The sequence below is a fragment of the Lygodium microphyllum genome, chromosome 11, assembly GCF_053477565.2.
Source record: "Lygodium microphyllum isolate KBCC chromosome 11, Lygodium_microphyllum_v1.1.10, whole genome shotgun sequence".
Lineage (NCBI taxonomy): Eukaryota > Viridiplantae > Streptophyta > Polypodiopsida > Schizaeales > Lygodiaceae > Lygodium > Lygodium microphyllum.
Genome location: NC_141145.1, coordinates 47563376 through 47635464, shown reverse-complemented (window position 1 = coordinate 47635464; position 72089 = coordinate 47563376).

Sequence of the window (72089 nt, the reverse complement as noted above, 5' to 3'; positions counted from 1 at the left end):
GCTTCTGGAAGACCCTACTATGTACAGACGCATAGTAGGAAGTTTGATTTATATGACTATTACCAGGCCAGATTTGAGCTATGCTGTTGGATTGGTAAGTCAGTTTATGTAGGCTCCAAGGAAACTGCATTTGGATGCGGCTAGACGCATACTCAGGTATGTGAAGTCCACATTGCAGTATGGACTATTTTATGAGACTGGGGTTCAGATACAGTTGCATGGGTACACTGATGCTGATTGGGCTGGTAGCATTTCTGATAGACGATCTACCAGTGGATATGTGTTCTATTTTGGGAGTGCTGCAGTCACTTGGAGCAGCAAGAAACAGCCTACAGTTGCCTTGTCGAGCACAGAGGCCGAGTACAGGGGTACAACAATGGCTGCATGTGAGGTAGCTTGGTTGCATAAGCTACTTTATGATATGCATCAGTCTACAGATGGACCAATTGTCATTTATTGTGACAACATGAGCACTATACACTTGGCAAATAACCCAGTCTATCATGCTAGAACAAAGCACATTGAGGTGCATTATCACTATGCGCGGGAGAGGGTTTTACTAGGTCTTATTGATCTAGTTTATGGTGCGCAGATCGGTCGCAGAATGCTCACGTAGTGAATCCCGGAAGGTCCCCAAGAACAATGAACTCTACCTTTTTACACAAAAAACAATGTAAAAGCATGCACGACAAGAAGCAAGAGACAAATTGGGTTCAATCTCCCCCATGCCTTGTGTGAGTGCTTCACAAAGCATGTATTTTATGTATATTTCAATCTTCATGCTCAATAATAGCCCAATTTACAAAAATATGACAAGCTTTTAGCTTTTGAGTTTGCTTTCTACAAAAATAGGAAATAAAGCTAATGGACGGCGCCCATAGAGTCTGGCACACCCAATCTCAATGTCCAAAATAGAAATAACATATCCGTGCGCATAGGCGCATACAAAATAATAATCAATAATCGATGTCTCAATAGACATAACAAAATATAGGCGTGGCGCCTATCAAAATATAATCCAAAGGTCGAATACTCGCTAGACTCCAATGCTTTCCTCCGCCACTGCTGCTATCTCTACACATCAACTGAAGCATTCACAATCGTTAGTAAAATAATACAATTAAACCGACAAAAGTGAATACCTAGCAGTCTTCAGCTACATAAATAAATCAACTGGTTAGAAATAAATCCTAACCTTAATTTATTACGAGTGCGCACTCTAAACTCATAAACGTTTATTAATTTAATATGCATTTTGCGGAATCACCCGCTATGGAATCACCCACGTACACACTAAATTAATGAAACGCCCGAAAAGGACAGGCGTCCCCATCAACTTCTCGCATAAATAATCCTCTTTGTGTATGAGCCCCGGTCATCTAAGTTTACGGAATCCACCGTAAAACCTTACGGAATCCACCGTGGCATGGAATCCACCGTGGAATATGCCTCCTGGCATCATACCCCCAGGGTGGGATAGCAATTGACCTCAATTGCTATTAGCTCAATGTGGAGCTAACAGAGTGGGGAAAGCATTTAAGTCTCTAGCGTGCATCCATTGTGCTTCCTCTACAGGATGGTTCTTAAATTTTACTAGATATCTAGAATACCTTCGGCCAGTTCTAGTGGTCATGTAGTCAGTGTCTATGATGGCTTCTGATTCAAGTATTTCAGTCTCTTCCTCTAATAAAGGTGGGTTTTCATAAACAGGGTGGACAGGTAATTGGCCTCTAAATGGTCTCAATAAACTAATGTGAAATGTATTGTGAATTTTCCAATGAGATGGCAATTCTAACTTGAATGCATTATCATTAATCTTATGAATAATTCTAAATGGTCCATAGAATCTAGGAGCTAATTTGACAACTGGATGTCTATCTACACTTTGCAGTCTACGCTTTTTTATTCTAAGCCAAACATAATCATCAACTTTGAAATTCATAGCTTGTCTTTTCTTGTTGGCTTGTTTGGTATATGATTGTTGGGCTTTAGCAATCATATCCTTAACCTCATCAAAAATACTGTTATGCATAGTAGCAATATCATCAACACTCTGAATTCTATTAGACAAAGATGCAACAGGTGTAGATAATCTATATCCATAAATGACTTCAAAATGTGCTTTCTTTGTAGATGTGTGCGATGTATTGTTGTATGCAAACTGTAATAAATGCAAATGAGTATCCCATGTCTGAGGTTTAGAGATAGTATATGCACGTAAAAGATCTAGAATGGTGCTGTTTGTGGCTTCTGTTTGTCCATTTGTTTCTGGATGAAATGCAGATGAGAAATCAATCTTTGTGCCTAGATTTGCAAACAGTGTAATCCAAAAATTGTTACAAAATCTAGAATCACGATCTGAAATAATCACTTTTGGCAATCCATGGTTAGTAAAAACAGTTTTCAAAAATAACTGTGCTGCTTGTGATGCTGTTAAAGTTTTCTTACATGGAATGAAATATGCTTGCTTACTAAATCTATCTACAATTGTCCAAATCATATCATGATTAGATTTAGTATTTGGTAAACCAGTAATGAAATCCATAGAAATATGTTCCCAAGGTTTAGATGGAATAGACAAAGGCATTAGTAATCCATACTGTTTACCATGATGTCTCTTTATTCTTTGACAAATCAAACATTCAGAAACGAAATTAGATACATCTGCATCCATATGCGGCCAATAAAAATCTTCAGTTAACATGCGTAATGTAGATATGATACCTCTATGACCTTGATATGGGGGACAATGAATTTCATTCAAAACAAAAGATCGGAATGGAATAGTAACACACAGTCTCTTTTCAAAAAACATAAATCCATCATTATATGACGATGAATCAACAGGAATGAAATTATTTTGAACTAATTTTTGCCAATCAGAATGAAAAGTAATATCCAGGTGATATGTATCTTTCATAGAAATCAAAGAATCAAAAGATATGATAGAAATATTATGAATTGCAGGTCTTCTACTCAATGCATCATCAACTACATTTTCTTTTCCAGGTTGGTATTGAATGATAGGATGAAAACTTTGAATGAAGGAAGCCCATTTGATATGATGGTCAGAAATTTGGGGTTGGCTAAGTAGATGTCTAATGCTTTGCTGGTCGGTCTTTATCATGAATTCTGAACCCATTAAATAATGCTTCCACTGTTTTAATGCTTGTACAACTGCTAATAGTTCTTTGTCATAAGTGGAATATTTGAGCTCAGAGGGTTTCAGCTTAGAACTAGAATATGCTATTGGATGATTGTCTTGCATTAGTACGGCTCCTATTCCTGATCCGCTAGCATCGGTCACAACTAGAAAGAATGGTCTATTAAAGTCAGGCAATTGTAGAACAGGGGCATTAGTTAATGCACGTTTCAGTAAGTCAAAGGATTTCTGCTGAGTTTCAGTCCATTGATAAACAATTCCTTTCTTAAGAAGTTTGGTTAATGGTAAAGCAAGTAATGAAAAATTACGTACAAACTTCCTATAGAAACTAGCAAGACCAAGGAATGAGCATAATTCATGCACATTTTTAGGAACAGGCCAATGCAATATTGCATCAATTTTCTTAGGATCAACTTTAATTCCTTCTTTTGATACAATATGACCTAAATATTCTATTTCTGTCTTAAAGAATTCACTCTTTTCAGGATTTGCAAACAATTGATTTTCTTTCAGTAATTGAAAAACTAATGATAAATGCTCATAATGCTATTTTTCACTTTGACTAAACACCAAAATATCATCAAAGAAAACAATCACACAATATTGATATTTCAGAAAGATACGGTTCATCATTCTACTGAAGGTAGCAGGTGCATTAATCAATCCGAATGGCATGACTAAGAATTCGTAATGGCCAAACTGTGTCCTGAATGCAGTCTTAAATATGTCAGTTCTATCTAGCCTCACCTGATGATATCTAGACTTAAGGTCAATTTTACTAAATATAGAAGATCCCTGCAGTTTGTCCATAAGGTCATCAACTCTAGGTATAGGATACCTATTCTTTATAGTGATCTTATTTAATGCTCGGTAGTCAATACACATACGATAAGTATTATTCTTTTTCTTGACTAAGAGTACAGGTGCACCGAATGGAGAACTGCTAGGTCGAATTAAGCCTCTATTTAATAATTCTTCAACTTGACTCTGGATTTCTTTTTGCTCTATTTGATTGTGCCTATATGGTGCTTTGCAAGGTGGTTGTGTGCCAGGGATTAAATCAATCTTATGGTCTTCTGGACGTGAAGGTGGTAAACCTGGTGGTAGGTCTTCTGCAAAATAGTCCTTAAAATATGCAAGAAATTCCTTATGCCTAGGGTGCATATGATTTTCCTTTGCGTGCAATTCATTCACCCAAATGAGATATGATTTAGTACTCTTTCGTAGTGCACGTTTTGCTTGAGTATGCGAAAGCAGTGGAAAAATACTAGATGCATGCATACCATATAATGTAATAGATTTTCCTTGAAAATTAATATTCATTGTGTGCATGGAATAATCTATATTTGGATTATGCTGGTGTCTCCAAGGCATTCCTAAAATAATGTCGCTTGACTGTAATGGGACAACTAAGAAATTTCTTCTTTCAATATATGAACCAATTTGAATCTCTAAATCTTGTACTTCTTGTGTGCCATTGTACCTAGTTCCTAAAAATGCAGCTTTTATGCGATAATGCGTAGGTACAGTCTGTAATTTCAATTCCTTTACCAATTTTGCTGAAATAAAGTCATGAGTACTACCGTCATCATGCAAGATAGTTCTTTCCTTTTCATGCACCAAACATTTCATAGTCAACAATGAATGTGGAGTAGGCATACCTGGTAAAGTGTCGGAAGTAGTAGTAAGATCATCCTCATCTTCAGTGAAATCAGGCATATCCTCATGCTCGTCTTCGTCCATGGCTCCAAGATAGTTGATATGTGCTGGTGGCTTCTTTGAATGACAATTTGCTGCGAGATGCCCTGGCTGGTGACACTTATAGCATACTATTGGCTTGGCTTTGGTTACATTATTTGCAATGGCTGAAAGTCTGGGTACATTTGGATTTGCTTGTGGAATAGGCTTAGGATTTGGATTGACATTGGATGGTAATGCAGGTGGTTTAGCCCAATTCTTGCGGAAAGATGGTGATGAGAAACGACCTGGATTAAACCTTCTAAAATTGGAATTGAATTGTTTAGATCCATAATTACCATTAGCTTGGAATTGCTATGGTCGTCTGTCTCTTCCGCGTAACTTATCTTTAGTGTCGTGAGCTAGTGAGATGGCGTCTTCAAGGGTAGCAGGCTTGAACATGTCACTTCAGCGTAGTAATGTCCAAGGAGTCCAGACATATACTTCCGCTTATGTGTCGTCTCTGGTACGTCTTCAAGCATGCGTAGCTGTAGGAGTGCATTCCAAAAACGCTCTATATACTGTGGAATAGGCTCATGATCCCGTTGTTGAAGTAAATCCCATTGCTTGATAGCCTTCTCATGAAATTGCGGTGGAAGGAAATTCTGCATGAACTTCTTCTTGAAATCTTCCCAAGTAGCAGGACATTCTATGCTCTTGCGGACTACAGTCCACCATAGTGATGCTCTGTCTATCAGATGATTAGTAACACACTTGATTTTATCTTTTTCTGGATAAGTTTCCTCATGGAAATAGTCATCAAACTGGCTAATGAATGATAAAACAGTCTTTCCTTCTCGTATGCCATTGAAAGTGAGAAATTTGAAACTTCGTTTACTTATCTTGGATTCCTTGCGAATGGTTTGTGCTTCAAGAGTGGCATCGATGGTACGTCGAATCAAATCTTCAGCTTGAGGTTCTTCTTTGTCGGTGGACGCTCTTTGTAATTTTGTCAATTGCGCTTGCAATGCTTGCCTAGCCCTTCTCTCTTCTTCCAATTGCAGCATGATTAGATCCAGCTTTTGTTCCATGGTAGGCTCAGGTAGGTCATCTTCAGTCATAGGATCATCCATATGTGGGGTCGTCATCCTGTAGATAGGTAAAACACCTTGCCACGAACAACTTTCCAGTTCAGAGTTTTTGCATAGGAACAAGCCTTCTAGGAGTTTTAAGCACTAGTCAGTTCTGACTCCAGTTGACTAGTCTGACTTGCAGAGTTGCAGACTTAGCCGACTTGCAGAGTTACAGACTTGCAGAACTTAGGCCGACTTGATGAACTTACAGGACTTGATTCCACTTGACTTGCAGAACTTGACTTCTGGTGCGCAGGACCCGGAGTTTGGTGACTTTGATTATCCTGTGTGACTTGCAGAGCTTAACTTGGACTTAGATGATTAAGCTTAATAAGCTTATGAATGAACAGGCGGCGTCTGATTTCGTGGGGGGGGCCATTTTTTTTCCACGTCGTGAAATTTTCGGCCTTCCTCAGAGACCACGTCAAAAATTCGTGAAGCTATTAAGCTTCTTTTTAAGCTTATAAGCTTAATAATTAAGCTTTGAAAAAGATAGATTATGGAGTTTGCTCACTGTTTCTTGACGACTTGATGAAAGAGAGGGATGCGTGGTCCTCCACCTACAGAGCCTGGTCCTTCGCGATCTGACAGTAGAAACAGGGGTTCTTGATCGCCAGAAGTCTGCCTGTATCGACGATTTGCGACGAGATTGATTGTAGAGCTCGATCGTTCCTGGAGCTCCGCCTTCGCCCGAGATTGGTAGCGATTGGAAGCTCTTGATCTCTGCTCCGCTTTGATACCACTGGTGCGCAGATCGGTCGCAGAACGCTCACGTAGTGAATCCCAGAAAGTCCCCAAGAACAATGAACTCTACCTTTTTGCACAAAAAACAATGTAAAAGCATGCACGACAAGAAGCAAGAGACAAATTGGGTTCAATCTCCCCCATGCCTTGTGTGAGCGCTTCACAAAGCATGTATTTTATGTATATTTCAATCTTGATGCTCAATAATAGCCCAATTTACAAAAATATGACAAGCTTTTAGCTTTTGAGTTTGCTTTCTACAAAAATAGGAAATAAAGCTAATGGACGGCGCCCATAGAGTCTGGCACGCCCAATCTCAATGTCCAAAATAGAAATAACATATCCGTGCGCATAGGCGCATACAAAATAATAATCAATAATCGATGTCTCAATACACATAACAAAATATAGGCGTGGCGCCTATCAAAATATAATCCAAAGGTTGAATACTCGCTAGACTCCAATGCTTTCCTCCGCCACTGCTGCTATCTCTACACATCAACTGAAGCATTCACAATCGTTAGTAAAATAATACAATTAAACTGACAAAAGTGAATACCTAGCAGTCTTCAGCTACATAAATAAATCAACTGGTTAGAAATAAATCCTAACCTTAATTTATTACGAGTGCGCACTCTAAACTCATAAACGTTTATTAATTTAATATGCATTTTGCGGAATCACCCGCTATGGAATCACCCACGTACACACTAAATTAATGAAATGCCCGAAAAGGACAGGCGTCCCCATCAACTTCTCGCACAAAGAATCCTCTTTGTGTATGAGCCCCGGTCATCTAAGTTTACGGAATCCACCGTAAAACCTCACGGAATCCACCGTGGCACGGAATCCACCGTGGAATATGCCTCCTGGCATCAGTTTATGTCAGCACAGAGGATCAGGTAGCTGACATATTCACGAAGGCATTGGGCGCAGAGAAGCTGTGCAAGTTCAGAGACCTGCTTGGTGTGCAGGAATTGGGATTGAGCTCGAGGGGGAGTGTTGAGATATCAAGCTCCACTCGTGATATGCCAGGGTGACCATTGTGCATTTATGTCACCGACTTGTCAGTTGTAGACGCGATTGGTACACCGCCCATGAATAATAGCTAGATGACAGCTATCCTTATCTACTCTAGTTCATGGCTTGGTTAGTATGCCACCTTAGTTAGTTGAGTTTGGTTTGAGACCCATATATAGGGTTCTTCTATTTCTTTGTAAGAGAGTTCTTTTGGCTTACACAACTAAGAAGAGGAAAACTGTTTTCAGCCTCCACCCTTGTGTGTATTCCCCCATTGTGCAAGCAAGAAAGCTACAAGTGAGACTCCTTCCTTCTCTCCCACAATCTTGACACATACATGTGGTTACTAAGTATGAATTTACTAAGAAAAGAAGAGGTAGCATAATGAATGTGCCATAAGGTGGGTGTAGTCCAATTGTAGAATCATTGGTATATCCTCATGTTGGTCACCTAACATGCTAGTAAATAATATCTTACCACATCAACAAGGTATGTAATGGATGCCATCTCATGTATAACTCCACATCTCAATAAAAAAGTGGGCATCAAGCCCCCCAAGGCATCTATGCGTGCCTAGATACCCAAGCATTGCAAAGGGTCCCCTTCCCAAATGGACCTAGTGCCTATTTTGGATGCCCATATCTAGAGGCACCCCCCTTCAAATGACATATTCCTAGAGGTGTAAGGGGGAGGCCAAGAGCTCTCCTCCTATCCCCCCCCCCCCCCCCCCCGCCCCCCCGCATCCCCAAAGGGTTTCTGGAAAGAAATTTTTTTTGGAGGGGATGCCCACTCCAAACCCTTTCCCAAATTTCTTTATAAAAAAGGGGGTGTCTGAAGGACCTTGGGCATGCATAGGGAGATCCCCAATAGGACATTTGGATGTCCTCTTTTTTCAAATTAAAAAATAAAAGGTTGGGAGTAAACCCCCCTTTAAGTTTTTTTTATAAATTTTTTTTTGGGGAGAGGGGGTACCCTTTGTTGGTGCCCCCCCAAAGGATTATTGCTTTGTTGTGGTAGTCACCCCCACCTATCTCGTTATGCATAGTTGGGGGTGCCCCAATGATCCTGGGAACTTCTTACCTACCTTATTGCTTAGGGCATAATGAGGGGCCAATGGGGGGCAATGGGCCCCTCTCCTCTAATGGTGCTTATGGGTCATTGGGAGCACCTATGTCCTTTCCTCAAACTTATTGCTCAAGACATAAGGAGAGAAGGGGAAGGAGAGAGCCAAGCCCCTCGAGTGTCTATGTATGCATAGATGCCTAGTGGGGACAAAGCACCCACCATCACCCCCTTCCCCCCCCCCCCCCATGGAAGAATTTTTGGAAGGGGGTTCTTGCTCCCAACTTTTCTCAAAATTCAAAAGAAAAAAAGGGTGTCCAAAGGTTCCCCAAGTGTTTATGCATGCATTGATGCTAAAGGAATCTTTGGGTAGCCCTTTTCTTTTAATTAAAAAATATTTAAAAGAAAGGATAGAGGTGCATTTGTTTAATTTTTTCTAAATAATTTTTTAAATTTAAAAAAAACAAAGACTTAAAGTGACAAATAACTTAATTGTTATAAAACTTGAGAAGAATATAACAAAAATTTGACTTACCACAAAAAATACAAATAAGAATAACATTAAGAATAAGAAATTTTTTAAAACAAATAGTTATTGAAAATTTTAAAAAATAAAAAATAAAAAAATTAGTAAACCTACCTTTTCCTTCCTTACTCTCTCTCTCTCTCTCTCTCTCTCTCTCTCTCTCTTGCTCTCTCTCTTTCTCTCTCCCCACCTCGCGCATTGCAACACCAATGGGTTGGGGGGGGGGGGTGGGTGCCACTCAAGCAACCCTAGGGAACAGTGGTGGGTAATGCCTCTACCACCTCCCATGGAGCACCAATGGTGGCAACCCATGGCTTAGGCAACCCTAGGCAACAACGTGTAATACCTTTGTTGTTGCCTATACCACATGCCTTGTTGTAGGGACCATGGGGGGGCTCCCTGGGTCATTGTTGCAGACTCGTGAGCCGCGCGGTCGGTGGGTCTTTGTTGCAACACATGCCCTACCCCCCTCTCCATGCCCCCTTAACCAAAAAAAAAAAAAAGAAACCCTCCCTTTCTTCCCCTCCCCCTTCCTCTTTCCCCCTTTCCCAAAAAACAAAAACCCTTTTCTTTATCCATTCTCTCATTTCTTGTACCTTTCCCCCTTCATTCACAACCCACAAACCCTCCTTTTTTCCTTTTTTTTTTGTTTCATTCATAACAAGTAAAAAAACCTTGATAATGAAAGATGAAGATGCTTAATTAAAAATGAGAGGTAGGGAAGGATTAAGACAAGAAGAGAGAGGATAATGAGGCAAGAAACATGCTTCATATTCATTTTCTTATTCTACTATTTACCTTCCTTGCAACTTCCATGAATAGAGGAAGTGCAAGAGTAGGTTTCATGGATTATTTGAAAAATATGAGAAGAATTCATGGAGGAGGCAATGTACATTCCTCTTAGACTATGTAGACAAGAAAAGAAGAGCTTGTGAGAGGGCTCACCTATTTTGCAAGGCAGGAAATGAGAAAAGAAGAGAATGGAGTAAACAAGAAAAGAAGAGCTTGACATAAGGCTCACCACCCTCTTATAATTTGCCCACAAAAAAGGGTGGGAATTCTTTTTCTCCATAATCAAAACCATAGCAATTCCTCCAAATATTGCATGAACCTCTATTACTAAGATTTTCTCATGATCTTTTAATTGAATATACAAGAATAATATTAATAGTTATTACAACATTCGAGAAATGATGTAGATTTGTGGATGTGGATAGTTAAAGCCCATTGGCAGTGGCTACCATGATATTCCATTAAGGAGAACATTCTCTAGGATTGTTGCCATCTTGTCATTGAATATTCTAGTTTTATATTTCTCAATATTTTTTAAAAAAATTATGTTATTTTTTCAATAATTTTTCTCATTTACAAATAGATGACCTCTTGTGTATGAGAACTTATCGCCTTTCTATTTTTATTAATTTCTATAATGGACTAGTTTATTGGGTCTCAATGCTAGCACAACGAGTTGTGTCTCAGGGATGACAAGATTCTACTCAGCTCTTTTTTCTTACAATATCATCTTCCTTCAAAACTTTAGCTATTGGGCTTGTATGGTATGTTATACTCCACTTATGAGAAAATCAAGATTAGTCTTGGATAGGGGTGAATAATTTCTTCTTTATACCTCCCTTGCTTCAAAATATCACATGCTCTCTTGACATATGACTTTTCATGTTGACATGATAAAAATTTTACGTAAGGAGAAGGTGCTAATATTAGCTAAAGAAAGTTTGGCTCCTTCAGTATTAGGAAATGTGAGGTCCATCTCCCTTTTAGATTCATCATTCGAGAAGCCTTTAAATAAAACTTCAACAATTGACTTGGAGATGGCAACTACAACAAGCAATGAAATAAAAATTGTTTTGCAATGGAAAGAAATACTTCCACGGGTTTCTCAAACACTTGGAGGTGGGAAGTTGAGCCCTTTATTAAGTAGAAGTCAATGCCCTTATCTAATCAATGGACTTCCATGTGACTATGATGGAGACCTAGTTTTTGTTTTGCTTTCAACATTTGGCAATAGGTCTAGAATGGATGGGATGCAATAGCATTACAATGGTCATCTTTGGTTCAAACCACATATGACTAGCATCTTTCCTAAATGCATATCTCGTATAAGTCATTGTTTAGGATTCCTTCAATGTCGCATAGTTAACTACTCATATTATGTTGCGAATAAGAAGTGCAATGACATGTATTTTCATGGCCATTTGAATAAGGCTATAGGCAAGGATTATCTAGCACAAGTGAGAAGACAACTAGCATTGCATGTAACTAGTATAAGAGCTTGGTGTATTGCATTGAAACTTGTGACTGCACAGCATACTACATACTTCCCAATAATCTTTGCATGGAGAGTTTGATGTTAACATGTGGTATTCATAATCATAATGTGCAACCTAGCACAATGGCTACCATAGAGAATGTTAGAAGTCTAGTCAACATGAATCGCCATAGTAAACCAAGGAAAATTCAAATGATTGTAGCTGGGCAATTGATAATGGATTCACTCACCAACAATGATGTGGGCATCATGGGAGATCAAGAGTTAAACAATTTTTTGGAGAAACTAATGCCATGGGTCCAAAATCAAAGGTATGCCTCATTACAAAAATTTACACTTTTGTTTCATTTGATATTATAAACCATGGTTTCTTGTATGTGATTGCAACGTAGGTTCAAAGGGAAAAAGGCTTTCATTTTGAGGTAGTCCTACCTCCTAAGACAAGCTTGTTTCTTAGAGAGGCTATAGTCAAGGCACATTCCACTACCCTAGCATTTTGAATGTGTCATTTGAGATCCACTTCTCCAAATGAAAGAAAACCAAATCATGTTGTCTTTCCACTTATTTCACCTTTGAATTTAACTAGTCACTTTCTCACTGCACTCAACCTTGTAGGTGTCCCACAAGTCATCTCCACTCCACCTACTTTTGGCATCCCAATGGCACACCATCCTAGCATTTTCCTCCCAAAGCTCTCAGGATCTTCCAAAGAAGATCAAATGCTTTTATCTAGTAGTTTGTTGTAGCATACACAATAAATTACCCTAGTAAGGTTAATGAGGCTCACAAGGTTTCCATTCTTGAATTCTCCATGTAGAAGAAGGTTGCAAACTGGTTAGTTGTAGAAAATGGCTAGCCATCATGAAACTAGAGCCTAATCCCATTTCGTATCCGATTCCAAACAGAATGAGCGGATGCATAAAAACTGGAACAACTATGCCACCCCAAGCAAGGTGACAAGTTAGTTCAGGTGTACATCGCTAAGTTTACAATATTGAATAGTTGCATTGATCAGAATGCATAGCCAAATGATGAAATGCTAAATGCCTTATATGTCCAAGGTTTCAATAAAACTATTTGGAATGCCTTTGCCTTTGATTATCTATGTAGTACCAGCATTGACCTATTCTATAAGAAAGCTCCAACCTTAGAGCAGTTCTTATCAAAAGAGAAGTCCAACAATTCAATTGGAAAACACCAACATGATGAAAGTAGTGAATCGACTTTTGATTTTGATTTGGATGTGGTGTCCAACAGTACAAAGTCTAATTCCGAGGAGGAAGAAAGGATGAAACAAAAAATCAAGAAGAAAGACAAAGAAAATAGAACAGTTGACAAAAAAAAAGAAGAGTTTAGCTACCTCTGATGCACACAATGCAATAATCTCAAACATGTTCAGGCTGAATGTGGCCTAAACCCAAGATGGTGCAACATTTGCAACTTGGATACACAGAACACTGAGTATGATCAGTGCAATGGTAGGTTCCAGATGGCTCGTCTAGGAGGTTGGCAAGGGACCAGATAGAGCAACCAATTCTAGCCCAGCCAATGTGGTTTCTATACTGATAGTGGCATGTACTAACCAAGATCACCAACAACCCAAAAATGGCCATGGTGGGCATGGTTGAGGTGAAAGAGGTCAGGGGAATTTGTGGCCCTTTACTAAACATTGTTTTTTTTAAATGCAAGAAGAACACTAGCAAGTTGAATGCCCAAATGCCCAATCATATGATGCTTGGAAGAGGGAAGGGCTTCAACACATATGCCAGGAGCCAATACAGAGGAGATCAAGGAATTGTCAGAACCAGAGGTGCATGTATTCAGTTGGTCCAAAAAATCATATAAGGAGGTTGTGCTTCCTTCCACAGGCACTTCATGGATTGAGCATGAGTGAGTTATCTACCAAGTGGTAGGCTAGATCACACGTGAGTTGACAACAACCACAACATCCACCCCACACCTTAATCTAGAGGTAACACATAGAAATTGGATGGGGAGCTTGAAAAGTAGCCCATCAATGTGCATACCCCATCCCTTTAGGGAAGGTAGTGAGCTAAGAGGACATAGCCCCACCTAGTAGGAAGCCAAGGTAATTTCAAGTTGTGTATTCATTTGGAGTCTACGAAGCTCAATTCATAGCTAGATTTTCCCCTTAAAACATCACATTCACTCTAAGAGAAAAACAAAAAAGTGGTAAAAGAAGACCCACAAACTAGTAAAGTAAAGAACCCAGACTATAGTCCTAGAGCAGACAAAGAGGGAAGCCACAAAAAATTCATCCTAGCAAGGCAAAAAGTTAAATTCTAGAAGTTAATCTCATAAAAGGTCAAAAGTAGAATTCAGAGGATTATCTCAGATAGAGATAAAGAATCACCTTGGATGTTAACCCCAGTGGTACTGGCAATCAAATGATCAAGGAGAATCTTGCCATGATGGAAGAGAACAGACCAAGCACTTCAACTTTTCCAGATTCATCTGAAGCCTTAGTTGGATGGGGTCTTGTTAACATTACTATCCCACTCTATGACTTACTCAGAATCTAGTCTTGACCTTCAAAGAACATCTCTTCAAGATGATTCAACTTGAACAATAGGTACTACCTGAATCAAAAGAAGTGGCCATGATGGCCGAAGCCTTGAAGGAGAGAATAATGAATATTCAGCACCGGCTTTGCTACTAGTGCGAATAGGTTGTTACTCTTAAAGGCACCCATTGTGATTTTGCTCACTTGGGCCAAGTCCTTTAATGTATTTGTGGATGCTTCTGACATAGAAATTGGAAGTTTTTGAGACAAAAAATGGGCTTAACACTGGCTCTAGGCTTTACCCGAGCCTTATTGCTCACCAAACCACCTTACGGCCTCACCGCCAGGAGCATTTAGAGGCTACACACTACTCTAAATAAATCACACATTTGTATGGATTTGTAGTCCAATGATCTTACCCATCCCAACTCCAACACAAGGAGTATAGCATACATATAGGTGACTAGCATCTCGTATCACATACGGAAAGAGATCCTCCCCAACAAATTGTTGTGGCTCCTACAACTCTCCTACACCCGGCCTAAGGATTGGCCCTAGGATGTGGCCTCAGGTTGTGCCATCTAAATATAAAACACAATCATGACATTGTCCACTCATTGATAAAGCTAAAGCGTTGTGTTAGATATTTTTGTTTCCTCACACAAGAGTCCCTAAAGAAAATTGAACTATCATATAGCACAGGGATCCTCACACTCTCATTGTTGGTCAATAGTTTTAGCAATCAAGTGCCATACATCCAGGAGATTTTCTCTTGAAGCCATCTATATGAATGCAAATGCAAGGTGTAATGCCATATAGTGCTTAAACAAACAAACTACAAATCAACCAATGTGTCACGTATGAAAAAACATACTTTCAATGATCTCTTCACATATTGGTGTGTTGCTTAGAAACAATACCGGACTAATTTGTGCTAGTATCTCTTTAAACTTAAATGAACGAGTCCTGTATGTCATGATATACATGAAAATTAGAATTTAATTGATACTTATCTTTTCACAATCCCTTTCTCCCTACCATTTAGATTTTGCAATCATGCACCGGTATAAGAGGATGTTTTATGTCTTTTTTCATGTAAAAAAGTGGTAAATACACACTTTTACATAAACATAGAGGTAGGATGAGGTAAATCCCCATGCCCTGTCTTCACTATACATCCACACACATGTATCTAATTTATTGTAAATTTTTATGTATAAAAATTAAAATTTTCATAAAAATAAATATTTTAATAAATTTTAATATTTATTATTTATTTCAATATTTGTTACTAATTTTTAGATGTATGAAGCTTATTTGAATTGTGATTTAGCATTATATTCAATAATACTCCATAGAAACACCATTTGACCCATAAAAACCCATGAAATGATCATTTTTCTATTAAATCCTACATTATGAGTCTTATGGTTTTGATTCTCATTATGTGAATTACTAAAAATGAATGATTATTTTGTAATTTTAGGTATATCCAATCATATTCAATCAGTTCCAATAATTTTCCATCACAAGAATGAAAGATTCATAATAAAAATTCACTAAAAGAGGCTTGTGCTATAATCCGTGTACGCACACATTATATTTCAAAAACAAGAAGCCATTGATACTCTTTTACAACTGCTAGTGTCTCCTTTGCGGTTTCATGATCCATTCCTTGAATCTCGTTATGAATCGGCATCCATTCCCCCTCATTCTCTTAGCCCATATGAACCATATTTATGGTGAGAGGGAGAGGAGAGAGAAATACTAAAATTTGAACTTTTCACTCCTTGTGTCAAATCTCATGCAATTTCTTGTTGTGATGCAGAGGGAAGAATTGTAGCATCTCATGGCCAGGAGGAGAATGCTTGATGCAGAGAGTTTCAAAACTCCATTTTCTCATTGGCCTCTTTTAATTATTATTATCGCTTAACCTTCAAAAAAACTAGTTTACACTATTGTGTAAGTGGTTTCGGGCTGGACAAAGAGACAAATGACCTTCGATTCATGATTTGACTGCACAAATGTCTTTCTAGCATTGAAATCCATTATGTTGGCCTTTGTAACTTGCTTTTCAGCTTCCAAATCAGGTAGCTACTTCATAATGCCAAACCTTGTGGTCATTAAATGGGGGGTCAAACGGACCTCAATTAACAAATAAACACATGTTGGATTCTTGCGTCTAAATGCATCTAGGAAAACTTCAGCTCCTTGATCAATGATTTTTCCATTTTTTGCTAAAAACACCTCTTTTATGGATATCGGGCCACTTTTGCTCTCTAAAAATTGACTCTAAAATTCAGCTCTCATTGGCGACCATGGGATAAGGCGATTTAGTCCCTCAAACCCATGAATTGATCTGCACAAACATAAACCATAAAGAGCATTAAGCTGCTTTAAAGAAAAATATACAATAGAGCACAAACACAGCCCTCACCCTACCCCTTGACAAAATCAAGGCATGAAGTCCACAAGGGATAGGCTAAGTATAATCTAACAAAGATCCGGAGCTAGTAAGTAAAACTGCTCTAATACAGACCGGCTAAAAGGAGTTATCAAAGGAGTCATCCCAAGTGGTGGTCTGACCCGCCTACCTGACCTAGAACAACTGGACCAGGGACTCCTATAGCTTGAGCTATTGAAAATCATATATTTTTCTATTTTAGCACATCTTCTTCTTGAGTACTTTATACTTGAGTGTGTAAAAAGGAGGGAGTTAAGAGTATTCTAACCCAAGGAAAATAGGGCATCAGCCTCAGATCTTGTCTCAATGCCCAAGAACCTACCAAGCTCTCACAAGGTGACACTAAATCCTTTTTTTCCTTCTACTCACTTTTATTTTCACTTCAACCATCTTTATTTATTTTTGGCTAAATATCACCACTAGGAAGACAAGGCATCGCGGCTCTAGGTCTGACTCTTCCATAGGAACTTACCAGGCCTTTGCAAGGCAACAAACATCTGCTCTTGGAATTTTTCTTTATTTACTGTCTTATTTCAAGGGTTAGAACCTCTTTTTACACACCTTTGTATCTTATAGATTTTAGATATATTCATTGTTTTCCCTGTTTTATTTGGCAGGCTTCCCTATCTGCCTCACAACTAACAAAGATTCCTAGAAATAGATGCCTAGTAGGCTAGCAGAACATGGTCAATAGAGCCACCCTTAAAAACAGTGAGAAAATAGCTCTTAGAGTGCCTGACAATGTCTTTACAAGAGGTGGACAACTACTCACACTTCCCTAGACACATCTAACCTAATCCTTGGACTTCATATCTTGAGTGTTGGTCCCTAACAAAAGAAAAATACCCCATATACACATAGAATATAAATGAAAAGAACTTGTAAAGGAAGGATATCACATAGACTTGGCTATTAGAAGCTTCTATGCAACAAGAGGCTTTCTCGAGGTGCTACATTGAGTCTATTTAGTGTAGCACAAAAAAAAACCCAAAAACTACACCCGCATCAAATAAACAAATAGCCCTCTTGGTCTAATGAAATAAAATGATTCTCTATAAGAATACAAGGCTCTCTTGGCCTAATGAAATGTAACCATAAAGCACACCATTCAGAAATCTATTGAAAGCAAATCTCTGGTCCCCACATAAACCCTATTGAAGCATAAGACTAGACCAAGGGGATGGCCATTTAGGCGCTACACTAAATGCATCAACATTAGCTAACCCCTTGTATAAATGGCAAGGGGTATCCAAAAAATATGTCATTAAATGATCTAATGTATCTTTGATTGAATAAGAAGATGGCTAATCACTACCTATTCATAACCCACACTAACCATCAGTGACCAAAATAGGTCATGTCAGCATAAGCAATCCCCATACTAGCCCTCGACCAACATCAAGAGGCAATTTTGAAAACCCCTCAGAACCAGAGCTAAGAAAGACATATTCTACAAATGCATAATTAGCCACGGAGTCAACAAAGAGATTCCACTATTAGGGAACCAATTAGCAAGTCACTGTTTCAAAGTTCTCAAGGATGTCCAAGGTTGCACGATGGTACATCCTTAAAATGGGATCTCTTACACTATAGGTCCCATTCAATTGGTTGATATTGTCAACAATAGCCAACAAATATCACTACGTCTAGTTAGATTGAATCCCTTGAGCAAAGCCTTGTATTTCTCCATGTTATTCGTAAAAGCAATGCCTAAATATACTCCCATCTTTAAAACCACTTGTTGACGAGGGTCTTTTATGATAACCCCAATACTCACATGCTTAGCACATCCTTGAGAAGCTCTATCAAAATATAATGTATAAACCAAGGCTTCATTGATGTAACTTGCTATAACCACCAACCTACTCGTACTTATGATAGTACAATCTCTTCTTCCTCATTGAACTCAATAGGGACGCTAGTAAGAACCCTATGACAATGATGACAATCGAATTGAATATCCCATGTGAAAGATGTCAAGAATCGCATGATGGGGGGATTTGCTTGAGAAATTGTGCCAAACACACAATGTATACACAAGAGGAAGCTCACTCAAGAACACAAGAAGAGAGATGGAGGCCAAAGCGTTTTCTTACTGATTTTTCTTCTTCTTCCTCACACTATACAATGTACACAAAGTACAGATAAGATACAACATAAAGGAAAGTGGCCTTTTAAGTCAAACAGTGCATAACCAACTACACTAATCAATTGGCGCTATATCTTTGCCAGCTGTAGGTAGGTGTAACAAACTAAATATAATAAGTGATAAGTTAGTTTCCATGTGAATGTCATAATGACCACCAATGTGCTAAGTGTAGATGTGCGGACCCATCTAGCCAGGCGGTCCTTTATCAATGTCTGCACATGTTGAGCTTGCCATCTCAACACTCCCCCTCAAGCTCAGTTCTATCTCTGCAACTCCAAGTAAGCTTCGGAACTTTCGAATCTTCTCTGTACCCAATGGCTTTGTGAAAATGTTAGCTATTTGATCCTGTGTGTTGACATATACCAAGTCAATCTCTCGTGAAAGTACCTTCTCTCTCACAAAGTGGTAGTGCACCTCAATGTGTTTTGTCCTAGCATGGAACACTGGATTCCTAGCTAGCTATATGCTGCTCATGTTGTCACAATGAATGAAAAATGAACCATCTCCCTGCATGTCCACATAACCTAATAACTTTTGCAGCCATACCACCTCACATGTTGCCATAGCAGCACCTCTATACTCAGCCTTTGTACTCGATAAAGCAACTGTAGGTTGCTTTTTGCTGCTCCGTGTAACTGTTGCACGACCAAGGGAAAATATGAATCCACTTGTAGATCTTCTATCTAGCATGCTACCAGCCCAATCTGCATCTGTGTATCCAAATATCTGTACGTCCTTACTTGCCTCATAAAAAAATCCATAATGTAAAGTGGACTTCACATACCTCAATATACATCTAATTGCATCCAAATGAGGCTTTCTAGGCATCTACATAAACTGATGACAAGGCCAACAACATAGCTCAAGTCTGGCCTTGTGATAGTCATGTCAATCAAACTCCCTACTCTCCTCCTGAACATACTAGGGTCTTCTATCTCATCCACAATGTTAGCACTCAACACTTCACATTTTTCTCCAATGGTATTGAAAGAGGCTTACATGCTGTCATACCATACTTGGATAACATATCCAAGCCATACTGCCTTTGGGATAGCCATATACCATCATCACATCTGATCACCTTAATACCAAGAAAGTATTTCAGCTCACCCAAATCTTTCATCTCAAACTTCAAGTCCTTAACTTCAGCAATCCCATTGTCACTGTCACTTGTAATAATCAAGTCATCCACATAGATGACTATGATGACCAAACCTGCATCTCCCTTTCTCACATAAAGTGAGTGATCAGCATCAGAAATACAAAATCCAATATTGAAAAGATACTCTCCAATCTTGTCAGACCATGCTCTAGGTGCTTGCTTCAACCCATAGAGTGTCTTCTTTAACCTGCACACATATGTGGGATGCTCTAAATCCTCATAACCTGCTAGTTGTTCCATATACACTTCTTCTTGTAATTCACCATGCAAGAAGGCATTCTTAACATCCATTTTCTACAAACTCCAACCTTTGGCTGCTGCCAAGGCAATCACACATCTAACAGTTGCCATCCTAGCAACTAGAATGAATGTCTCTTCATAATCTATGCCATATGTTTGAGCATAGCCTTTTGCAACCAGCCTAGCCTTATACCTACTAACTGAACCATCTGCATTATGCTTGACTTTGTAAACCCACTTATAGCCAATAGCTTTCTTACCCTTAGGTAAGGGTACCAAATCCCAAGTCTTATTGGTTTCTAATGCAACCATCTCCTCATCCATTGTTGCATCTCAATAAGCATGACCAGCAACATCCTCAAAACAAGTGGGCTCAACATCCTCAACTAGTTTCACCATATAAGCATAATGGTGAGCTATATAACCTTCAAAACCAAATCTTTTAACAGGGTATCTGACCCTGCTAGATTTGCGTACCACTGGATCACTCAATGGAGCCTTTACATTACTATGAGCTCTTTGTATACCTGGTGTCCTGACTGAAGGAATACCAAGCTCATAATTCAAACTCTCTGAACCACTGGAATCTCCGTCAAATCCCAAATGACTGGTAGATGCATCATTACCATCCAACACATTCTTCTTTCCTTTGTCCTTCCTTGCAACACTTATAGATCCACTCGAAGATGTGGGGCTACTCCTTAGTCTCCTAGACCAAGGACTCACTATAGGTATAGTACCAGATGATGATTCTGGTCCACTAAGACTTCCTGATTCTTGTTTTTCTTTCTGCATATAACTGTCCTGATCATTATCATCATCTAATATATCACCAGCAGGTGCATACCAGCTACCCATCTCATTGAAGATAACATCTGTGCTCACTCTGAACTCACCTATGATAGGGTTATAACAACGATACCCTTTTTGCTCTAAAGAGTACCCAATAAAAATACATTTTTCAGCCTTTGGATCAAGCTTCTTTCGTAGCTCATCTGGCACATGAACATATGCAACACATCCAAATACCTTTAAGTGCGATACATCAGGCTTCTTGCTAAGCACTCTTCAGGAGTCATTCCATAAACTGCAACTGTGGAAGTTCTGTTCATAATGTAGACAGCAGTATGGATAGCCTCAGACCAAAAATGTTTGGGGCATATTCTTTTTAGCCATTAATGTCTGTGCGACTTCTGCAATATGCCTATTTTTTCTATTTTCCATCTCATTTTGCTGTGGGGTATACCTGCAAGTAAATTGCCTCTTTATCCCATGAGTCCTCAAGAAGCCAGTAAACTCATTAGAGAGGTACTGTCCCCCTCCATCTGATCTCAAGCACTTCACTTTTAAGCATGTTTCTGTTTTAATAGCTGCCTTAAAATATTTGAAGTGCTCAAACACATCACTCTTTTCCTTCATGAAGTATACCCATAACTTCCTTGAACAGTCATCAATAAATGTGACCAAGTATTTGCTGTGACGAAGAGATACATTCTATGTAGGCCCCCAAACATCCGTATGCACTACATCAAGTATTTTTCTACTCACTTCTCTATCATGCGAGAAGGGTTGTCTTGCCTGCTTACCAAACTGGCATGCTTTATAGAATTTATGCAATTCTGCAACTCTAAAAGAAGGCAACTCTGTAACTAATCCTCTAGACTGCATTAATTTTACCCTTTGCACATTATGAGTTACCCTGCATATTGATCTCTTCCGTAATCATGAGAGAGATCAACTTATCAAAATCTGGAAATGGCTTCCGTACATATACTAAAGTAACAAATGATTTCCATGCCTTCTCATTGTTAAGGCCACTCAAAGTGGATGAAAGCAAATCATCATCATCAGGCATTGCATCAATCACTGCTAAAGCATCTGCAATGCTCCTCACCTTCAAAACATACTCAGACATTTTTCCTTTCTTCAAGGCATTCAACTCTTGCTTGAGTTGAATCTTTTGTGCCTTTGTATTTATTGAAAACATGTTCTCACAAATTGTCCAAGCTGTATGTGAAGTTTCTGCATTCTTGATATGTCCCAACATTGTATTATCAATGACTACAGATAACCAGTACATCACCTTTTTTTCTTTCGCATTCCATTCTTTCCATGCTTTTAATTCATTTGCAGTCGGAGGGATACCCAGCTCTGGCTCCTTTTCTTCACCTGAAACAAACTCATAAAGGCCCTTTTCAATGAGGAAGTTCGTCACATGGAACTTCTATGAAGGGTAGTTGTTCTTGTCGAGCTTCTCAATAATGGAATTTCCACTATTCTCTGCCATTATCACAAACAAGGATACAACATAGCAAGCTAGTCTTCTGCAATCTTTCACAACATGTGTACAACACTACACTAAGCAACCTTTTTCACTACTGCTCAATAATACATGTAATCTGCAACATGTTTGCAGATAAACCTTATGTTTTCTTCCTGCAAACACCTCAAAAATTACAGATTCACAATTTGTAACCTATGCACCCACTTTCAGTCAATATAACCAAAATCACAGTGTACCCTGAAACTGATGTCCGCAACCTTGTGGCTCTAAAACGGGGCCTGAAATGGCCTTAGACGCCCAAAATATAGTGCGCATAAGCCCTGAAGGGCTTTTTTGTAGAATATATAGTGCTCTACTCGCACACTAAATCTCACAGTAATTTGAGATTTTCACTCTACCCTACTTCCGGTGCCTCCATAGGCACTATCCAAGAGAGAGAGTGGAAGAATGGGAGAGCTTCTTACCTGTTGCTTGCTTGCTCAAACCTTGCTTCTTATCCTTTACTTCAGCCTTCATAAAATCAGCCTCTCTCAGTAACATGGCTCTGATACCATGTCAAGAATTGCGTGATGGGGGGATTTGCTTGAGTTGCTGTGCCAAACACACAATGTATACACAAGAGGAAGCTCACTCAAGAACACAAGAAGAGAGATGGAGGCAAAAACGTTTTCTTACTGATTTTTCTTCTTCTTCCACACACTATACAATGTACAAAAAGTATAGTTAAGATACAACATAAAGGAAAGTGGCCTTCTAAGTCAAACAGTGCATAACTGACTTGGTGATAACACTGCTCTAAATACGAATGATCAAGATAAGGAATGACTTTTTTCATCCAATAGTCTTGGTATCCTTTGCAAGTTTGAGCTGGATTTTGAAGGTCCTACAAAGGCACCAAGTCCAATGTCAGTCCTTACACATGATAGGGCTTCAGTTTACTAAATTTTACTTTAGTTTTGAACTCTACCCCTTGTAAATCCGCTAAGAGAGTGGTAGATCCATTCTTTCTTATCGGAATAATCTTATAAGGGCCATCCCATTTGGGTTTCAACTTGCCTGGGAATAGCTCATGATGATGGGCATCATAATATAGGACCAATTGATCCTTAGCAAATTTATATCACTTAGCATAAAGATCTTGAAGCATTTTCATTTTCTTCTCCCCTACTTCTTGATGTAGCAAGGCTTATAATCGAATCTTGTCAAGATGTGCAAGGGAAGTTAGTATTTCTTGCAATGCTTCCTATTCACCCAAATAATGGTTTAGAGCAAACCTTATTGTAGGCAACTCAATCTCCAAATGTAAAACACACTCTTTCCCACATACTAATTTAAAAGTTATGTGGCATGTAACTCTTTTGAATGTTGTATTATAAGCCCAAATTGCCACATCCAACTTCTTATCCCAATCACGCTTACCTTTGAATATAGTCAAGCTACTTATTAGTACTCTCTACTTACCCATTAGCTTGGGGGTTGTAAGGCATAATTTTATTATGTTTAATCTTCAAAGCTTCCATCAAAGCCTCAATCATTGTATTCAAAAAATGTGACCCACAATCAAACACAAGATCCTTAGGGGGACCAAAATTACAAACAATCTATTCGAAAATAAAACTAGCTGTTTCCTTGGTATTATCCTTCATCATAGCATGGGATTCATACCACTTCGTGAAATAGCCTATTGCCACAATGATGTAATGCTTTCGTATAGTTGATGAAGGATGTATGGATCCAACAAAATTAGTACCTCTCTTCTCAAATGGTAGTACTGTCAAGATTGTGGGAGAGAAGGAAGGAGTCTCACTTGTAGCTTTCTTGCTTGCACAATGGGGGAATACACACAAAGGTGGAGGCTGAAAACAGTTTTCCTCTTCTTAGTTGTGTAAGTCAAAAAGAAGTCAAGTACATAGAAATAGAAGAACCCTATATATGGGTCTCAAACCAAACTCAACTAACTAAGGTGGCATACTAACTGAACCATAGCTATTATTCATGGGCGGTGTACCAACCGCATCTGCAACAACTGACAAGTCGATGACATAAATGCACAATATCTCAACACTCCCCCTCGAGCTCAATCCCAATTCCTGCACACCAAGCAGGTCTCGGAACTTTCGCATCTTCTCTGTGCCCAATGCCTTCGTAAATATGTCAGCTACCTGATCCTCTGTGCTGACATAAACTAGAACAATAAGACCTAGTAAAACCCTCTCCTGCACATAGTGATAATGCACCTCAATGTGCTTTGTTTTAGCATGATAGACTGGGTTATTTTCCAAGTGTATACTACTCATATTGTCACAATAAATGACAGCTGTCCCATCTGTAGGCTGATGCATATCATAAAGTAGCTTATGCAACCAAGCTACCTCACATGCAACCATTGCTGCACCCCTGTACTCAGCCTTTGTGCTCGACAAGGCAACTGTAGGTTGTTTCTTGCTGCTCCAAGTGACTGCAGTACTCTCAAAAGAGAACACATATCCACTGGTAGATCGTCTATCAGAAATACTACCAGCCCAATCAGCATCAGTGTATCCATGCAACTGTATCTGAACCCCAGTCTCATAAAATAGTCCATACTGCAATGTGGACTTCACATATCTGAGTATGCGTCTAGCCGCATCCAAATGTGGTTTCCTTGGAGCCTGCATAAACTGACTTACCAATCCAATAGCATAGCTCAAATCTGGCCTGGTAATAGTCATATAAATCAAACTTCCTACTATGCGTCTGTACATAGTAGGGTCTTCGAGAAGCTCACCTGCATCTGTGCTCAGCTTCATATTCTGCTCCAAAGGAACTGAAATAGGCTTATAGCTTGTCATCCCATATTTGGACAGCATGTCCAATCCATACTGCCTCTGCAAGAGCTGTATTTCACTTGGTGATCTAATCACCTCAGTGTCCAAGAAATAACGCAGCTCTCCCAAATCCTTCATCTCAAAGTTCTGCTTCAATAGCATTTTCACATGAAGGATATCTTCATCACTGTCACCTGTCATAATCAAATCATCAACATAAATGACAAGTAGCATAATACCTTTCTTTGTTTTTCTCACATAAAGTGAGAAATCTGCCTTGGAAATCTGAAAACCAATAGTGACAAGATACTGTCCTATCTTGTCAGACCATGCTCTAGGTTCTTGCTTCAAGCCATACAAGGCTTTCTTTAACCTGCAAACAAACTCAGGATGAACATCATGCACATAACCTAGTGGCTGCTCCATATAGACCTCTTCTTTCAAATCACCATGCAAGAAGGCATTCTTTACATCCATCTGATGTAAAGACCATCCCTTTGATGCATCCATAGCAATGACTGCTCTTACGGTTGCCATCCTTGCAACCGGACTAAATGTTTCTTCATAGTCAATGCCATATGTTTGTGCATACCCCTTGACTACTAATCTTGCCTTGTATCTGTTCATAGAATCATCTGCATTGTGCTTCACCTTATAAACCCACTTACAGCCAATTGCATTCTTACCTTTAGGCAAAGCTACCAATTCCCATGTAGCATTTGCTTCCAAGGCATCCATTTCTTCATCCATGGCTTTCTCCCATTTTTCTTTTCCCATGGCTTGCTCAAAAGAAGTGGGTTCTGGTTCCTGTATCACTTTGACCATATAGGCATAGTGAATGGCTATAAATCCATCATATTTTAGCCTATCCACAGGATACCTAGCTCTGGTAGACCTGCGCAAAGTAGGTTCACTCCCAGGTGCTCTCAAAACATCCCTAGTCTTCCTTACTCCAGGTGTAACAATAGAAGGAATACCCAACTCATCATCAATGCTCTGTTTTGAGCCACTGGATTCACCATCCACATAAGAGTGACCTGCATTCACATCAAACATGGGCTGATCTACCTTCTCTTTTCCTTTTTGTGATACCTGCATACCACTATCTACATTGCTTTGAGAAGATTCTCATGATCTCAATCTGCATGTCCATGGCGAAGAATGTGAACCACTGCTAGAGGACGCTCCAAGTCCACTAATATTTTGTGACTGCTGCTGTGAATTCTGTGCAGCATTACCATTTTGTGCATCTACATCATCAATCACATTTACTGGTTTATACCAGCTACTCATCTCATAAAAAACAACATCTCTGCTCACTGTAAACTTACGAGTAGAAGGGTTATAGCATCTATACCCTTTCTGCTGCAAAGAATAACTAATAAAGATGCACTTTTCAGCTTTTGGATCCAACTTGGATCTCAACTCATTTGGCACATGAACATAGGCAATGCAACCAAAAATCTTCAAATGAGAAATATCTAGTTTCGTACTAGTATACCTCTCCTCTGGAGTCATCCCATGTATTGCTGCAGTGGGAGTCCTGTTCATTATGTAGACTGCTGTAGCAACTGCTTTAGCCCAGTAAAAATCTGCCAAGTCTTTTTCGTTGAGCATGTCACGAGATACCTCTCCAATATGCCTGTTTTTCCTTTCTGCAATTCCATTTTGCTGTGGGGTATGACTACATGAATATTGCTGCTTTATGCCATGCTCTTGCAGGAACCTTGCAAACTCATTTGAGAGGTACTCTCCCCCTCCATCTGACCTTAGGCATTTTATTTGCAGGCCTGTTTCTTTTTCAACCATAGCTTTAAGAGTTTTGAAATGGCCAAAAACTTCACTTTTCTTTTTCATAAAATACACCCAAAATTTTCTGCTATAGTCATCAATAAAAGTGACAAAATAATGACAGCCTCCAAGAGATGCAGCTTTAGTAGTCCACACATCAGAGTGGATTAATTCCAATGGCTTCTTACTCTCTTGAACATGTCTAGGAAATGGTTTCCTTGCCTATTTTCCAAATTGACAGGCTTCATATACCTTATGCATTTCTGCAACCTTGAATTTAGGCAATCCTGCAACAATATTTTGGGCCTGCATTGATTTAAGTCGCTGTACATTAACATGACCAATGCGTTTATGCCAGATATCAATATCTGCAACTACACCAGTCCCATGTGCAAACATTGCTACACTCAATTCAGGCATGTCTGCATCCAACGTAAAAATTCTTTCCTTCTTATTTCCTTTTGCTATCAAGCGACCTTTATTTTTCATATCCTCAACAAAGCATCCATGAGGATTAAATCTGACCTGCAAGCCCTGCTCAACCATTTGACCAACAGAAACCAGATTCTTGGTGATATTTGGGACATGAAATACATCGGACATGTATTTCTTTTTCCCATCCTACATAGACAAAGGAATTTTTCCAATCTGCACAATAGGATGTGCAGTATCATCACCAGTCTCCACAAATCCTGGTTTTTCCATTTTCCCTGCATCCTCCATCCATTCTACATGACCTGTCATGTGGTTTGATGCACCTGAGTCAACATACCATACTTCGTTGCTTTCTTCTGCACTTGTCACAGAATTGTTCATGTGTTGCACCATAAACAAATGCTCATTTTTGTCATCACCCTGTCTACTAGAAGATGCATAATTTCCTTGTTGCAATTTTCCATTCATGATGTCATTGTGCTTTTTATAGCAATCTTTAGCCATATGACCTATTTTACCACAGTAGTAGCATTCAACATTACTGTTTGCATTTTGGCCTCTTTGCCATCCACCACGACCTCTTTGGCTCCCCCTGCCTCTAGAGTTACCACGTCCTCCTCCATAGGACTGGTTTTCTTGAGTTTGCTGCATATTCTGATTTCTACCACGGCCTCCAAATCAGCCTCGTCTACCTCAACCTCTACCTCTTCCAGCATTTGAGTAGAAGACAGCTTCTTTTGAAGTTCCTCCTGAAGAAGATGCACCACCATTTCTCTGCTCCTCAAAAATTAGAAGAGCAATCAACTCCTCAAAATTAGGAAATCATTCACGGACGGAAATGGATGTTCGAAACTGTGCATAATCCTTTCCTAGACCATTTAAGGTCACTGAGACTAAATCATCATCTTCCACTGGTGACCCAATGGAAGCAAGTGCATCTACAATCTTCTTCACCTTCATGTGGTAGTCATTGATGCTCATACTTTCTCTTTGCATATTGTGCAACTCTTGCTTGAGCTGCATTTTCCTAGATTGCGTATTTGTGCTATACATTTTTGACAAAGTATCCCATGCCTCCTTTGGTGTACTTGCATCCTGAATATGCACAATCATAGAGTCTGAAATGCTGATAGACAGCCAATACATAACTTTCCTGGCTCTCTCATGCCATGCTTTAAATGTCTGCATTTTCTGTTGATTGGGAACATCAGGAAGAACTGGTTCTTCTTCATTCCTGTAACAAATTCCCAATATCCTTTTCCCATAAGGAAATTCACCATTCTAAACTTCCATGCTTGGAAGTTGTTCTTGTCAAGCTTTTCGGTGACAATCTGTGAAAGAGAATCAGACGCCATTACAGAACACTGTAAAAAATTCTGTCACTGCAAAAAACACAGCTTCACCCTCACAGGGGCAAATCTGCAAAACTGGCAAAAGTGGTATTTGACCACACAGTCACTTCCTAGTGACGATTTTGCATAAACAGGAACCAAGGATGATTTTGTAACTCCCAATGTCTCTGCACACAAGCATACGATGCAATTTCTGTGGTAACTTTTCACCAACCTGTAGAACAGTGGTCGCACAGCATAAAACTGAGCCTTTTCCTGAGTGCGTGTATAAAACTTTCGCCTCCAAAACAGGCCTCGAAATGGCCTCAAATAAAAAAAACAGAGCAACCAAGGGCTACAGTCCTTTCCCGTAGCATATACTGCGCTCTTGCTTCACCGTGAAGGGCGTCTCAACCTGAGACAATGCACTCTTGCAATTTCCGGCTGTGCTACCTGCAAAGATCTGCTCCCAAAACAGAAAATGAAAGCAACACTGCTCCTCTTACCAGAACACCGCGAGCTTGGCTTGCTTTCTTGAGCTCCTTACCACAAACAAGGCTCTGATACCATGTCAAGATTGTGGGAGAGAATGAAGGAGTCTCACTTGTAGCTTTCTTGCTTGCACAATGGGGGAATACACACAAAGGTGGAGGCTGAAAACAGTTTTCCTCTTCTTAGTTGTGTAAGCCAAAAAGAAGTCAAGTACATAGAAATAGAAGAACCCTATATATGGGTCTCAAACCAAACTCAACTAACTAAGGTGGCATACTAACTGAGCCACGAACTAGAGTAGATAAGGATAGCTATCATCTAGCTATTATTCATGGGTAGTGTACCAACCGCATCTGCAACTGACAAGTCAGTGACATAAATGCACAACAGTCACCCTGGCATATCACGAGTGGAGCTGGATATCTCAACAAGTACAGCCATGATAGGAGTTAGTGTGGGGGCGCTTCCTATTTTCTATATTGTTATGTCTCTGACAAGTATCACATCTCTTGACATATGCAAATGTATATTGAAAAATGGATGACCAAGAATATCCGACTCTCAAAGCTTTCTATGTAATCAACCATCCAACAAAGTGCTCTCCATAAGTGGAGTCATGACACTCTTCCAAGATAAATGGAACCTCATCATGCATGATATATCAGAGAAATATCATTGGTCACTTCTCGATAAAGTTTTCCTACAATCAAGGAAAATTTCAAGGCTTGCTACCTAATTTTTTTTCTTTTTAGCCTTCGACAAAGTGGCTTCAACCTCTCTTGTGGATAGATAGTGCATTATGGTAGCATATCAAGATGAAACGGAGGCGATATCAATTTTGAATAGACCCTCGAGGTTAGGCGGTTGCAACCTATTCAAAAATAGCCTTAGCCCCTCTGGCTTTGTATAAAATAATACATTTTTATACAGATGTAGTAACTAAATCTCTTTGTTGCAAAAAATATCCCAAGGCATAGTTTCTTTCATGTAGATATAATTAATCTCGAACACCCCCAATTTGTGACTAGCACAAACGCATCAGATGGTACCACTTTTCCTCCCAAATATGGACTAAAAAATAGATGATATTATATATCATAGCTGCTAAAAATATATAAAATATCTCAGTCCTTTTTGGTACTTTCAAGACTAGCACTTTTGCCAATTCCTACTTCACATCCTCGAATGATACTTGGCATGGATCACTCCAAACAAATAGACAATTAAAGGATAATAGATTTGTCAATGGCAATGTCCTCTTAGCTAGTGCATTAATAAATGGTTGATAATATCCAACTAACTACAAAAAACTATGCACTTTTTTTAAGATTACGTGGCATAATCATAGTAACGATAACCTTTATCTTTACGAGATTGGCCACAATATCAATCGAGCTAACTACATGGCCCAATAGCAATCGATAGGGCACTCTAAAGAGGCATCTACTTAGATTGAGAGCAATGTAGAATTGCCTACAATACTCAAAACATTTTCTCAAAATGATTAGGTGCCTCTCCCTAGTGGTGGTTGTCCCTAGATCATCAATAAATACTTTTAGCTCCATTGGAAAAGTGTCACCAAAAGTTTATCATCCATACATTACCAAGACCCTCGTGCATTGCATGATCCAAAATCCATAACGTGATACACAAAGGTCCCAAATATAGTGATAAATATCACTTTCAACTTATCTTTCTCTACAATATCCATTTGGTTAACCAATGAATAAGCCCATAAATGATTAGATATCCCTACCCGCTAAACTGATCTAGAATCCAATCAATAAATGGTGATGGATAGTAATCTTTGATCGTTTATTGAGCTCCCTAAAATCTATAGAAAGCTGAATTTGATTATTAGGGGGACCAAAATGACAAACAATCTATTTTAAAATAAAAATAGCTATTTCCTTGGCATTATTCTCTATCATAGAGTGGGATTCATACCACTTCTTAAAATAGTTAGTGTTGCCACAATGATATAATAATTTTATGTAGTTAACGAAGGATGTATGGATCCAACGAAATCAGTGTCCCACTTCTCAAATGGTAGTATAGCCATGATAGGAGTCAATGGGTGCTTCTTATTTTTCCTATTGGTATGTCTTTGACATGTATCACATCTGTTGACATACGCAAATGTATCCTGGAAAATGGAAGACCACCAATATTTGGCTCTCTCAGGTGAGTTACTCATGAATATATGTGTGCATCATGTGGGTTCAAAATAAGGTATTTTTAAAATACAAATTTTATAATTTTTTACATGCAGAAGGGTGTAATATAAAGGGGTTATTTACAGATTGAATAGAAAAGGGTTATGTTTTATTTAGGAAAAATTCACAGATAAGGATATTTATAAAAATGCCTTGAACACATGTGATGTAGAGGATATACATGTAGTAACTTCCCCAAGCTAGCTCTCAAAGCTTTATGTGCAATCAACTATCTAATAAAGTGCTCTTCATAAGCGGAGTCATAACACTCTTCCAAGATAAATGGAATCTCATCAAGCATGATACATTGGCGCAATGAGACTAGGAGGAATACCCTTCAGCTCGTCGATATTTTCGAGATGAGAAGCTCATATACACGTTCGATTCCTCTTATCTTCCGAATGGCGATGGTGCTTGGTTCCCATCTCCTCTTCTTCTGTGGTGGTCGTTGTGCTCTATGGGGAGCACTTGCTACTGCACTAGAGGAGGCTCCACCTTGTGCTCCAGGGTGGCGGGCCTTGGCGTGAGGTCTTCTCGGGGCCGAAACGGTGACATGCTTGCTTGGTGCATGCCATGCAAGCTCGAGGAGGACAAGATGGAGAAGAGACAGAGGTTGGGGGTGTGAGAAAGGAGGAAGCAAAGAAAGCAAGATGTGAAAATGAGAAGAAGAATGAACTTTGTCATTGCAAACTACTAGCTTTAGCCTTTTTTCCTCTTCAAAATCTTGATAGTCCTTCCAATCATGATATGGTATCACACCACATGCAATGGTGAACACGATCATTCTTTAGCCTTTTTGCCTCTTCAAAATCTTGACAGTCCTTCCAATCATGATATGGACTATGACACCACATGCAATGGTGAACACGATCATTCTTGGAAGAATTTTAGGATTAGAAGAAGTTGGGGCTGAACTTAGAGCTGGACTAAGTGGCTATAGGCTCCGTTGTGGTCATCTTAATTGAAGATCTTTTAAGTTCTTTGGAATTTCTTTCACCATATCTTCGACAATCAAAAAAGTGGCTCTAGACACCAGACTTTGGACCAGGGGTCTATAGACTTTTTTTGTCCATTTTTTTTGGGGCCAGAAAAGTGACTCCAGATGCCAAACTTCGGACCAAGGGTTTGTAGATTTTTTTTTTCCAAAAAAGAAAATTGGGCTCTTGGCCACCTAACGAGTGTGCCTGTGAAGTTTCGTTGCATTCCAATACAATTTAGTATTTTAAAAATTATAGCACACCAAAATTATGGATGGATTGATAATCGAGAAATCAACATTGCGACTACTAGCCCTTAGAAGCTTCGCATCACATAAACTATATAGAGGCATCAGGATTAAAGTTTGCAATAAGAAATGGAAAATTTTTGCATGGTTTTCCTATTGAAATTGACAGTGCTAGCAAAAACTATAAGTAAGAATTGAAAATACAGTGAAGATGCACAGTCAAAGTTGAGAGCGAAGGACAAGAGTAAAAATTTAATTCATATTTTAAGGGCATGTTCAATAGTTTTGCACTGGGACGACATAGTCATATATCTAATACACGAGGAGAACACTATGCCAAAAAAGATAACATTACAAACTGTGTTCATTCCATTGGAACAAATGCATCCTTCACTACTTGAAGATTTCTTACAAGTTGAAAGTCCTTGGGAGTTACAGTGATGCACTTTGCATAGATTACACAACGTTGAGCATCAGTCATCAAGTCAACTAAAAAGGCCTCTATAGCACACTATGGAGCATGGAGATATTCTTTTGTGAAGTGATCAGGTCTATCCTGACCTTGTGCCAAAAACCACCTCTTGCTTTCTTTGCGGTAGAGATCTTGCACAATCTCACGAACAAGTCTTGAGAAGCTCACTGTCAGAATGATGAGATCAAAAGAGCATTGATACCTCCTAATTTCTTTCAGGGCCACTGTACCTGGCTTCCACGTGCGTTTCTTGTGGGGATGATGAGGAGGACCCTTATGAGGGCGGCTCAAGAAAGCTGGGTTAGGTTGAGAAGGGGGTGCATCAGAGCTAGTAGATGCTCCAAGGGGCTGAACACGATATGGGGCTCTGAGCGGAAGCTTATTAACAACTACCTTAGACCTAGCCATCGTTCTTGCACAAGAGATGTGAGAACTCAATGAATAAGATAGAAAGTGAAACCCTCCTTTATATAACCCTTAACTGTAAGATTCATTCACATAGATGCACACTCTCTCTTTCTCTCTTAAACTATGAATTGCATTCACACTGAACACATTGTTCATCGCCTTTGAACTCATTTACTACCTTGTCAAAGCCTTGTTTCTAGCCACTTGGCATGGTTTTCTTTGGCACTTGAGGCTTCATAACACACTCTTTTAGTGAAATGATGTGATTCCATCATATTTGCAGCCGATTCATCAGCACTTTCATTTTCTCTCTTTTGCGAGAGTTTAGTTGCATCCACTACTATAATCCTATACCACCAAGATAGCAATTGGATCATTGGATTACTACCATTCACCCCTCCACTATGATCGGTTTTTCTTTGATATGCACCACGAGCTATCCAATGTGAATTTTTCATCCCTTGTGGTGTGGAGCAAATTTTGATGCTTCCCTTTTCTGCAAAGTATAGTCCATGTGCCTCAAGGATATGCTACAAAGACACATATCACACCTGAGTAAAACTATGCTCAATAGTTTATACAATTCATATAATTTTTAAATATTAACTTAGTACCGACCATGTTATGTGTGATAAAGCTTTTTTCCCACGCTTCCACCATGTTTTCATAGAAGCTATGCATAGCATCAATAAATTCTTGCTTATCTTTATTGTTAAACACCATCTTGTGAAGTAAGGGAGCCAATTTGTTAAGACTTATCCAAACCTTAGCTTTGGCCAACCTTGTTTTTCCTCCATTACTTCGATTAGGAATTGCAAAATGTAACTTTTTCCACCCATCCTAGTCATGCGGCCTACGAACCATGATATTCCCTTCCGCATTGATAGGTGTTGAGAGAAACTTCTTAGCCTTTGCTCCTCCAAAGCAAGGCTTTTTTGGCAAGTTAATAGATTTTCCTGATCTCTTCTCATCTTTTTCAATTGTCACTTGATGCTTGTGTAGCCCAATTTCTGATAGCACTCATTACACATTCCTACACGTTGCAATGACTTTCTTTTCTGGTTGCATCCTATAAGCAAAGCAAATGTATTCATATACAAGTTTCTCCATGATTTTGAAAAAAGCATGCAATGAACAAATGTGAATATAATCCAATGGAATGTTGAAGATGGGCTTCCAAGTGGAATCTTCTCTATTGCGGGTCAGTGCAGCACTTGTCATCCTTTGCCAGTTCTTTTCATCCTTTCCTTCCACCCTCTTTGTCAAGCAATATAGGCATGTATTCTTTGTATTTGCACCATTAGAGATTCCACACATGCATTTTAAAGTTTTCAAGTCTCCTGCAAGAGATGCCATTCTTTTTTACCATACCCTTCAATCGAGAGCATCTCACAATGTTCCTGACAATCGATGATGCTTGGAATGCTTGTGTGCATAAATAACAACTGTAGCACCTCAAATGTTTCCTTAGGAACTTCAAATTCAGCAAACCACCATACATGGCACTCGAATTGAACACTAAAGTTCCATGGGTTGTTCTTGTCGAATTGTAAAGCTCTATTCATAAGAGTTACACTAACTCTTTCAAGCTTTACTCATTTGACGACCTCACTTTCATCTAATTTTATAACAAATGCCATTAAATTCCTTAACATACATATTGTAGTACATTACCATTGTTGATTGCACCTTGTACAAATCTAAATAGTAATTGTTGAGTTCGGTGAACTTCACCTCATATGCATTTTTGGTCCCAACCTTTAGTGTTTCCACGCATTGAACATGCATGAGATCTCCTATCAGCTCCAAAACCTTTGTATTAAGTTGCCATCGGGCCTCTATTAACTTTGAAGGTTGAGGAAGATGCACGATTCTATTTCTCTTCAGCACATGACCAAACCCAGCCTTCACACCTTTGAATATCTTTGAGTAAGTCATTGTGCTAATACTAGCCCTGTCACAAATGGATTGTGCATCCAGAGCTGAGAACTCATTTGACACATCTTTTAATGTGCACTCAATCACCTTTTCCTTCATAACCTTAAACTTAGGATTTCTCAAAGCGTTTTCCAATGTACTTGCCTTCAGCAATCTACTAATACACAATCTGACCTCACCCTCACCTACGTTCTCATTCTGAGCTACCTTACATGCTTTGATATGTCACTTTCACTGGCCGTTGTTCACAATTAACTCATTGATTGGATTCTTCTTTCGTTTGCGCTCATGTGTTAGCTTGTTGTTGATCTTTCTTAGGTTGTCCAATTGTGCATTTGCCTCCTCATATATGAGATACCAATGTCATGGATAGTGTCTTGCATTGAAATAATTTGATTTTTTTGTTGAATTATAGTGTCATTCAGCTATACCACTTATCATATGAGCTGTTGTATATGAAGTTGATGTGCAACGATCACATCATGATAAATTTTTATGGTTACTTGGTAAGTTGCAAATACTTTGAATGCATGATCATTCAACCGCCTAGTGTAACTGAGCAACCCATTTTCACCCTCGCACACATACTTCAACAAATTTGTGCTTCTTGAGAAAGTTGGAGGTCTATTGTTTAAGGGGTCAATTGGGTAGATTCCCCCATCAACCCACAAGTCTACATGTTTCGATCCCATTTTCCTATAACTCTGCAAAACCTGAGGGTTGACAATAGTACGTTGGGTTCTTTTGAATAATGGGGCGTATTCAATCTCTACCTCAATATACAACTCCTTCTTTCCTATATTCATTTTACTTTTAATAAAAATGGGAAGCCTACTTGGTTGTCACAAAAGGTAGACTAGAGATGCACACAAAGAAAGGTGCCAAGGGAAAGGAGGGTGTAAGTAATTCACTCTGTTAATGAAGCTTGCATAAACACAGAGAATAGGTCACAATAGAGCCATGAGATAGTATAAATATGGGGGAAAATAGCTCAAAGGGTAGGGATGTTCAAGACTTTTTGTATTTTAGATATTTTTATTTTACCTCCAAAAACATTTCTAAAAAACACGAAATTTGACCAGTTGGTTTGTCTTTTGACCAAAACCTAGAATATAAAAAATCCCCAAAATATCTTAAAGGGAACTTTCAAAAATTCATTTTCCTTGTTCTTGATTAAAAAATAAATTATCTGGTATCTACTAATCCTTTTGCATTGAAAACAAAGCACCACACTCCCGTAACTAACTCCTTTTTTAATGTAAACTTTGGTTGAAAAAGACTTCTTGAATGAGGAGAGAGAATGAATCTAAGTATATCTTTGTAGATAATATAAAAAAGAAAACATGAGATTGCAAAAGTGGAGAGAGAAGAGGATTATTTTATTATTCTTCTCTCCTCTTTTCCTTGTTTTTTAAAGGAGGAAAGAGGGGGGCTAAAAGGCCCATTTGTGAGTTCATTTGTTTCCTAATGTGGCATGCTATTCTACTGGCTCATTTCATGATTCTATTTGGGGTTATGGGTGGTCGTTAATAAAGTTGGGTTTATTGCTTTATTAAGCCTGGACTGTTATCACGGAAGAATGATGCTCTTGGTGGTGGTGCCCTCACCCTACTCATACTCGGTAAGCTGGTGATATAGCATGTATGGCACCATGAATGCACCTTGTGCCCATTCAATATCAGCTTCGTCACAAGGCCCGTCGGCCCCTAGATATATATGCTTGTTGATCTTCAGGCTCAGCATAGCGATGTAGCTTTCGTTTCATAGTCTAGGCCATAGGCCTCTTCTCGCCACTTTCGCATCTCAGTTCAAGTCTTTCTACTTCATGACTATCGGCGTCATCAAGCCGGTCTAGCGTGTGTCATCATACTCTTATCTTTTATCCCCACGTCACAAGCTACTCCTCCAAAGAGTTTCCTCATCTAATTCCATGCTCTCTCCAATTGTCATGTTGGTCAACATCCTTGTAAGTTGTCACCAACCTCCGAGCCTTCAGATTCCTCATCTAGATCATCAACATGGTAGTAGGCATTACCCACCCCTTTGGCTCGGCTTTGGGTCTGGTTCAAACGCTTGCGGATTGTTCAAAAGCTTTACTTTTTGATTTGACATGCCCCCATTTTTCCCCACACACTCTTCTGTTCTTAATCTCCTTTCGACAAGTAACACATCATAGTTGGGGGCTAATTTCCATGTTCTTTTCACCAATCCTCTAATTTATCATTCAATGCATGGATTTTCTGCTTTAGATCTTGTTTACCCTTCACTTGGTTCAGTCATCTTCCAAATTCATATTTTGTCGTTTTGAAGGTTTATATCTAGTTTTTGTCCCCACCAATCCACTTTTTGAAGCTACCTTTTAGTTTTTAGTTTCATAAGAAGCATTTATTGACATGTAAAATGTTTTGCATATGATACCTTTATTTTATGTAAACTTTAAGCACGTACACAAAAACAAGTCAAATAGTATTTTTATTAACATAATCTTTATGTGATCCTTCCTTCCTTGGGGTTCTACTATATGCAAAATCTTACTACCATGTTTTTTGATGGCCTAATTTATAAATTTACTCCTATATATAAAGTATCGTAAAAAAAGCACACCCTTTTTCTATTCAACATGTGAACATCCCCACTAAATGAGATACTTTGTTAATGTTAAGAAGTTATATCAAAGGTGGTCTAAATAATTATTTCCATTGAACTCATGTGATAGACTTACATATTTATAAGTGATTCCATTCGAGCTTCCTTATAAGTAAGTATTCCTAAACTGGATACTTAGCTATACACCAAGATCATACATACTATTTAGAATTGGGGCCTTTGGTGCACACCATATTGCAACCATGGAGGCTTGCTCTCCATTTGAGGTGAATGATGGGAGATTATAACAAGTGCTCCATTGGTTTTCCTATATTATAGCTTGTTCCTTCTCTTTGCTTTCTCTAGACAAGGCATTTGTCAAGCCAAAGGCTTGTTTTTTTGTTAATTCATTCTTAGTCTCTTGCATCTTTTGTGCTTCTCCTTCCACACTTTTTGTTGCTCTTTACCAAGATAGTATCTATAATGTGCCCGCCTTTATTACATGACGAGTAACATTTTAGTAGTCGCCTAGAGTTTATTTTATTATTGTCGCCATCTATACTCTAACTAGAATGATCAGATTTTGTCTGGTTCTATAATGTGCCCGCCTTTATTACATGACGAGTAACATTTTAGTAGTCGCCTAGAGTTTATTTTATAGCCGTCGCCATCTATACTCTAACTAGAATGATCAAATTTTGTCTGGCTCTATAACCCTAGGTCTACCCCGCAGGGGAAGCATCCTACTGTTACCCACGGAGGATTGACGTGAAGGTTTCTAATTGACCTAACAGTCACCTATCAACAACTAGCTCACATCTAGAGGTGTTCTTTGAGAGGCTTCTTGTCCAGAAGGAGCGACTGCCATTACCCTTGGTTCATGGAGTACAACACTTTTTTTCAATGGTAGACTAGGGATTCATGAAATCCCTCGCAATACTTTGGCACAGTCGCTGTACCTTTTCCCTAAGATAATTTATAGTTTGGGTTTTGAGACCAAACCCTAGGTAAGCCAACAAATCGGCCCGTCCTAGAGTTTCTTCCTAGTGTTTATTTTTGGGAAAAGCTCTCAAGTAACCGAGACCATCCTGCCATAGGATTAGATTCATCGGGAATCCATCCACCTGCTTCCCTCTATGGAAGTTCTTAGTTATCTAATTACCTACCACATTACGTGAAACATATAAAAACATCTTTATTAATTGAAAAGAATCCTTTTATGCATAGTTGTTTGCTTGTGTAATTTACTCATTGACATACAATTAGAATAAAATAAATTCATTGATTATGTTCCATAATGTGTGTTCTCCTGCCCATACAAGAGAAAAATTACAATTTCACGTTCTACCTCATCCAGTACATCTGCACATCACCAAGATCAAATCCACCTATAGCTAGCATTTCTAGGTGTCCAAAGTAGAACTTGGGCCATAAGGGGACCAAGTAGTTCCTAGGTGTGTAAAGGATTTACTAGCCAGAGCCCCCTTGGCACCCTAACCACCTCCTACTTAATGCAATCCCTGTTGGGAGACCTTTCACCATCGAAGTCAGTCCATGATTCCGCGGTGGTAAAAACATCTCCTCTTGGTATGGGGATTCAACACCTATCCTTGGGGGAGGTATAGGGCTCCTTAATTTATATATGTTCCAATACTTAATTCAATCAAGATCTAATCTAGAAAATCACAAACAAGATTGATGTCTTCAAGCAATTATGACTTCAAACACTCATGAAACATTTAAGTGATGATTAATCTCATAGCAATCGACCTTTGAAATTCACACAGTGAGCTCTTCCTCTAGGGTATCTAGATTTTGGGGTCTCTAACCTCTCAATTTAAGGTTCATAATGATATTCTTGTAACCGATTTTCTTGGCCTTAAGTCTGTTTCTTCAACTTAGAGATACTTCTGGTCAAAATCTTCTATCAAAGCTTGTAGATTAAACTATATCCTTGACTACTTTCTTCGAGGTTCATTCTTTATAAATCCGTCTTGAAAAATTCCTCATGATTTCTCTTGAGTTCTAGAATTTCGTAGTTTCCCTAACAGTTTCTAGCCTATAAGATGTTCTAATAATTTACTAAGTGAATACTCTAAGATTGCAGTATTTCTTAAGAGGCTTATCTTATTTCTATTGAATTCGGATAGAAATTAAAAAAAAAAACTTTGTGGTATTGAAATTGGTAAAGGGTTGTTATTCGTATCCGTGACTCGGTTAGTGACTTCCATGCTCCCAACTCCAATTGTTGCTTCCACGTTAGCAAGGTCATTCACGATTTCTACTTTTGAATTCTTTTTCTTTGGGGCCATGATGGAAATATGATTCGTAAAAGAAGAAGAATACAGCAGTAATATCGATTGGCAAGGGTATAAGACTTTCGATGTGATGATGGTTATTGCGGGATTCAATGATATAGGCCTTGCGGATGGTTCTTCTTGCCTCGTGGAAAGCAATACTTCTCTCTCTCTAGTAGAGAGATTAGGGATGAGAGTAGAGGTATGACTTCTAATAGGATTGATAGAATAGGATAAAGTTCTTCAGTGTCTTCTCTTCTAGGATTAGAGTAGAAGAAGATGAGAGACCTTTAGCGTATCCCCTTCCTTGGGTTGAATGGAATGATGTGTCTTCATCTCGTGGAATAGGGCTCCTCCTTCTCGATCAGTGTCTCGTTCTCATCAAGATTTCTCTTGTTCCCCCTTCTTGGCCATCCCCAATCCCTCAATTTATAGTTTTGCAAGGGGGGGGGGGGGGGGGGGGGGAGGAAAAGAGAGGATGCTTGCTTTTTAGCCTTTTTCAATGACAAAGAGAGAACACTTTCTTTTAGCACTTCTGATGACATCATTGATGATGTCAGAGAGGGAGCTCCATTTTTATAGCGTGAAGATAAAAATTTATGAATCTATGGGCACGCATTACGTGGCGCATTGTCGGGCAGCTATCACTCCAAGGCTTACGACCAAGGTGGTGACCAAGGCATAGACCTTGGCATCTTGGCCTTGGCATACTTGACAACCGGCTACAATGCCTTTGTTGGTGCTGTTGGTTGCACGTGAGAAGCTCCTGCTAGCTTGTAAGAAAAACTTCCGGGAGGTCACCCATCCCGATAGTGTCATTACCCAAGTGTGCTTAACTGCCAAGTGACTATCCACTAGGCTAGTTCTTTTTTGTTGTACTATTCTATAAACATAGTTTTAATAAGCTAGACTTGGGATGGTCTCCCAAGTCTCTCTTCCATGAACTGGGAGAATAATAATTATTATTATCTTCATAATAAGAGTCATTTTCATAATTAGAGCTAGTACTTTTAAAAAAAATGTGCAACATAAATCAATTTTCTTTGGAATGTATACACACATTAAAATAAACTAAGTAATGGGGATATTACATTCTTCCCTCCTTAGAGAAATCGAGATATCCTCATCTTGAAAGAAAGTGGGGGTATTCTTTCATAAGGGTTACCTCATCGACCCAAGTGGCATCCTCTTCAGGATAATTCTTCCACTGGATGAGATATTCTCTAAGGATCCTATTCCTAAGGATTCTTTCTTTTACATCTAAGATTCTATTAGGTTGAAGTTCAAGTAAACCTTGGCTCAGCATTACAACTTGTTGATAATCAAGAATATAATTAGGATTAGGTACATAGGGCTTCAAGAGACTAACATGGAATACATCACAAACTTTTAGGGTTTTACGAAGTTGCAGTTTATAAGCATTAGGTCTAAGAGCCTTTATGACTTTGTAAGGTCCACAATATCTTGGGCTTAGCTTCTTGAATTTCCCCAAGGATAAAGAACTCCTCTTTGGGCGTACAACATGGATAAAAACCTTGTCCCCTTCTTGGAAGATTCACTCTTTTCTCCCTAGGTCAGTATTCTCTAGCTAGGCTAGGAGTTCAGCCACATAGGAGTCATAGCCCGCAACAACTAGGGGCATCGTTGGCGGTGCTGTGGTGGTGGATACTTCCAACCTTTGCCACTTTGGGTCTTGCCTAGACTCGGTGTTCACCATAGACAACCTTTTGGCTCTTGCCCCTGGCGCCATTTCTTGTACTTTCGTGACATGAACTCCATCATGGACATGAGCTGAGTGGTATCCATGGCAGACATTGGCTCCTATGTGGTGGAGGTGGTGGTGGCAGTCTGAGATGTGAGACTCAAAGGGAGGGAATGCAACGGTGCCCTTCCCTGTGACAATTGGGGCTACTTCAATGCTGTTGCTTGGTTCACCTTCATGCCATGGGCTCAAGGTGACCATTTCTCTGGAGCCGTGGGTCTCCTCTACAGACCTATGCATGGCCTCTGCCATGTCTTCATCTTCCTTTCTCCTTAGCTCTTCTGCCTCTTTCTTAGCTCTTCTCTTCCTCTCATATTTGGCCCTCTTGGACTCTTTTTGGGCCTTCCTCAACTTGGCCCATTCCTCCCTTGTCATTGTTTCTTTTATCTCCTTTTGTAGCTTTGATGGGGTTCCCTTTGCCTGCACCTTCAGCTCTCCTTGACCCACAGACTGTGTCTTCTGCTCTTCCTTATCACTTATAGTCCTTTCACTTGACTGCACCTATTTCTGGTGAGGCAATTGGTCAATGGTTTCCCCTACTCCCTCTCCACCTCCCTTTGTGTCCTTCAAGGCCTCCTAGATGATGGCCATTAGGATTTCACCCAACCTTATGGTAGATGCCTTGGAGGAGGACTTCTTTTGAGATGATCTTGTTGTGGAGGCCGGGGATTCCCCTCTTGCCACTGCTCTACCTGGCCAAATCTTTCATTGAGCTTTCAATAGTTTTTTGCATAAAGGCGTTCCAATCTATTTCATCTGGGGATCCTGCTGCTGCTCTCCAACAACGACACCCCGGTTCTATTCATTAGGGTATTGTAACTTTGACTGGAAAAGAGAGCATGGACCATCTTTTCCTGTAGCTTGATCTCAGCCTTGTTCATCCCTAGCATGCTATATACGTCTCTCTTTGGGCATGGCTCTATTCTACTAGTCAAACCTAGGGCCTTCTCCACCATCACAGGGCTCAATTCCACCTCCACTTGGTGGGCTTCTTCCCCTTTCCTGATTGTCACCATGCCACAGTTCCTTTCGGCATTGAAGCTCCTCAAAAATTCTATGCACTTTTCATAGTTGACCGACCTTCTCTACGTACTTTTGTAGGCTACACTGGTCCACGAGTTGTTTTATGGGTGGCTCTTCCATGATGGTGTCTTCTAGGTTTATGGCGTGCTTGAATGTGAACTAGTTGTAGCCCCTTGTTTCTACCATCAAGCCATACTTAGCTTGCTCTTCCTCCGTGAACGGAAGCTTTCTACCTTTATCTTTCCCTGCCATTTTAGGTTCCTATCATATGTCATGGTTCACCATTAGTATTCTTAAGACATTTTCTTGCTAGAAGATAAACATGGATTGATCATGCTTTTACGGAAATAAGAACATGCGTAAAGCATAAAAAGAGAACTTTCCTTTGAGTAGTTTTATTCATTTCTAAGATTTTATGAAACTTTTCCTTGATTTTACCTTGATTGCTTCACCTTAGCCCCTCCCCCCTTGGGAATGAAAAGAATTCTTCCTAGGATTAGACATTTGAGCACAATATGGTGCTATCTACTTTGGCAGAAGCCAATTGTAGAGATCACGGTTGTATTCTAAGTGGGCATGACGATTGAGATTACAAGGACTAATGCATACTTGGGCAATGTAAGTTAGAAAATCACCTAAGGTGATGCGGCTAGCCACATGTAGCTCCTCTTCCCTAAGGATGCGATCAATGTATGGATGGGCCAAGACTTGGTCGTCTATGTGTTTGTGTTGAGTGATGGCCAAGAGCTTGAAAGAGGTTGGTGCTACATAAGTGGGGTCATACTTGATTGTTTTGATGGCATGTTGCTGCTCAGAATTATTCATTATTTAGCAGCCTCGTTTCTCCCATTGGAGATGTAAGTTACACCATTTTTGTAGGAATGAGGAGTCATAGTCAGTGAGAGGAGTGAGTTTCTCAAGCTCAACGGTTGACGCAGGCCTTTGGGGCTTGCAATATGATGTTATTAGTCATTTGATGAACGCGTGCTCTTTGGAGATTTCACCATTATCGATCAACTCCCTTGAAATTTTGGGGGACATAATGGATTCTCCCCAAGTGTAGGACAAGGAATGAACCTTAGCGGAAAGGGGTTCGTCAAGCAAGCCGAGGTCAAGTCTTTCGTAGCTCCTAGAAAATGTGGTAAAGGTGTTATCCAAGAGCTTGATGCAAGTCACCAAGTCATCTCCCGTATTCTCAACAAAGTCCTTGGTGACCAATAGAAATGAACATCACTCGTAGTAGGAAGGCCTAAGACCTGCTGGTGCTTGTGGTGGAATTGAGCTAGACAGTAATGGTTCAAGGGGTGGCGGACTTGAAAGCGGTGTAGAAATTGTTATTAGGACCCTTAGAAACATTGCTTTTAAGTCTACCACCCCCCCCTTGAACCATTAGTCTGTCCATGATTGGTTCTTAAAAGTGTGTCCTAATAACGATTTTTGACCTACATCCTTTGTATTTGGCAATACATAGAAGATGAGTGATAGGCTCTTAGACTCGATAAATACTGTGATCTTGCACTTCCCTAGGAGTGCATACAACTTGCCCCTGAATGGGCTAAGTTTAGTGTTAGTGGGCTATAACTATGGCTAACCAATGAGGGTCCAATGAGTGTGAGTCAAGACATTGCAATCATCTCCTTTATCAATCAAGACATCAAAAGTGTGCATGCACCGAGCGGTGGCCATGATGCATAGGTATGCTGGTGCTACTACCTCTTTATCCCCATCCTCTAGTTTGATGATGGTGGCTATGCAGACATTGACAGGGGATTCCAACATAAGGAGCTTATGCAATGGGTGTGTGGGAGGGTAGTAGTTCTTTATGCGACTGCCATTAAATAAGCCTATGTCCTCACCTTCAAGGGTTTCAAGTTCTACGTTGCCCGTCCTACTAATGGTGTGCACTTAGAAGGTTGCAACCCTTAGAATTTCATTTTCTGATTGTGGCCCTTTACCAAGTAGAGAAAAAAAAGATATTCCTACTTATTAAAGTCACGTTGTTTGGCATGCTTGTTGAACCACATCTTCCATCATTCTTTCTCACAAATTAGGGCTTGGGTGGCTAGGAACCGAGTCTCAGTGAGTCATTCCAATTCCACAAGGTGGTTGGTCCAAGCTTCCACCTCTCCAGTATTGGTATCCTCAAGCTAGGGACAAAGAAGTCTTGTGGCAAGATTTCCTCAGTGAGTCGTTCCAATTCCACGAGGTGGTTGGTCCAAGCTTCCACCTCTCCAGTACTGCTATCCTCAGGCTAGGGACAAAGAGTTCTAGTGGCAAGATTGCCTCAGTCTTGTAGGTCATCCTAAAGGGCATTTGTCCCACAACCATTTTATAGGCCATATGATAAGCCCATAATGTTGCCATAAGTTTGTTATCCTTGTCACTTTGGGAGGTAGAAACTACCTTTGTAAGGACGTTAACTAAGATCTTGTTCATGGATCTTGCTTGGCCATTAGCTTGAGGGTAGTAGGGTGAGGATTTCCTATGGATGACTAAGAAGGTTGAGAGAAAGTGGGCAATCACCTTGTTGATGAAGTGCATGCCTTGGTCTCTTACTAGTTCAATAGGGCAACCAAATCATGAGATGACTTGCTCCCACAAGAACTTTGATGTGTTCCTAGTATCGTTCTTCCTGGTGGCTCATGGCTTGGCCCATTTTGTAAGATAGTTAGTTGCTACTATGATGTATCTAGCCTATGAGTACTGTGATGCGGGACTGATGGGTCCAATGAAGTCGACTCTCCATTTCTCAAAGGGTTGCCGTGCAATGATAGGGGTCACTCCATCTTATCCTTTTGGGCAGGAACTTTAGTCCTTTGGCACTTATCGCAATGTTTTACGAACTTAGCAGCCTCATGGAATAGGGTGGGCCACCACAACTGAGATTGTAGCACCTTGAGGGCTGTCATATCTCTGCTGAAGTGACCTCTGCCAATCCCTCCATGTGCTTTGCTCAACAAGTCATGCATTTCATGCTTGCACACACATCAGCGTAGCAACCCATCTTGGCCTAGCCTATAGAGTTGACCGGCCATCAATTGGTAAGGTTGGATTCTCAGAATAAGTCACCAAAGATTGGCCTTCTCGATAGGTCTATCAAGCACACCGTGCTCTAGCATTTGGACTATATCATCCACCGAGTACGGCATTAGATGGGCTTTGAAAAAATATTTCTCTCTAGATAAGCTAAAAATGTGGGCGTCTGGAAAATCATTAGCAATGCCTTGCCCAACAACTTCTCCTGTAGGTATTCGGGACATGTGATCAGCCATGTAGTGTTGCTTGCCCTTGCATACCACCACAGAGAAATTAAATTCTAGAAGAAGAAGAAGCCATCTAGCAATGTGCCAAGGAGTGCATGGCTTATTTACAAAATAGAGCAATGCTTGATGGTCTATGAAGAAGGTGAAAGGCATGGCCAAGAGCTAGTGTCAAAACTTCTTTACAGCAGCACCATGGCTAGCCCTTTCCTTTCTGTGGTGGAGTAGTTCATCTCTGTGTCGACGAGTTGTCTACTTGCCAAACTCACGGGGTAATCCAAATTATGCTCCCCAGGCTGGCACAGGATAGCTCCGATAGCACATTTAGACACATCTATATGGATGTGAAAGGTGATGTTCCAGTTTGGGGCTCTAATATTGGTATAGTTGTAAGAGCCTTCTTCAACTCCTCATATGTTCATCGGCACTCATCAGTCCACTTGAACACGATCAACAACTTATACAACGGTCTTGAAATCAATGCTAATTCAACACGAAGCGCCGATAGTATCCAGTGTGACCCAAGAAACACTGAACTCCCTTATAGTCCTTCGGAGGCGGCAAGTCAACAATGACCCTAACCTTTGAAGAGTCAATGACTATGCTATTCTTGGACACCACGTGCCCTAGGATGTAGCCATGGTTGATCCAGAACTGGCATTTCAAAGGGTTCAACAATAGGTTGTAAAGTTTGCATTGTTCAAAGACTACTCGCAGCTTCTCCAAGTGTTCTATCCAACTAGAGTGCACGTGTAGATCATCTAAAAACACCTCTAGCTCTCATCTAAGCATATCTTTGAAGATGGTGCACATTAGCCATTGAAAGGTTGCAGGTGCGTTCATCAACCCAAAGGGCATTACAATGTAAGTGAAAACACCCCACTCAGTAGAAAATGTGATTTTGTGCCTACCATCGAGATGTACTTGCACTTGGTTGTATCCTGAGAAGCCGTCCAAATAGTTGTAGTCCTCTTTTCCTACTACCCTTTTGAGCATGTGCTTTGTGTATGGTAATGGATAATTATCCTTTTTGTCATGGCATTAACCTTCTTATAGTTCATACACACTCGTATCTTCTCATTCTTCTTCATGACTATCACAATCCGTGATACCTAGTTTGTGTGCACTATTTCGTAGATGAATCCTTCCCTCATTAGCTTATTGATTTCCTTCCTCACGGCTTAGGCATCTTTTGGATTCATAGGATATGATCATTGTTTTACCGGCACTGCATCAGGGGCTATTGGTATGTTATGCATCACCACTCTAGGATCCACGCCTTAGAGCTCATCTAAGGACCAGACAAACACATCCATGTACTCTTGCAAAAGCGCAATTAGACTAGCCTCTTCCTCCTTGGTCAGAGCATGTTGGTCAGGGCGTCAGCTGTAAACAGTGTTCGAGGCTTCTTGCCTTCCCCTATCAAGTTGATCTCCTTAACCTTGGCGGGTCCCTCGATTGGATCTCTTGTCTGTCCTTGTATTTTTTCTCCCAACAGGACCACTACTCTGTCATCTTTCTTAAACTTCATAAAGCATCTTGATAGGTCTTGTGGTTTCTTCTACTGCTTTGCCTCTGCCTTCTTCGTCCATCCTCTCCTTTTTTCCTTCAATCGCTTGCGCCTTAGGTGGACTAGCTGATCCCCCTTAGTGCGTTTGGTCCTAGGAGGTCAAAGCATCTCTAGGTCACTCTCTGTACTAACCTCCAATTGAGAATTAAACTCGCAATGTTCCACATGCTCTGATCGCATTCCATCCGCATGACTCGTCTCTCGATCCTATAAGTACTCCCTTTTTTAGGCTTGGATTCTGCTTTGAGTGGTTCCATCACCCTTCCTTCAGTGTCCTATTCTATGGTGTCTACTTATTCCCCGGTTTCCTCACTATTGGAGTGGAAGTCCTCATACTCATCATCAAAATCGGCTCCTCCTGTCTACTCGTCATCCCCTAGACTCTCGTCTCTAGCCTATCCTTTGTCGGTGACTAAGGCCCAATTGTACATTAAGTCTAGGTCATGCACCTTAGTCCATTTCCACTTAGGATCATCTAGGAGGTCTTTGAGGGGTTTGAGATAAGCAGTGGGATTTCCATCCAATTTTCTTGCCAGATACTCAAGGATCTTGTGCAATTCTAGCCTATCGCTAGGAACATGGGAAGAGATAGGTCTAGGTTGGCTATTTGAGCTCTTGGCCATCATCCAGAGTGGCACTGCGGGCTCCCTCTTTGACACTCTTGTGGTTTTTGTAGCCTATTTGTACGTCTCCTCCTCATCTGAGAATGGGAGATCGATGGTCACTAGGACGTGCATCCAATCTCACTCATCCTCAAGACAAGGGATGTATTTGGTTAAAGGTTCATGAGGCTTCCTTATTGGTGCATCACCCCTGAGCGTGGCAAAGATAGCATCGAGGTCAACATGGATCGTATTCCAAGTGTCCATCTCAACCTTTACCGTGCTTCCATTTGGTTTCTTAGGAACATTAGACCGTTGCCCTAGTCTTCAATGACTTGAGTGTTCCTAATCCAGGGTCGTCCTAGTAGAATGTCGTAGTCCACTCCCTTCATAACAATGAAGTTCACCGAGAACTGGACACCCACGATCTTTACTGGCCAATTATTTAAAACTCCAAATGGCCTTACTTTCATTTCGTTAGCTAGAGTGACATTGAACCTAGCGGTTTTGACATGTGGGTTTCCCCAAGTTTGGAGCACAATATGACTCAGCACACTCACTCCCGCCCCGTTATCTACAATTCCCTTCCGTGTTACGTCTCCTAGGGCTAGGATAGGAAAAATTTTGTGCGTCTCAGTATCTTCCTAAAAGGCATTAACGTGTAGTGACTTTGGCACTAAGTGCAATGTCAAGCTGATGGGTATGTGCATGATTGCATCATGATCCTACAAGTCAACGACAACATGCTCCATCGGTTGGGAAATTGTAGTATTTCCTTTAAGGACTCAGGACCCTAGACCAAGTCAGTCATTGATGTGCTTGGCTAGGCCTTAGCACTCTCTTTCTCTGATGTGCTCTCATGGAACTTAGCTGTGACTTGTTGAATAGCCTTGCTAGGTTGATTGGTCAGATGAGCCATCTCCTTGGCCACATCTTTTCTCCTCAAACCTAGGCTTCAAGTTCTTTGATAGTGCCAAGGGTGTCAAAGATGTTGGTTTACGTGAATCACAACAGTCATAGCCTTTGTCTGTGACAATGCCCCTTGCGGAACAGCCATTCTTGACCTTGGTTGTGCAGGCGAGACTGGTGTGCTCACACTAGAGACATCCTCATCCTCTAAAAAAGGGTGCTCAGCATCCTTGAGGTGCTTCTAGGCTTCCTTTACCCATTCTTTTACTATCGCTACTGCTTTGAGTTGGTGTCTAGGGTGGGGATACTCCCCTACCTTTGCACTCCCTTTCTCTGCCATCCTTGGAGCAGTGGTCTTTGCCTCTACGTTCATGACCTTCTTGCCAATCACAAGCATTGTTGCATCCTCAGTCTTAAGCGTGACCTTTGCATCAGTCCTTTTTTTCCTTCTCCTTCGACTCTTCTTTCCTTCTGAGGCTGCCATTAGGAGAAATATGGACTCTCTTTTTTGCCCCTTAAGGTGTTTCTCTCACCTCTCTCTCTCTAAAAAGAGATTCCAAAATAATATTAGAATAAGAGATCTTCTGGAATCAAGCAAATCTCGTACTTGTATTTCCAATAGATTTCACCTATTATTTTATTCTCAAATTGTAGGATAAGGTCACTTTTTCTCAAAATCCTCATAACTAAAAAAATACAATTTGATTTTCTATAAAAACGGAGCCAATCATTAATATATGACTCTTTAATGCCCTCATGACTTTTCAGCATGAAAATATATTAGAATCATTCTCATTATTGCTTCTTAAAGGGCGAATGTTAAAAAATGATATAAAATGACGTACGCATCATATTTTAAGATTAATTTTTACCCAAATACACCTTTTTGACTTGAGAGTTTTCTTGTAAATTTTTATCATTTTTGGACAAGTATATGCCTATTTATGGGAATTTCTTCATTCCCTCTCAAAGCTCTAGTTTTGTCTGAAATTTTGTGTACTTTTCTCCTTCCTCCAGAATATGGTTTCTTGCATATGAATTCTTCTGAAGCAACACTCAGTACTCTTTACCTTGCTACAAGCAATCTCAGGAGTGGTTTTGATAGCATTTGCTAAAATCAAATAATCTCTATCTACAACACTCTCTACCCTGCTACAAGCAATCTCCCTCTTTAGTACTGTGCTATAAGATATATTCCTCTTCAAAAATCTATACTACAAGTAATCAAGTGATGATGGAGGTATCTTTATTTTTTAAATATCTGTGATGTTATTGTCAATATTGTGGGAGAGAAGGAATGAGTCTCACTTGTAGCTTTCTTGCTTGCACAATGGGGGAATACACACAGAGGTGGAGGCTGAAAACAATTTTCCTCTTCTTAGTTGTGTAAGCCAAAAAGAACTCTAGTACATAGAAATAGAAGAACCCTATATATGGGTCTCAAAACCAAACTCAACTAACTAAGGTGGCATACTAACTGAGCCACGAACTAGAGTAGATAAGGATAGCTGTCATCTAGCTATTATTCATGGGCGGTGTACCAACCGCATCTGCAACTGACAAGTCGGTGACATAAATGCACAACGGTCACCCTGGCATATCACGAGTGGAGCTTGATATCTCAACACTCCCCCTCGAGCACAATCCCAATTCGTGCACACCAAGTAGGTCTCTGAACTTGCGCAGCTTCTCTGTGCCCAATGCCTTCATGAATATGTCAGCTACCTAATCCTCTGTGCTGACATAAACTAGATCAATAAGACCTAGTAAAACCCTCTCCCGCACATAGTGATAATGCACCTCAATGTGCTTTGTTCTAGCATGATAGACTGGCTTATTTGCCAAGTATATACTACTCATGTTGTCACAATAAATGACAACTGGCCCATCTGTAGGCTGATGCATATCATAAAGTAGCTTATGCAACCAAGCTACCTCACATGCAGCCATTGCTGCACCCCTGTACTCAGCCTTTGTGCTCGACAAGGCCATTGTAGGCTGTTTCTTGCTGCTCCAAGTGACTGCAGCACTCCCAAAAGAGAACACATATCCACTGGTAGATCGTCTATCAGAAATACTACCAGTCCAATCAGCATCAGTGTATCCATGCAATTGTATCTGAACCCCGATCTCATAAAATAGTCCATACTGCAATGTGGACTTCACATATCTGTGTATGTGTCTAGCCGCATCCAAATGTGGTTTCCTTGGAGCTTGCATAAACTGACTTACCAATCCAACAACATAGCTCAAATCTGGCTTGGTAATAGTCATATAAATCAAACTTCCTACTATGCGTCTGTACATAGTAGGGTCTTCCAAAAGCTCACCTGCATCTGCGCTCAGCTTCACATTCTGCTCCAAAGGAACTGAAATAGGCTTACAGCCTGTCATCCCATATTTGGACAGCATGTCCAATCCATACTGCCTCTGCAAGAGCCATATCCCACTTGGTGATCTAATCACCTCAATGCACAAGAAATAATACAGCTCTCCCAAATCCTTCATCTCAAACTTCTGCTTCAATAGCATTTTCACATGAAGGATATCTTCATCACTGTCACCTGTCATAATCAAATCATCAACATAAATGACAAGTAGCATAATACATTTCTCTGTTTTTCTCACATAAAGTGAGAAATCTGCCTTGGAAATCTGAAAGCCAATAGTGACAAGATACTATACTATCTTGTTAGACCATGCTCTAGGTGCTTGCTTCAAGCCATACAAGGCTTTCTTCAACCTGCAAACAAACTCAGGATGAACAACATGCACATAACCTGGTGGCTGCTCCATATAGATCTCTTCTTGCAAATCACCATGCAAGAAGGCATTCTTTACATCCATCTGATGTAAAGACCATCCCTTTGATGCAGCCATAGCGATGACTGCTCTTACGGTTGCCATCCTTGCAACCGGACTGAATGTTTCTTCATAGTCAATGCCATATGTTTGTGCATACCCCTTGACTACTAATCTTGCCTTGTATCTGTTCACAGAACCATCTGCATTGTGCTTCACCTTATAAACCCACTTACAACCAATTGCATTCTTATCTTTAGGCAAAGGTACCAATTACCATGTAGCATTTTCTTCCAAGGCATCCATTTCTTCATCCATGGCTTTCTCCCATTTTTCTTTTCCCATGGCTTGCTCAAAAGAAGCGGGTTCTGGTTCCTGTATCACTTTGACTATATATGCATAGTGAATGGTTGTAAATCCATCATATTTCAGCCTATCCACAGGATACCTAGCTCTGGTAGACCTATGCAAAGTAGGCTCACTTCCAAGTGCTCTCAAAACATCCCTGGTCTTCCTTACTCCAGTTGTAACAATAGAAGGAATACCAACTCATCATCAATGTTCTGTTTTGAGCCAGTGGATTCACCATCCACATAAGAGTGACCTGCATTCACATCAAACATGGGCTGATCTACCTTCTCTTTTCCTTTTCGTGATACCTGCATACCACTATATGCATTACTTTGAGAAGATTCTCCTGATCCCAATCTGCCTGTCCATGGCGAAGAATGTGAACCACTGCTAGAGGACGCTCCAAGTCCACTAATATCTTGTGACTGCTGCTATGAATTCTGTGCAGCATTACCATTTTGTGCATCTACATCATCAATCACATTTACTGGTTTATACCAGCTACTCATCTCATAAAAAACAACATCTCTGCTCACTGTAAACTTAGGAGTAGAAGGGTTATAGCATCTATACCCTTTCTGCTGCAGACAGTAACCAATAAAGATGCACTTCTCAGCTTTTGGATCCAACTTGGATCTCAACTCATTTGGCACATGAACATAGGCAATGCAACCAAAAATTTTCAAATGAGAAATATCTGGTGTCCTACCAATATACCTCTCCTCTAGAGCCATCCCATGTATTGCTGCAGTGGGAGTCCTGTTCATTATGTAGACTGCTGTAGCAACTGCTTCAGTCCAGTAAAAATCTGGCAAGTCTTTTTCGTTGAGCATGGCACGAGATACCTCTCCAATATGCCTGTTTTTCCTTTCTGCAATTCCATTTTGTTGTGGGGTATGACTGCATGAATATTGCTGCTTTATGCCATGCTCCTGCAAGAACCTTGCAAAATCATTTGAGAGGTACTCTCCCCCTCCATCTGACCTTAGGCATTTTATTTGCAAACCTGTTTCTTTTTCAACCATAGCTTTAAGAGTTTTGAAATGCCCAAAAACTTCACTTTTCTTTTTCATAAAATACGCCCAAATTTTTATGCTATAGTCATCAATAAAAGTGACAAAATAATGACAGCCTCCAAGAGATGTAGCTTTAGTAGTCCACACATCAGAGTGGATTAATTCCAATGGCTTCTTGTTCTCTTGAACATGTCTAGGAAATGGTTTCCTTGCCTGTTTTCCAAATTGATAGGCTTCACATACCTTATGCATTTCTGCAACCTTGAATTTAGGCAATCCTGCAATAATATTTTGGGCCTGCATTGATTTAAGTTGCTGTACATTAACATGACCAATGCATTTATGCCAGATATCAGTATCTGCAACTACACTGGTCCCATGTGCAAACATTGCTGCACTCAATTCAGGCATGTCTACATCCAATGTAAACAATCTGTCCTTATTCTTTCCTTTTGCTATCAAGCAACCTTTATTTTTCATATCCTCAACAAAGCATCCATGAGGATTAAATCTGACCTGCAAGCCCTGCTCAACCATTTGACCAACAGAAACCAGATTCTGCCAATGATCACCATGGATGCCAAGAGTACAAGAGCCTCTTAGAGGTTGGAGGAGTGACCAGGCTGAGCAAGGGAGATATGCTAGGAAGAAGTGCAAATCACACAACCCTATCTTGGGGATGCTGCAGGGTGTGTTGAGGCCAATGGGGTGCAAGGCAAGCTCCAAGGGTTGCCAAGGAAGACATGAAGTATTAAAAGCATACCTTCGAATGAGAAGCCATGGATGCCACCCAATGAAGAAACCTTTGAATGCAAGCTAAAGTAATGTTGGGTTGAGCTCCTCAATGCCGATGACAAGATGTGAGCCCTAAAGTGGAAGCATGGAGCAAAAGCACGATCACAATGTGTGATTGGCCTTTCCTTTATTCAAATGTCACTAAAAGAGTAAAGAATAAAGTGACAATGATGTGTGCCCATCACTTATAATGTACAAGTGTACGGAACCATGGCTTGTTGGGGGTAAAGGTGCATATGTCTAGCTGCCCTTGAATTAGATGCATGGATAGTATTACATAGAACCTTTCCTTTGGCTTTTTTCAACTTCATTTGGGGTTGTTATTTGAGGGGAATAGAGTAAGTTGCCACACTTAGCTTAGATTCTTAGCATTGAAAATAGAGGTAACATTTGAGTGTTTATTGTGGTATTCATATTTGGAGTTCTTAGAGTATCAAGAAGCCATATGCTGAGATGTCAAGCTTCACATGAGTTGGTATTTACTACATACCTTGGTTATGTGGCCAAAATCTACGTTTGGAATTATAATAAAGGAGATATGGTAGGGGGACCCAAAGTCCCTCGTGACATGCTATTATAGAATAGATAAAGGCCGAGAAGGATTGTGAGTAGACATAGAGTAAAATGATGTATTGTCTATCTTTGAGTATCAAGAGAGTATGATAGGCTATTTTAAAGAATTTGAAACCCTAGCTATTGCTTGGAAGAATGTGACAAGGTTATTTATCATAAACACAAAGACGGAAAAGTTGTAGCTTAAGATAGAGATAAATCAAGCTAAAAGAGGGACCAATCAATGACTATGCATTAAAGATCAAGATATTATGGAGGCTCTTGGAACTATTAGTGTAGCAGTTGATGATGATGTTGTAAGGGCATGTTTAGATAGGCTTGGAGATCAATACAAGAGCTTTAGTTCATTTATGAATACTACGAATGACATTTCTAACTTTGTATATATAGCCATTGCCCTTGTCCTCAATTGCAGGCACATTCCTCATCCATATGGTCTTCTTACCAGGATATCATATTCAACTCCCTTCATGAGTATAAAGTTCAGTAGGCCTACAATCTTAATTGGCCAATTTTTCAGCACCCCAAAAGATCTTACTTTTGTTCTGTTTATCAAACATGTAAAACTATATGGCTAAGGATACTAACTCTTGTCTTAGTGTGTTAATAATTCCCTTTCTAAGTGAGTCACCCAAAGTATGATTGAGAGAATTGGATGCATTGCAATTCCTTCCCAAAAGTCATTGACTTGCAAAGTTCTTGATACAACATTTAGGGTTAGGCTTGATATATATGTTCTAGTACTATGTCCTTGCATGATTTCTACTTCTTATTATATTAGTACTTCAATCCATTCCTTTAGTTCTTCCCAAAGAACTTTGTTTATACAATTGTCCATGTGGTAGAGAGATCACTGTTGAGGCTAGAGACAATAGAAAATTGGCACTCAATTTTATGTGCTAATTGTTTACTACAAAGCGAAGAAAGTGGAAAACGAGGTATCAAGAGGAAAAGTGCAAGGCTGAAAAGAGGAAAGGTGCCCTACAAAAGAGTGGACCCGTAGGAAATCTAAAAAGCCAAAAGTAAGAAGGCACACCTTTAAAATATAAAGGCACAACCAAAACCTCTGTAAAAGAGTGCCAGGCTCTCTCCTGTGCAATTTGTAACCATGAATGGGCAAGAGGACCAAGCTAGGAAGAGAAGAGGATAAATGGGAAAAAGGGCCATGGCCGACCATGTGCAAAAGGGGATAAGGGGATGATCACCCAAAAGTGATTTAGGGTTTTGTATATAAAGTTCAAAAAGTGAATGAGAGCTCATTCTTTGGTGTGTGACAAAGTGGACTCTTCTTCTTCTCTTCTCTCTTCTTGCTTGCTTGTGAGTGCTTGAGGGAGGGAGTGTGAGTGAGTGAGGGAGTGAGTGTGTGAGAGTGAGGGATCTTGGAGGTGAAGCCCTCCTCCATCTCCTCTTCTCTTCTCTCGTCTCGTGTGTGGCTATGGAGGATGGAGCTCAAATGAAGAGACTTGAGGATGCTTGAGTGTGCATCATGAATCGTGGAGCTATTAGAGTGCTTGATAGAGTAAGCAACTCAATTGGGCATTAAGGTAAGATCGCTACACTCGTAGAGAGGGATAACACATCGGCTATGTGAGAGGTAGCCATTAGTGCTCGCTTAAAACGCTTGAACAATAGGTGGTCCATGGGTCTTGACGGTTGTCACCTCTATATTTTGGTTCTGTTTCTGGGACCAACGAATTCAAGCTTGAGCACTTGCACACTTCAAATCGAGCATTGAAGTAAGGGTTTCACTGCAAAACTGGAGCTTGAGATAGATAGGAGGTTTTGGGTCTTTAATCCTTGCTAAAAGTATGTATTTTTTTTTTAAATGGTTAGTTGGGTAGGAGAAATCAGTTTGGTACTTTGCTTTTGATTCTTGTTGCATTTAGAGTAGGTTAAGGTTAAGAGATCGGTTTGAAAATCATAGGGTTGTTGGCTGCTATAAAATAGACAAACAGGGCACAGATCTAGGAAAAATGGGAAGGAGTATTAAAGGGGGTTAAGGTCAACAAATGAGGGGGAAAGAGTGGCAAGAACCTTGTAAAGGAGGGGTTTAATAGCCAGAAAACCAAGGGGGAGCTTAGTTGAAACCCTGGTTGTTTGAGAGAGAGTGTGTGTGTGAGTGAGCTCCATTGCATGGACCTGCTTCAATCGCATTGCCGACAAGTTTGTTGCGCACTACATGTATACCCACACCTTCTCCTTCATGTATAGGTAGGATTTGGAGGTGCTAAGCTAGTGTGAAGGCCACAATCACTCAGCACAATGAATTTTTCATGGACTCAAAAAAAATGTGCTGCATTCGGCCCATCCGAGTTACACCTCACGAGTCCCAAAATTGGCCCTTAGCCTTCTTATATTTGGCTATCAGCCCACTTGACTTGGACACGTGGAAATGCTCAGCCCACCATTCGACTCAGACGCTCACCGCTCGGCCCGTCCGAATCATCCACTCGGCCCAACTTGCACTCTGGCCCGTCCAAATCGGCCACTTGGCCCAAGTTGTGCTATAGCTTGTCAAAATTAGCCACTCAGCCCCTGCAATTTTGACTTGTTGGGCTGAGTCTAATTTTTCCAGAATTTTTGAAAATTGGACCAAACCACCTAGACACCGACCGTAAGAACATCTGAAGACCATACAGACACTTGAGACACCTTTTTGGCACAAGAAATAAAGGAATCAACGAGACGCAGGGACAGAATTGACATTAGTCAACCATTTGGTGATCTGGCCCATCAGCAACATCAAGCAAAGTCATAGAGCGCTAACGAATTGTGATTGAGCAAAGGGCATGGCAGAGGACCCTATAAATGAGTGGGGATGACCAGAAATCGAGCGTACAAGCCTATTAGGCTAAACCGACGACAAGAGTGCTAGAGAAGTCCAAACACTTTGTTTTTTCACTCACTCAGATTTCTAGCCCTCAAAGCGCACTTGAAAAGAGCTAAAAGCCTGATTTCACATAGTGCATGGAAAATAATACGCACACGCACACATGCACAGAGTGAGGGTAAGTTGAGAACTAGTTGTAATTAACAAAGAACTTACCCAGACTTAAGAACTTGAAGGAACCCACCAGTAAAAGAAGACCCAAAGACATAGAAGGGTGATCAAATCCCCAAAGGTAGGCCCAAGTGAAGAACATAGCCAAAAAGTTGGACGTAGCAAGGACATGCACTATCGTGGAAGTAGATCTACCCGGCCTTATCGACTTGATCGACAACTTGGCAGAACAAGAAGTCCTAGACATGGAAGAGGGTAGCTCAGGTCGTAGAATAAATGAAGAGCTTAACCTAGGGGACTTTCTTGAGGCTGTCCAGCGGCAATTAGTAAACAAATACGATGCTCAAACCCGGCTAGACTATCGTGGTAGACCTGTAGAGGACATCATAGTAGATCTCGAGGAGGAGAGGAAGTTGGCACGCAAAGCTCTGCAAGGCTTAGCCGCATACAACTAGGATCAAAAAACTAGGAGCTTGTGCCACAACATGGAAATGCAAGAGATCTAGAGAGTGCTAGCCCTAGTAGGCAAAAATTGATCAGAGAGCAAGAGAGCACTAGAAGGAGACCTCGCACTGAGCAAGCTTTTGACGAAGTGGCTGCTAGATAACACGAAAGTAGAGCAAAGTACTGTAGCATTAGCGACATCACTGCTAGCAGGGTTAGGGGTTAACCAAGGCTCTAAGAGCCAATTGAAAATTCTTGTGGTGGTGAAGCAGCTGGACAAATACCAAGTAAATGACCACCCATATAGCTTTGTGGAACAATTCAAGCAGGTCTGCGAGGCCAATGGCCTTACTGATCCTACTCAATGCTCCCAAGCTTTCGAACTATGCTTAGGTGACAAAGGTCGGACACTTGGTACATGAGTTTGGACGCTGTAGAGCATGCCAATTTCAATAGCTTGAAAAATCTCTTCATTAAGAGATTTTCTGAACTTAGGTACTCTGATAACCTGCTAGTGTGACTCATGAACATTAAGCAAAGAGAGAAAGAGGATATTCAAGATTATGTGACCCATGTGAGGAGCCTCTTCAAGAGAATCCCAATGGGCAAGAGACCAACCAAAAGAGCAATATCCACGGTATTCATCAGTGGAATACAAAGTGAAGAGCTCTACAAAGCCTTGGCTAGCAACTCGAGTTTACAGTGAGACGCAGTGGTGGCAAGGGACTTTGAGGAAGCTATTAGAGTGGATAACCAGCTCAAGAAAAGAAGCTCGAGAGACTCGAATCGAGAAGAGTCCAGAGCCAGGAGTTCTGAGAGGGCCTCAACGCCGAGTGAGAGAGCAAGTCCAAGAGCACTAGACAAAGGGAAGGGCACTGATTTAAGACAAGAGCTAGTAGAGATTAGAATGGACATAACCAAATTGCAGGAGATAATGAGACCACCAACATGCCACATGTCCAATGCATGCATTGTGGTGGAAACCACTTGCTAGCCAAGTGCCAGGACCCTAGGTCATGACCTTGCACTAATTGTGATAGGTTTGGCCATGAAGCCATGCATTGTAGACTACCTTGGAGAATCCCATACCCACAGCCTTATGATCAACCCTATCTTGCGAACGGCCACCAAAATTATTTATAAGGGGAGCCCCTTTGGCTCTTCCAAAACCTAATGACGCTAAGCCACCCACCCTTAAGATGGAAATAAATCCTACAGGTATCTCTAGTCCACCGAGACCCTGCATGACCCACCCACCAACCAATCCACTATGTGGACGAGCCTAGTAGTGATGAGCCTTATGTAAACCCATACGTGTCATACGATGAGGAAGAAAACACTATCCTCATGGACTATTAACCAATACCGATGATGGCATTAGGAAGGGGGAGAGGTAGAGGCCTAGCAGCATAGACTCAGGAGCCTAGACTTGCGGTCACCCAGGACACATTTCTTCATGCTGCCCCGAGAGGGAGCAAGCAAATAGAGATAAGGCTGACCAGAGATGCTTGAGTGTGGAATCACTCACCTCTTTGTCGATTGACCTAGGCAGATGCCATTCGATGGGGAGGCCATTCTCTAGTTTGATAAATGAGACATCGGTTCCATTGGGGTTGTTTGGTGTCGAGACACTCGATGGGGAGGCCACACCTATCCCATTGCATGTCATGACCCATGCACAAACGAAGCAGGCCGGCATACCATTGCCAGGACCCAACAACCTTGACACAACCTCAGTTGGAAAGAAGAGCCAGAGACAAAGGAGGAAAAGACTAGACACTAAGGTCACCCTCAAAACTAAAAGTGCCACAACATTGTCAGTTGGAAGGAAAGTCATTGATGTAGAGGAAGAAATGTGGCCCCACGGATGACTGAAAAGGGAAGTGCTAAGGTCTCCAACCCGAAGCTCCAACTTGAAGCCATTAGGAAGTTGAAAGAGTGGGTGAAGGAGGCCCAGGAGCACCTAAAGGATACTGAGCCTATACTAGAAGATGAGATCGATGATCTCTCAAGCATAAGCAAACCAATCTCTCTCCCATGACCAAGATCAAGGGAGGCAATGGCACCACAATCTGGGCTGCCTACACAAAGTCTAAATGCTCTGGGCCAGCAAACCAGTCAAGGCCATTAGCCAAGAACCACAAACTTAGGAGAGAGGCAAGTAACTAGCAACCTCCTCAATACATTGGTGACCACCCTTGTAGCTCTAAGCTTAGGCGACCTGCTTAGGCAGCATCCAATGTTATGGCTAGAGTTGAAACAACGGGTTGAATAACCACATGAGCCAATTACCACAAAATTTCCTGAGCATGATGCAAAAACTCAAATACTAAGTCTGACGATGCACTCCATACCTAGATCCTTGCAAGTTAATGCATTTTGGAAAGGCACGGAAATGCATGCAGTCTTGCCAGTCTTAGCACTGGGGGACCTCACCAGAAAGGTAATCGTGGACACAGGGGTAGGAGTGAGTGTGCGAAGCCATGCGATACTCCAAACTTGGGATAACCCACCAGTCAAGACTGCTAGGTTCAATGTCACAATGGCTAACATTATGAAGGTGAAACCATTTGGAATTTGAAAAAATGGCCAGTGAAGATCGCGGGAATCCAATTCTCTGTTAACTTCATAGTCATGAAGGGAGTGGACTACGACATCCTGCCAGGTCGACCCTAGATGCGCAACTCAAGAGTCGTGGAGAAGTGGGGCAACAGTCTCATCTTCCTGGGCAATCAAATAGAGGTTGTAAGAGTGGAGATGGACACATGGAAGACTACACCTATCGACCTGGATGTCATCTCGGACCATGCTGAAGGGCGATGGACAGACTAGGGGATCCTATGGGGCCCTTACCAAGTATATTCCATGCCATGAGGACAAGGGAGACTAGATACATGTTCTTGCTACCATTGACCTGCCATCCTTAGAAACTGAGGAGTACGAACAAGCCATCAAGTCAAATGGAAAACTTGACGACATATCCTCAATGCCCATCTACATGATGATCGGAAGCCTATACGGACAACCCAACCCAGTCATGTTCTAAACCTTGAACAATAGACAAGAGCTCCTCGAGATCTTAGGATATCTGACAAATGAATTGAATGGCAATCCAGCCACGAGTCTCAAGCCACTTCAAGACCTCTTAGACGAGCCTGAATGGCAATGGTCCAAAAAGTGCATGATTTAAACTTGAGATACGATTGGGCCTTAATCCTAGACCAGTAAGAAGAGAAATGTCAAAACCTAGAGAATGATGAGCAACCAGACAGCTCTGACGATGAATACGAGGACTATTGTTCCTTCAGTGATGAGAGCAAAAGGGAAATCGATACCCTAGAATACGACACTGGGGAATGTATGATTGAACAGATATGAGTAGACTCGAGACCATGCAACTAAAGTGCCCTTAGAGTAGCAAAAGGAGTCTGACACAAGGACTACGATCAAACTTATCGAACTTGGTGGACCACACATGTGCAATCGACTACGAACAAGTAGGCCTAGCCCTACCAAGTGACGCACCACTACTGCAAACAAACTCACCTTTTGAGCTACAACCACTAGGAGAGAGTCCCTCTTCTAACAAAGACGGAGAGTTCAATTTTGAATCGGAAGTCATCTCAGATAGTGATCCTAAAATACCTCGATCCCCCAAGACTAGATGCACTAAGGGGACCTACCTGTCCACCTAAGGTGTCGATGGTTAAGGGAGGAATGATAAAAGCTACCTAAAGAAACATAGACAGAAGAACTATGAAAATCGCAAGACCTCTCAAAACGATTCATGAAATTCAAAAAGGGAGATAGGGTGGTGATCTTGTTGGGAGCCAAACGATAGGGGCAAGCAAGCGAACCAATCGAGGGACTCGAGGGGTTCACTATATATATATTCTCTGTATAACATGCATTCATAGCCTATTTATAAATATCCTAATCTATGAACTTTTCTTAAATAAAACACAACCCTTTTCTCTTAAATCTGTAAGTAACCCCTATATGACACCCTTCTATACGTAAAAAATGTATAAAAATGGTATTTTAAAAACCCCTTATTTTGAACTCACGTTATATATACATATATTCATGAGTGACCCCCTCCCGAGTTGAGGGACCCACCAAGGTCAAAGAGGTCAATTTAGCCAGGGAAGGGGAGACCCCACGACCTATCTTCATAGTTGATGACAGAGCAAGATGAAACAAGTCTCGTTACTCTCTTGTGGGAGTATATAGACGTCTTTACTTGGTCCCTAGAAGAGCTCAAAGGGGTTGACCCGAGTGTGGTGACTCACAACATACCCATGACACTTGACACAATGTCAGTCAAGCAATGCCCATATCCCATGAATCCAAAGCACACCCATGCTATCAAGGAAGAAATTGACTCTTAACCCATGACCATTGGACCCAAATTGGCAAACCGCAATTGCAACCCATTAATGCTAAGCTCAGCCCTTATGGAGGCCAACCCTACAGACTTTTGGGAAAGTGCAAGGTTGTTATTTCTATTGAATCTGAAAGTATGATGGTAATCTTCTATGTGTTACCCAACAGTAAAGATGCAGACACACAGTCGCTGTTAGGAAAAACCTTTAAGAAGCAAGCTCGTTGCAATGTCGACTATGAATCGCAACGTATCCACCTAGCCATGGGCAACGTCTGTGTAGTTACAGCTTTCAGTAAGGGCAGCATGACTCCTTCCAAGTCCACAAAGCCATCGATAGAGAAACCCACCATTAAGTCGAAGGAGGGGGGTTGTCACTCGTCACCACCTGCCAAGCCTCAATGTGCGCAACCCACTCAAACCAATGTTGTTGCACACGGAATTTGCACCGGGGGGAGGGGGATTCGTGAATGTCACTCGTCACTGGGACACTTGAGATGGAAGGGAAGATGATGAAGAGTATTTAACTCAAAGAAAAATACATGGGATGCAAAAGAGGATGCTTAAATTGTCATTCAGAATAAGAAGCAAGGGATGTTTAAGGTTCACGATTGCTATTGCATGCCTTGGCACTTTCAATCAATTTTTGACGGGTAGGCAACAAACAAGTTCGCAAAGTATAAGTGAGTGAATGTATTGATAGTGCAAATGGTCAGCTCTAGCAAAGGAAGTAACAATAGAACATGTTCATAGCTTCAAAATCTTGGGTACGTGAAAGGAATAATTCATTTGTTTACAAGTAATGAAAAGAGCATTATGTCACGGCTAGTTAAGCTCTTCGGCATGAGACTTCAACAATCACGATCTTCCCACGATCATAAAGGGGCTGAGGATAAATATCAGTATGAGCCCCCCTCTTTGATCGACGTGGAAGGGGGGCCCTGCTGATCAATGCCCGCTCAGGGCCCGCTGAGGAAAGATGAAAAAATGTTTTCATCTTTCCTCTGTGCCGGGCCCCACGGCCCCACCCCTCGCATTTCATCTTCCAGCACATACATCCAAGCGCTGGCTGAGCAGTTAATTTTTTGGGTTATTTTGGGATAAAATATTGATCATGCTGCCGTCAACCAGCTGCTTCAAATCAGTTGAGGATAAAGAATACTAGCTGCTCTGATGCCGAAGAACAAGGACTAGGTTGAAAGAACAAGGCTGATGATGACGAAAAGCAGCAACTCATCGCCAGAGAAGACGGCGGTTCAGAACCACCCACAGGGCCCTCAAGGTTGATCCGTCCCGCAACCGCCTACTTGCTGTTCTCCGTGGCTTCGATAGCTTCGCTTAATGCCTTTGATATCTTCTTTAGTTTTCAGAAGCAGTCGCGGATCACGGCGTTGCTGTTGCATTTGTTGTGCCATGTTCGTCTTCTTGTTCATGGAGTAGACGTTCCTATTGATGGTGAGCAACTGCTTCGACTTGGGCTGCTTCTTGTTGCAGTTGCGATTCATCTTGTGGATGAGGGGAGTGCTGGGAGGAAGGATTTTGATTGTCCGTTGCTGCTGGCTCCTTCAGCGCCCTCGCTGCCTATGACCTCCTCTCAAAAAATAGGATGCTCTGCTCTTCATAGACAACCTTCGACTCGAAACCAGGACAGACATAGGTCAATTACTGAAAATGAATTTATAATTTATGTATAATTTTTTTAAAAAAGGAATGATATTGACTCTAATGTTTTTTGCAATACATTTTCCTTCCATTTCAGTTCAGCTCTCAAAGTACCTCTAAATATGGATGTACCTTTTGAAATACAATGTCCAACTTCGGGGCCTTTTAATGCATCGGCTCTAACATGGATGATCAAATTAGATCCAACAAGACAATACCATGTTCAAGCATATGCACACATTAACTGGGATCGGGTGAGCGATTTCATTTCTGGGGAGAGTAGTTCAGAAAGCACACCCATAAACTTCAAGAGACAAATTTCTCGGAGGCGGGAACAAGGAACCTTAGCACAACCCACTGAATTCTCATGGATAGAGCAAATATGGTATGTATACAAATGTCATGTTCTTGTTGACTTGTAGAGGCTTGATTATTCATATGTACAAACTGATTCTCATAGATATCATTTGCTTCATATGCCTAGTTTTTGGTGTGCTTTTGGACCAAAAGACTTGCGTAGTAAACCACAAGTGACCGCTCATGAAAAGCGACCAAATGCTAAAGGTGGCAAACATTTATTGGGTTGTAGATGTCATTTCTATGTGTACAGACTCTATTTATGGCCAAATATAGCTCGAATAAATTATGTGGAGCATAATCATGTGGATTGGGAAGGCCATATTTGCCATGGGATACATTGTGAAGGTTTGTCTGATTCAAGGTTTCTTGTTGCACCTTGGTTATCTGAAGAGAAAAGAACATGGGTCAAAAACTTGCTTCATAGTGGGTTTACCCCACTACAAGTATTCCAACAGCATATTGCATTGGTGGAGAGACATGCAATGCAAGACTTGAATATAAAGTTAGGAAGGGATGCATTTATGACAATGCAGGATATTTTGAATATAGCATCAAAGATGGAATCAATCCTTACCTTCAAGTCCAATAAGGATGATGCATGCAGTGTGCATAATTGGGTGCTAGAGAACAATTGTAGAACTTTCATCTACCAACAATATAATGCTTCTATTGATCAACCTTTCATCCTGGGTATCCAAACAGAGTGGCAGCTACATATGCTTAATAAGTATGGAAAGGATGGTATACTTGCTATGGATGCTACATTCGGTACCAATAAATACAAGGTAAGAATTTTATATCTTTTTCACTTGTATATTTGCAAATACAAGGTATTTTTAGAGTGTTTTTTTAATGCATCTTTGTTTTTACCCTCCTATTTTATGTTTGATTTGGTGCATGTTTGAATGCAGTTCTCTCTATATTCTATACTTGTATTTGATGCACATAGAAATGGGGTGCCAATAGCATGGATCATTGCCTCCTCAATGGACACTACTTGCTTGATCACTTGGCTAAAAGCATTTCAAAATCGCATATTGGATTTTAATTCTACTTGGGAGGCAAGTGCGTGGATGGTAGACGATGCACAAGCAGAAATTAATGCCATACAGTATGCATGCTTCTCACTATATTAACTAAAAATTGCATGGGAATATTTGTAATGCTTATTTTCAATGTACAATTGAATCTCACTCAATGAATCATTGGTTAAATTGTAGGGCTATTTTTTGATCTCCTATATATCTTTGTATATGGCATGTTAGAAGATGTTGGTTGAAGAATTTGATAAAGAAAGTTACAGATCATCAAGTACGGGCCAATATGTTTAGAGACCTTGGTCACATTATGAACATGAAGTGTAGAGGATTGAGTAGCGAGGCCAAAAGAAAGGAGGATGCTACATCTCTTATTGATCAATTCTTCAAAACTTATGCTAGTGAGAAAAACTTCCTCACATACTTCAAGGAAAATTGGGTTCCCAAACTAGGTAAGGCTTTCTAATTTATAAATTCATCTATTCTTGAATTCACACGAATGTTGATATTGTAAGTTATTTTATATTATAGGAATGTGGGTTAGAGCCATGCAAATACTTCCACATGCCAACCAAGATACAAATGGATCGATTGAATCTTACCATGGATTGTTGAAGTCTCGATTCTTGATTGGAAGGCGCACTATTCATGGCCGTAGTGCAGATTGGCTAATCCACAAGCTCCTCACATTTTGCCATCCATATTATTGGTATCTAGAGGCTATGAAAGAGGCAGGCTTTAGACAAAACTTCAATGTTCAAAAGATTGTATTGTCATCTCTTATGCGTGCAAGAGGCATTCCAGATCAATTTGTCAAATTTATTGGAGATGATCATAGTCTTGCAAAGGTTAAGAGCATGAGCAATGCAAAGCTCTGGTATACAATACACAATGCACATTGTGAGTGGGCATGTTGCAACTGTGATTGGGCCATGCGAGGAAACATATGCAAACATCAAATTAAGGTCTTAATATTGTCAGGTTTTGATTTTGACACCATTGTGTCGAAGAGCATGGATATATATTACAAGAATTTTGAAGGTACATGGACTTATTTTTGTGAGCCATCTTTTGTGAATAGATTTATTCAATGCTAATATCAATTCTTATCAAATAGGATCTTCTCTAAGTATGAATATGGAACAACCTACCAACACTATTGAGAGTAGTCTTACACCTATACAGAATGATGCAGATACGCTAGACGGCACTTATAGTGACATACAAGAACATGGTAAGTCAATCAAACCTTTCGTATGTATGGTATTTGCTATTTTCTAGATATATATGTATATCATATCTATCTCAATTTGCAAGCCAAGCATTGCAAGGTGCCAAAGAAAAGTTTTGTGAAGCAATGGCTTTAGTAGGTAAAATATAGTTACAATAGAATACACCTTGATTTCTTATATTTGAAGTATCAAAACATATATTAAAGATGTTCTCTTTATGATAGAGAAAGATCCTGAATTAGCAATTCATCTTGAGCGCTTGAGTAGTCATTTGCTTGCCTCGAAACAAATCAAGTCTAGCTTGCAAGGACAAATACCCTATCCCTCAGCTCCCTTGTAAAGGATCAATGATGGATTTAGTAATTCTATCCAACGTGCCAAGCCATTCATTGAGAGACAGCTCTCCAAAAGACCAGGACAACCACAACCCAAAGATGTCACACCATTTCCAATTCCTCCAAAGCATAAGAGGGTATCTATGCAAGCATGCTTTGATTCAGACGCAACTTCGGAGGCAAATGTTGTGCCTGATACAAATTGAAAAGAGCCTCACTAACACTACCCATTTTGTGATTGATTTTGGATTGTTGTTCTCTATTTTTTTTCATTGTGATAGCAAATTATATGAAGTACGTGGAACAATAGTTGTGAGATGGAGGGTTTGATACAACACTACAAACTATCTTCTTGGAAATGATACAACATTTTGTGATTGTTGGTGCATTCTTCTTTTCAATAGTGTTTTCATTGTAAAAGTAACTTATATAATACTTAGAAATGCCACTTTTGACTTAATACTTAGATGGGCCACTTGTGTGTGAGAAATGTGGGATCTAGAGCATGGCAGTGAGTTATGGTGGATGAAAGGAGAAGTGTGGACTCATGATGGAGAAGACAAAGACACTGTTTGTTACACAAGTGAATTAGGTTCCAAGATTGAGACTTGGACTCATAAACACAATCTTGTGTATGTAGACAATGACATTGACACTTCACTAAAAAGAAAAGAGTACTATATTGCATTAAGAAAAGGAAGCAAGTACAATGCTTTATAGGAAAGTAGGAAACTGCAGTAGGTACCATTGTGCATATGGGATAGGTTAGCCTGCATGTCCTTGGCCCTGAAGCTCCATACAAAGAGGCTGTTTAGTGAGTGTGATTGCTGAATCTCAACACCCCTCCTCAATCACAACTAGAAAGGCACAAAGTGTGTAGAGGCTGTAATGAGAACCACCTGCAAAGTATGGGCACACCACAAACATGGTAGACACCAGAGGCTATTGCAGAAAAAGGCTAAGTGTGGGCACCAAAACATGATGGACATCTAGAGGCTGTAACAGGGGCCTCACAAAGTGTACAGGGACTGTAATGCCAAGTTACATAAGGAATTTACAAAGCTTATGGCAGGAAGCATTAGGGAAAGGAAATACAAGGCTTTTAAAACAGTCTATCATAGTTATGAGAGTAGAAGGACTGATGAGTCTTGTCCTTCCGATCCTGGTGGTCTTCATCTTCATCTTCTTCTTCCTTTGCTCCATTTTCTTCTTCTTCTTTGACTGCAACTAGATAGGCCTTTTGGGATCTCTTTCTTGCGTGGAAAAACTTCTTGGTGTGTCCGGTCCTTTTGCAGAAGTCACAGAAGAGCTGATCCTTCTTGCCTTTGTACCTGTTGCCAACATATAATGCATGCTCATCTCTAGAGGTACTTGGTTCTTCCTTAGTTTTTAGCTTCTTTTCCTCTTCTAACAGTGATGCCTGGATATCAACAAGTTCAGGATTTGGCATGTTGATTAAAGTTGTTGATACATTATTATATTCAGGAGGCAAACTCTTAAGTAGAACACCGATGCAAACATCTTCATCCATTTTAATGTTGATTCCTGTAAGTTGGGTTAGGATTCCTTCCATGTAATTGAGATGTGTGGCAAGTGATGTGCTAGACTTCATTTCAAGCCTGAAGAACTCAATCAGGAGACCATACTTTGATGATTTAGATTGTGCACCGAACAGGGTGTCAAGTCTCTTCCATGTATCCTGTGAGGTCTCACAGTTATTCACATGGTGGATATAACTGTCATCTAGCTCCAATTTGATAATGGCCTGGGCTCTGTCATCATTCTTTTGCCAAGTAGTTGCAAGGTCCGCGTCCCGAGGTTTCTTCTCTTTGCCATTTGTGATGGCCCAGAGACCCTTTTTCATCAAGATGAGCTTGATGCGGGTTTGCCAGGTGTGAAACCCGACTCCTTTGAATCGAGCATTTGGAGATTCTTTTCCCATGTTGAGGTTTCAAGATCAACAGCAAATCAACACTAGAATTCTGAGATTTTATAAGTAGAAGAGCAGAATGCAATGTGTCAAGAGACACAGTTAGTGACAGTGTGAAAACACACTATGCAGTGTTGATGTTGAGCTTGATTTTTCTTGTTCGGGATCGTTCAGTCGTTCTTCAATCTTCTCAGGTCCTTCCCCTCCTTGATTTGATGCTGGGTCAATGGATTAGAGTGGGATTTAGCTTGGTTTAGCTTAGTGTCAGGAGTGAGAAAAAATGAGGCAAAAAAAGCTTGTGAGATTTTGGCTATGGTGGAATTAGGGTTTCTGAGATAGGGGTTTGGTTTTTCTCAGATTGCAGGAGCTATACTTGATCATTTTCAAAAAAATTTACATGTCTAGGAAGCTTATGTCAAGGGCTATCAAAACCCTATGGAAATCATCCAGATCGTGGATAGCATGACACAGGCAGAGGGTGCGAACAGCCACGGCACAGTTTGGGGCAGCGACATCAAATTTGTGCAATGCCAGGGCTGTAGCTCACCAATGTGGTTGTTTGTTGTGCCAGGAGGGAGCGCCCTGAGGAAGAAAGATATGTCTAGAAGAAAGTTCCTGAAGATATGCTCTACAGAGAGAGATATGAAGGCTCCATGGAGGGTATGTCCTGCAGGTCACAGTTGAAGACTATGGCAGTGACTGGGAATTTTCACAATGCTGAGCTTCAGATAGCCAAATGTCATGGATTGATGTGATACAAGGAAGCTTTGTGAGTTGGGGAATACTTTTCCAGAAGGAAGCTCCAAGAGATTTGACCTGTGGAGTGAGATATAAGCAGCTCAATCTGACAGGGTGCTGCTAGCTATGGCTGCCATGGAAGCTTCAGTGAGGATAGAGTTGGGAGATGAAGTCATGAGATGGAACTAAGTTGACCAGAGATTAACATGAGCTGAGAGAGAGTAGAGGAGAGCTAAACCGAGCTGAGCCATGCCCAACTGGGCTCTGATACCATGTGAGAAATGCGGGATCTAGAGCATGGCAGTGAGTTATGGTGGATGAAAGGAGAAGTGTGGACTCATGATGGAGAAGACAAAGACACTGTTTGTTACACAAGTGAATTAGGTTCCAAGATTGAGACTTGGACTCATAAACACAATCTTGTGTATGTAGACAATGACATTGACACTTCACTGAAAAGAAAAGAGTACTATATTGCATTAAGAAAAGGAAGCAAGTACAATGCTTTATAGGAAAGTAGGAAACTGCAATAGGCACCATTGTGCATATGGGATAGGTTAGCCTGCATGTCCTTGGCCCTGAAGCTCCATACAAAGAGGCTGTTTAGTGAGTGTGATTGCTGAATCTCAACATTGTGAGATGGAGGATTTGATATAGTATTGCAAAATATCTTCTTGGCAATGCATTTTCAACTCCTTGTTTTTAGAAAGGGTATTTGTTGCGTTGACTGATATATGCCCACATAAAGTCTAGCTTGCAAGGAAAAGACCATGTCCGCAAAGGATCAATGATGGATTCAATAATTCTATGCAACGAGCCAAGCTATTCATTGAGAGAGAAATCTCTATAAAACCACAACAACCACAACCAAAAGATGTGACACCATTTTCCACATTGGCAAGAAGATTATTAACGCTTTACTATTTCGCACACTTAGATGCTTGATTGTTGCTCATAATTAATTGAGAGAAGGTTTGTTCAAAAAGAGTGGGAGATAACATTGTGATTGCATGATAATTGTTTTTCACCACTTTTTACATCTTACATAGCTTTCTTTATAGTTAGAGTATATACTAAGATGGCTTTCAAATAACATTCTACATCCACATCAAACGTGAATTTATTGAATAAGTTCTTAAAGACTAACTTGTATGTTTTTTTCTCTCAAACATACCAATTCCAAATGGACATCATGCCTCATCAAAAGGATTATCAGTGAAAGGCATAATACCATAAAATAGTTGCTAATGCCATTTCCATTTATTCAAAAAACTTTCCACATAATGCCAATTGATCTCTACTTTCCACATAGCATTATGGTTCTAGAGTAGGGATATACCTCTTCTTTTGCCAAGTTTGCACCTTATCTCTCCTTCCTATACCTAGATCTCTAATTTCCATGTGCCAAAGTCAAACTAGGTTCCTTTATGATATAGATAGAAGGGCAATGTTGCCCATAGCTAATTAAGGGTATTTCAAAATACGCAATCAACATAGCAAAAGCATCTTGCCCATAGTCTGATGCCCCAAGCCTCCATTTTGCAGAGTTATTTGCATCCACACTACATTTTGCAAAGTAACCTCCATTTTGCATCCACATCCTAGGATAGAAAAGTCCTACTTGTCTTAAAGTGGGTACCCACACCACAAGTAGATTATTGCTTGCCTTAATGCTAATGCATCCAATCATTTTGGGACTAGTTAAGTCTCATCTCCCCAACTACACATTCCAATCCAAACTAGCAGCTACAACATCCTTCCGAACATTGGGCAATGTATGTCCTGCTTTCTGTACCTAGAAAGCTCACTCCATGAAACTTTGTATGGACAATGTATGTCCAACTTTCTACTACTACTGTTGTAGTTTTAG